The sequence below is a fragment of the Arachis stenosperma genome, chromosome 4 (assembly GCF_014773155.1).
Source record: "Arachis stenosperma cultivar V10309 chromosome 4, arast.V10309.gnm1.PFL2, whole genome shotgun sequence".
In the NCBI taxonomy this organism is placed as follows: domain Eukaryota; kingdom Viridiplantae; phylum Streptophyta; class Magnoliopsida; order Fabales; family Fabaceae; genus Arachis; species Arachis stenosperma.
The window spans coordinates 116,084,448-116,156,536 of NC_080380.1; the positions used below are offsets into that span (position 1 = coordinate 116,084,448).

The 72,089-nt window shown below is 38.3% G+C and overlaps 2 protein-coding genes and 1 non-coding gene across 3 annotated transcripts; 2 read left to right on the top strand and 1 right to left on the bottom strand.

Moving 5' to 3' along the window:
* Positions 1-5,178: 5,178 nt before the first annotated feature.
* LOC130975359 (uncharacterized) lies at positions 5,179-7,011 on the top strand. The gene has a single exon (XM_057900167.1). The coding sequence runs from the start codon at positions 5,179-5,181 to the stop codon at positions 7,009-7,011; it is 1,833 nt and encodes a 610-aa protein (XP_057756150.1).
* Positions 7,012-8,208: 1,197 nt separating this feature from the next.
* Positions 8,209-10,511, top strand: LOC130975360 (uncharacterized). Its single transcript, XM_057900168.1, has 2 exons — positions 8,209-9,653; positions 9,773-10,511. The coding sequence occupies exons 1-2, from the start codon at positions 8,209-8,211 to the stop codon at positions 10,509-10,511; spliced, it is 2,184 nt and encodes a 727-aa protein (XP_057756151.1).
* A 42,602-nt stretch (positions 10,512-53,113) lies between these two features.
* LOC130978778 (small nucleolar RNA R71) lies at positions 53,114-53,221 on the bottom strand. Its single transcript, XR_009086393.1, has one exon. It is a non-coding gene; the product is annotated as a small nucleolar RNA R71 (small nucleolar RNA).
* Positions 53,222-72,089: the final 18,868 nt, after the last annotated feature.

Consider the following 72,089-nt stretch of genomic DNA (forward strand, 5'->3'; position numbering starts at 1 on the left):
AGTTGATAAATGTTATATGAAAACTCAAAAATAATGAATGTTTTATTATCCAAAACTAAATCGTTTCTATGCTTACGTGACAGTAACGAAACATGCAAATAACAAAATACATGGATAATTTCATTTTATTTTGCACTATTCATTGAGGGAAGGATATAACGTTCATTGTTTACTGTCGTGGATGACCTAATTAATACTTTTTTTCTTCAAGAACAAATTAATTCTAAGTCAAAATCTTTAAAGACCTAATTGTCATCACTTTACTCTAAACAATTTAAAATAAATATCTTTACTAACATTTTAATATGTAAATGTAAATATTAAAAATATTTAATACTTATTTTAATAATTATACAAATCGTAAAGAATTATAAATAAAAAAAGTGATTATAAAACTAAAATTAAATTAAATAAAAATAAAATAATTCAATTATATATATATATATATAATAATTAGGACATATATTAGTAAAGAAAGCACCGTAACACTCGGTTCACGAATTTGTATCAAACTATCCGGTTTATGATGAATTGTCTGATTTTTAGTGGTTTAATTGCGTCTTCCATCCAAACTTTCAATCGAATTGGTTAAACCACCAATTCACCAATTTTTTTTTTTTTTTTATCGAACTGATCTAATTGCATGGAACGCAGGAAATACTGTAAGACTCGGTTGGTTCGCGAATTTGCATCGAATTGATCGATTTATGATGAATTATCTGATTTTTGACGGTTTAATTTTGCTTTCGGTTTTCAATTAAATTGGTCAGACTAACGTTTCATCGATTTTTCGATCGAATCGGCTAATCCGATCTAATTTTTATAACTATCAATTCAACTCAGTTTTTTAATGGCCAATAATGAATAGAAAGTGCATTAAAAACTATTATAAATCGCAGAATATAACTTTAAAAATATAATATATTTAAATAGTTATTAATTTTAGAGATTATTTTATGATTCGAGAATAACTTTGAATACCACGTCACTTGACTCATTATTTTCACACGCTACTAATTGTGACCAAAATGAAGCTTCAACATATTTCAATTTTATAGCTATATGCTTGTTTTGACTTTTATATCTTTTTGCTTTATATATTTATCGTGTTGTAGTATTGTTTGACTTTATATCATATTTTAGGTTAATAATTTGCTATAAATATATGAAAAATTATTAGGTACTTTAACTCTAAATTAACTCTTAATTACATTAATATATTAATTAAATAATAAATTATTAATAAATATTTATAATTAAATTATATATGTTATTAATAAATATTTATAATAAAATTATTTTTACTGTATGTGACATAAATTAATTAAAAAGAACAAATTCTTTTAATTTTCTCTCGAATCACCTAATAATATCTCATATATATATGGTCGCACTCCTCTAAAACAAACATATATATGCACCCATTTTTTTCGAAACAACACCCAAGCACCAAAACTCCCGAAAATCCTCAACTAACCAACAAGATTAAGACATTCCTTTCTCAAATCACAACCAAACTATAAAAGTCAACGAAAAAATTTACCCACATGCAAACTAAGTAATGCAAAACCATGGAATCTTAAGCAAAATAAATGTCCCAACCTACGAAATTGCATCCATTTACCTAGTGTGAACAGCTTTCAAGGCCTAATTGCAGCACAATGAGCAGTAAATCAACATATCCTAATGCTGATCAGAACCAGTTGGAGAGTGGTTGTTCAACAGAAGATCATAGTTTCGGAGACCACTTGAATCTGAATAGTGATGAGGAAGGTTACAAGTCACATATACAAACTATTCTAACTAGTATCGACGACCGATATGTTCAATCAGCTAGCATTGTCATAGTTCCACATGGGTTTCAAAAAGGGAATGAAGATGCTTACAAACCAAAGGTTGTGACCATCGGACCCCGATTTAGGGGATCCAGAAAAGAACTACTAAACATGGAAGAAACAAAGCTGCGCTGCATGTTGTCTCTCCTTCATCGAATCAAGGACGACAAGGACGACGACATCAACAAAAGGTTGGATGATTGCCTCAAGGCCGTTTTGGAGTTAGATAAGATAGTTCGAGCGAGCTACGTCGACTCATATCACATCAAACTCAACAAGTATGAATTGGCAACAGTTATGTTAGTGGACGGTTGTTTCCTTTTAGAGCTTCTTATTTGCGGATCCAAGAAACTTAGTAAAGACTACCCAAGCTGCTTGGAGCCTCGGGGTCCTGGACCTGAAGTGGTTAAAGAAGAAGTGGTCTTTTCTGATCTTACACTGTTGGAGAACCAGTTACCTGTTCTAGTCATCCATGCCTTGTCTCAAACATTATTTCCTGATTATTTTTCCAAAGATATTGATTTGGAAAACTTTCCCAAAGAACAAGTTGAAGAAGCTAAGAAGAAGAGAAAGGAAACAAAGAAGGAAAGGGCAAACAAAATAAACGATCTTGCGTTGTGTCTCCTTTCCTACTCTACTAAGGTTGAGAGACCATATTCCCCTCACTTTCTTGAACTTCTGCACTCTTCCATCCCTGGTGATGAGAGCGTGGGGAAGAAAAACATTAATGTTAGTGGCGGAAATAGTGATCATCAGCCGGACCACCAGTCGGCCATTGTTGTGAATGATGTTGAGCAAGAAACCAGTAAACGTGCTGAAAAATTGCTAGCAAAGACTCGTGTGGATCAAAGACTAAAGCGATGCGCTACAAGGCTTGAAGCATCTGGTATCAAAATTAGACCTTCTAAACACGGAGGTGAGGGGAAGAGTCGATTAGGTATGAGTTTTCTTGTCCACAAACTCTTCATATTTTTTGTCATGCTGGGGAATTGTTTGGGTACGGCGATAATAGGATTAAAGAACATGCTTCAGAAGCTGCTTGCTTATGCTTGGGGTACCCTCAAGTTTGTGCTTCTGGGAATTCGTGCCGATAGCAAAAACAGGGACACATGGCAAGAAGAGGAGGTGAGGGGCTTTGATTTTGGCATCAAATTCAGCAAAGAAAATGGGATACTAGAAATTCCGCAGCTGCACATCACAGAAACGACGAATGCAAAATGGTGCAATTTCATTGCTTGGGAACATCATAAAAACGATCCGATGCGTTCTTCCGTAGTCGGTGCGGCAAGTCTCAGCCTAAGCGCCAAATGCTCTTCTGCTGCGTTGATTTTCAATGGACTAGTTTGTTGTTCTTCGGATGTTAAGCTTCTTAAGAAGAAGGAAATTATTGTGGATCATATGAACATGAGTAATGATGAGCTGGTTGCGTTCTTTCGTCGGATCGCAAAAACGGTTGACCACGGTATACTTGATGACTATTCCGGTTATACTAAAATTTGTGATGATCTCAACGCTTACTCGGCAACAATTGGTATCAAACAATTGTTCTTAACAGGGTGGCATATTTTCGTCTGTAATGTCATGAGGTTTTACAAATTTTTGCGTCGCAAGTACAACTTTGCTGCTCTGTTCTTGATTCTTCTCACTGTTGGACAGCTTCTCTACGCAATGCTCGCCTATCGTCGACCGCCCAAATAATTTGTTTTGTTTGGAATTGAATGGGACGCGGAAAAACTGCGTGTTTATTAATTTCCATCTAAGCTGCTATGTTTTTAATTTTTTTTAATGAATTAAATGTTCTATTTTTAATTTTTTTAATGGATTTAAACGTTTTATTTTAGATAATTTAATATGTTTGATTAAATTATTTAATATAATATATATTAATATTTTAATTATATTTTTATGTAAAAATATATTTATTTGTAAGGGTGTTTATGGATTGGATTTTATCCGCATATTCTCGGTATTTATCCGAATTCGATCCGAAAATTGCGAATATGGATCCGATCCGCAAGACTATCGGATCAGATCCGTATACTAATCGGATCGGATTGCGGATTTTGTGTTAGTATCCGCATATCCAATCCGCATATTTGCGTATCCGCAAATAAATAAGTAAATATTCTTTTTATGTTTTATTTCATGTAATAATTATTATATATGTTGTATTATTTTAATTTATTATTTAAGAAAAATATGTTTAATATTATTTTAAGAGTAAACATATTTAAAAAATTGAAAAAATGAATTTTATTGATATTTTTTAATAAAAATAAGCTTTTAAAAATATTTTTGTATTTTGCGAATATATTCGATATCCGATCCGACTCGATCCGCAAATGTGCGGATCGGATCAGATCGGATCCAAACTTAAAAACTGTGGATATTAGATCCGATCCGATCCGATGATTTTAATGCGGATCAAATCAAAATTTTGGCCATATCCGATCCGATCTGCGTTCATTCGAGTAGTTATTTTTTAAATTAGTTTGTATGTTGTATATTTTGTGCTTTTAAAATTGTGTTAGTATCATATGAGATACTCTAATAAAAATAAAAAAAATTTGAATTTATTTATTACCATTGCTAATTAAAAAGAAAAATATTAAATTAAATTATTGCATGAATTGAATTATATAAAAGGAGAAGTATTAGATACAATAAAAAAATTTATATACCCCAAAAATACTCTTAATTTTTGTTAAGCTTTCACTTGTGCTCTCTTTTTCTTGATAACATTAAATCTTTTTAAATATCAACAAGAATTACTTGCAATATATTTTTTAATTAAAAAAAAACGAAGTTGTGCTGCTCTAAGCGTTTCAAGATTATTGTGCTACTCTAAGTGTTCCAAAATTATTGGTATAAATTGCATTTTTGATGATCCACATGTCTTGTTACGGCCTGGCCCAGGCCACTCGCGGGTCAACCCGACCCACTGATGACCCGACCCGAACGGTCGGGCACATACAACCCACTACGCGACCCGGACACGCGTCTCTGACAGCTCTCCACAGCAGCTGTGAGGAAGTTTCGAGGAAGGTGGGCATGTCCTTGCAGGGTCCACCTCTGACACGGTATAAATGGGGAAGGACCTGCCCTTCCCCCAAGGTACGTCACACTTTCCACCTAACATATCCTCCGCCTGCAAACTAGCTGACTAGATCGTCGGAGTGTCTTTGCAGGTGGCACCCCCCTTCCTTCCACAACGAGAGCTCGGCTACCCGGCAGATCCGAACCCAGCACGATCGCGATTGAAGCGTTCTCACCCCCTCAACAACCACCCGAATTGTCCGGTACCCGACAACCAAACATTGGCGCCGTCTGTGGGGACGCCTAAATGGACGTCGTGCCGGGGCACGGAGACCAAGACCGAGGAGCCGGAGTAGAGGGTGCAGCCTCCGTTGCTTCACTAAGAGGACGGCGAAGGTCCCCTCGACAACGCACTGAACCACACACGAGGGCACGACCCTTCGGGGGAACGGGCGGCGACAGCGCCATAATAATGCAGGAGCTGCGCCACAGGGTCCAGAACCTGGAACGGCAACTGGCCGACCAGGAGCACGACCGACGAACCACCGATCCCAGCTACTCCCCATCTCCTGAAAGCCAAGAGAGAGACTCCTACCGAAGTCGTCTACGGCGCGCCTCCGCATCCCGAACGGAAGCGGAGAGCACTCGTGAAGAGTCACCCATCCCGAGAAGACGAAATGACACAATCATCTACTCCCGAGGCAAGGAAACGCGCCACACGCGACGAGGTCGCGAAGATGAGGAAGGAAGGTCCGAGAGGACACGGCAACCCGTCATAATGGGTGCCACCCCGTTCCATCGATCCATCCTCGAAGTCCGGCTGCCGAAGCACTTCGACAAACCGACGGACATGAGGTACGATGGAACTCAAGACCCTCTGGAACACCTCACGGCCTTCGAAGCAAGGATGAATCTGGAGGGAGTAGGGGACGAGGTGAGGTGCCGAGCCTTCCCGGTGACCCTGGCAGGACCCGCGATCAGATGGTTTAACGGCCTCCCGCAAGGGTCCATCTATGGGTTTTCAGACATCAGCCGTGCCTTCCTGGCCCAGTTTACAACACGAATAGCAAAGGCAAAGCACCCGATCAACCTTCTGGGGATAACCCAGAGACAAAGAGAGCCGACCAGAAAATACCTGGATCGGTTCAACGACGAATGCTTGGAAATTGATGGCCTAACCGATTCGGTGGCCAGCCTTTGTCTGACGAACGGCCTCCTCAACGAGTACTTTCGAAAACATCTTACCACGAAACCAGTTTGGACGATGCACGAGATCCAAACGGTAGCTAAGGAGTATATAAACGACGAGGAAGTCAGCCAAGTTGTGGCTGCCAATAAACGGCAGCCCGGCTACAGCCAACCTAGGCAACAAGGTAACGGAGAAAGACTAAAAGAACAAGCCAGGGAAAGAGCGCCAAGCAAGGCACCCAGGCCATTCCCCCGGGTCGGGAAATTCACCAACTACACTCCGCTCACTCTTCCCATCATGGAAGTTTATCAGCAAATAGCCGAGAAAGGAATCCTGCCGAAGCCCCGACCACTCAAGGACCGTACGGGAGGAAACATGAACTTCTATTGTGACTATCACAAGGGCTATGGTCACCAAACACAAGACTGCTTTGACCTGAAGGATGCACTAGAACAAGCGATAAGGGAGGGTAAGCTAGCAGAATTCTCCCATCTTATCAGGGAGCCGAGGAGACGCCATCGCGACCAAGACGAAGAAGGCAAAACCCGTTCGGCAAAGCGGCGACAAGAGCCAGAAGACAGAGATCATGGCCTCACCGTGGTAAACGTGGTGACGGCCAAAAACACCGCGCCAAGGTCACGATCAGCGCACAAAAAAGATGCTAAGGTCTTGGCGGTCTCCTCCTCGTTGGTGCGAAACTCTAAGAAGCCCCCCTCCATTTCTTTCGGCCCGGAAGACCAATGGTTCGACGACGCCCCTGAAAACCCACCCATGGTCATCACGGCCAGAGTGGGAACCGGTCTCGTCAAACGAATCCTTGTCGACACGGGGGCAGACTCGAACATCATGTTCCGCAACGTATTTGACGCACTGGGACTAAGAGACGCCGACCTGGCGACTCACCAGCACGGGGTCATTGGATTGGGCGACCACTTCATCAAACCTGATTGAGTAATATCCCTGCCGGTCTCTGTGGGACAGACTCAAGGCCGAAGATTGGCGATGGCCGAGTTCGTAATCCTCCGAGATTCCACCGCCTACAATATCATCTTGGGAAGGAAGACGATTAACGATGTTGAAGCGATAATCAACACGAAGCTGCTAATCATGAAGTTCGTTACCGATGACGGATCTATAGGGTCCATAAGAGGAGACCTTGAGACGGCAGTCACTTGCGGCAATGCCAGCCTCTCCCTAAGGAAGAAATCCAAAGAGGCGTCCGGCGTGTTCCTAGCGGACCTGGACGCCAGAGTAGACGACAAACCCAAACCAGAACCAGAAGGGGACCTGGAAAAATTCATGATCGGTGACACGGAGGAAAAATTCACGTTCGTCAACAAGAATCTCCGGCATGAGCTGAAGGAGCCCTTGGTTGAAATGATCAGGGCCAATAGGGATTTGTTTGCCTGGACACCGGCCGACATGCCGGGCATAGACCCCAAAATTATGTCACACCACCTGGCCGTCAAGTCGGAAGCACGCCCGGTAGCCCAACGGAGGAGAAAGATATCGCGGGAGAGGGTAGAGAAGGTGGCCAGGCAGACGGCCAGCCTCCTAGAAGCAGGTTTCATACGAGAAGTAGACTACTCGACATGGCTCTCGAATGTAGTTCTAGTAAAAAAGCACAGCGGCAAATGGAGAATGTGCGTAGACTACTCTGACCTTAACAAGGCATGCCCTAAGGATTGTTTCCCCCTACCTAACATAGACGCGCTCGTCGATGCTGCGGCGGGCTACCGTTATCTGAGCTTCATGGACGCCTACTCTGGCTACAACCAGATACCGATGCACCGACCAGACGAAGACAAGACAGCGTTTATAACGCCGGGGGGAACCTTCTGTTATAAGGTGATGCCATTCGGCCTAAAAAACGTAGGGACAACATACCAAAGGCTGATGAACAAGATATTCCGCGACCTCATAGGCAAGACAGTGGAAGTCTATGTAGACGACATCCTCGCGAAAACAACGCGACCCGACGACCTCCTGAATGACCTGGCAAAAGTGTTCGCGTCTCTCCGACAACACGGCATGAGGCTCAATCCCCTCAAATGTGCCTTCGTCATGGAAGCTGGAAAGTTCCTAGGATTCATGATAACTCAGAGAGGGGTAGAAGCCAACCCGGAGAAATGCCAAGCGATACTCCAGATGAAGAGCCCAGGCTGTATCAAGGACGTCCAGAGGTTGGCAGGGCAGCTTACCTCGTTATCCCGATTTCTCGGAGCATCGGCAACAAAGGCCCTACCCTTCTTTAACCTCATGAAGAAAGGGATAGCGTTCGAATGGACGCCCGCATGCGAGGAAGCCTTTCGGCACTTCAAGGAAATCCTGGCGGCACCCCCTATGCTCGGGAAGCCAAAGGACGGGGAACCATTATATCTATACCTCGCTATAACAGGAGAAGCCCTGGCTGCAGTTCTAGTGCGAGAAGAAGGGAGGGCTCAACAACCAGTCTATTTCGTGAGCAGAGCCCTGCAAGGGGCAGAATTAAGGTACAGCAAACTGGAAAAGCTAGCTCTGGCACTCTTGACCTCCTCACGGAGGTTAAAGCAATACTTCCAAGGTCACCAGGTTGTCATAAGAACGGACCAGGGAATCCGACAAGTACTTCAGAAACCCGATTTGGCGGGAAGGATGATGACTTGGTCCATTGAACTTTCCCAATACGACATACGATACGAACCCCGACAAGCCATCAAGGCGCAGGCAATGGCAGATTTTCTAGTAGAAGTAACGGGAGACCCAACCGAAGAAACGAGCACACGGTGGAAGCTTCACGTGGACGGAGCCTCCAACCAGACGTCCGGGGGCGCCGGGATCATCCTGGAAAGCCCGGTTGGAGTCGTATACGAGCAGTCGATCAGGTTCAAATTCCCCGTTTCGAACAACCAGGCAGAATACGAAGCCCTCATAGGGGGCTTAACCCTAGCAGCGGAAGTCGGAGCAACAAGGCTGAAAATATGCAGCGATTCGCAGGTCGTCACCTCCCAGGTAAACGGGAGCTATCAAGCCAGAGACTCATTATTACAAAAGTACTTGGAAAAAGTCAAGGATTTAAGCCAAAAGTTTGAGGAGGTCACAGTCCACCATGTGCCCAGAGAAAGGAACACACGGGCAGATCTCCTATCAAAGTTGGCCAGCACTAAACCGGGAGAAGGCAACTGGTCTCTCATCCAAGGTATAACGAGGGAGCCGGCGGTCACCCTGCATCTATCAAGGCTGGGTTCTTCATGGCTAGACCCCATCACCAGCTTCTTAGAAAATGGCAAACTCCCCGACGACGAAAAGGGTGCCGCGAAACTGAGAAGGGAATCAGCCAAATACGCGGTCATTCAGGGACAGCTATTCAAGAAAGGGCTCAACCAGCCCCTACTGAAATGCTTACATCCCGACCAGACGGACTACGTCCTCAGGGAAGTCCATGAAGGCTGCTGCGGATACCACATAGGGGGCAAAGCCTTAGCAAGAAAGTTAATCCGAGCTGGATACTATTGGCCGTCGATGATGGCAGACTCTAAAGAATTCGTCAGAAAATGTGTCAAGTGTCAAGAGAACGCCAATTTCCACAAGGCACCGGCCTCCGAGTTAAGCCTGTTAACGTCCTCCCGACCATTCTCGCAATGGGGAGTCGATCTCTTGGAGCCCTTCCCAGTCGGTCCCGGGCAAGTCAAGTATCTCATAGTCTCCATTGACTACTACACCAAATGGATAGAGGCCGAGCCGCTGGCCAGCATATCCTCATCCAATTGCAGGAAATTCATGTGGAGGCAGGTGATAACGCGATTCGGGATTCCAGAAGACGTTATCTCGGACAATGGCACACTGTTTACCGACAAGAAGTTCACAGAATTCCTCACCGGCTTGGGTATAAGACAGAAGTTCTCCTCGGTAGAGCACCCCAAACAAACGGACAGGTGGAGTCCGCGAACAAGATTATCCTGTTAGGGCTCAAGAAGCGATTGGATAATAAAAAAGGTGCTTGGGCCGACGAGCTAGCCTCGGTCCTCTGGTCTTACCGAACAACTGAACAGTCCTCCACCAAGGAGACTCCTTTCCGACTGACATACGGGTTAGATGCGGTAATACCCGTGGAAATCGGGGAACCGAGCCCCCGGCTACTTTTGAAAGGAGTGGAGGAAGCCGTGGAGAAGGACCTAATAGATGAAGCTAGAGAAATGGCCCATTTGACGGAGACAGCGCTAAAACAAAGAATGGCCCTGCGCTACAACACCAAAGTGCTCAAAAGGGAGTTTGAACCGAACGATCTCGTCCTAAGGCGTAACGACATCGGCTCACCGACCCCTGGAGCAGGCAAGCTGGCGGCAAACTGGGAAGGCCCCTATAGAATCAAAAAAGTGATGGGTAAAGGCGCTTTCAAGTTAGAAAGGCTCGATGGCAAGGAAGTACCAAGAACATGGAACGCGAACAACTTGAGAAGATTCTACTCCTAGCGCATGAGGCGACATGCCGACCAATCGAGCTAAGTAGTTAATTCGTGGATTTGTACTTTTCGTTATGCCCTATGGGCCTTTTATGCAATTACCGAATAAGATATACTTGTGCAAATTCTCCCTCTTTTGTTTTGTTCACCTTTTCTAGACAACCCGCTCCACAAGCGAATTCATTACAACTCGACAACGATGCGCGGCCCCGGGACTGATCACCCCGGGAGCCCATCAACTGCCGCAATAGCAAATGGCTACACTAAAAAGCCACGACCCGTTAATATAAACGACAGCTATAAACCAATAACGGTTAATAGAAACGATAACACAACCAGGCGAGTAAGAAAGTATTAACTACGGTAAAGCGGGCAAACGACCAAAAAAGTCAATTGTTCACAAAAGCCAAAACGAAACGGCTAAACCAAAAAGTTTTACATAGGAAAAGAAGATTCATTTCTTAAGAACGTCAACAATTTTGCCGTCTTTGATCACCTTGAAGACGCCAATCGCCGACGTGTCGAAATCAGGAGCAACAATTTTGACCTGAGCTTTAAGGGCCTCCTCGGTCGCCAGGATCGCACCCTTCCCCTGCTTGACGACGTCTTTATACTTTGTTTTTAACGTTGCCAGTTCAGCCTCCACAGCTTGCTTCTCCTTCTCTATCTCGGCCACCTGTTTTTGTGCCGCGCCGACCTGACTCTCTAAAGCCGTTTCGCGCTCGACAAGACGTGAAACCGTGGCGTCCGACTCTTCCAACTTCTTCTCGGCGGTAGTGGCCTTCTTCTCGGCAACAGTAGCTTTCTTCTCGGCAGCGTCGAGCTTCTCATTTGATTGGGTCAGTTGCTCCCGGAGAGTCTCAACTTCACTTTTAAGCTCATTATTAGCCTTCCCAGCTGATTCCAACCTCCTGTGAAGAGATTCCATCCCGGACAGTTCGAACTCGGCTTTCTGAGCTATCACTGCGCCGCGCAAGAGAGTACGGTACATCCACCTCGCTTGCCCGGCAAGGAATGACTCATGAAAATGCTCTTCAGTACCGGGAATCAGCTGAGAATCAATAAAGTTTCCGGCGTCGAAATTCTTCTCCATTACAGTAAGAACCCCCTCAGGACTGCTGGACATCTTCCTCTTCCTTTTCAAGCTTGGAACCTCCTCCACCTCGTCATCGGCAGCAGGGTTGGACGTCGAACCCCCAGTGCCGACCACCTCGCGGAAGGGGGAAACATGAACCGCCTTATCACCCTCAATCGAGGCACCCTGAGCCGGGGTGCCGGTCTCTCCGACCACAGCCCTGTGCTCGGAAGCGGCCTTGTCCTCCGGGGGGGCAGCAGATTTCTCAGCAGCAGATTTCTCATTACCTCCCTCGTCGTCACTCGCACAAAGGAAGGTTTGGAACAAGTTAGGGAGACCCGTTATCTCGGCAGACATCCCCACTGTAAAAAGAAAAAGAAGTCGGTTAGTCACAATGAGTTATTAGGAAAAGCAAGAAGCTAAGAGACAAAACAAGCAAAGGCTTCTCACAAATATAGTTACGACCGGCCTCCCGATCACCCATGAGGAGGTGAGGATTCACGTGATTCCTCCCAAAGACTGCCATCAACACATCGGCAATCTTTCTATCCACCGCAGACATGCCCTTATAGGATACTTTAACAAAGGCATTGGACCCTGTCCCGAAGCTCTAATAGGTCGGGATAAGGCGTGCCCCCTCCAACGACAACCAAAAGGGATGACGACCTTTGACAAGGCGGACCTTGAAATATTTATCCTTAAATCCGTGATAGGAGTCCTCAAACAAACCAAAAATCCTCCGACCTTTGGCAGACTGGAAGGACATGAACCCCTTCTTATGTTTCCCCTCCTTCGAAGGATTTGTAAGATTGAAAAAGAAAAAAAAGACATCTACAGACACCGGCAGCTTGAGATATTCACAAACCATCTCAAAACAGCGGATTGAAGCCCAGCTGTTCAGATGCAACTGTGACGGCGCCACGGAAACCCGACTTAGAAGCGCCATTTGGAAGGCGGAAAACGGAATACGGACCCCAACTTGGGTAAACATAGATTTATAGAACCATATCCAATCGGCAACTCGGGGAGCATTGAAGTTGAGCTCGTACAAGCGCTCATGAGGAGCCAAGACGAAGACGTCATAATTGGCCTCCTCGTCGGTCCCTCCGCATAAGTACTCGGCTTGACGGAACTCTGTGAGCTCCTCCTCGCCCATTTGGTTGGGAGAGTCCTTTACATCGGAAACGACCCAGGCATAGGGGTCGTACGCCGCGGGAGAAGGGGAAGCCCGGGAGGTCGTACGAGCCATACCTACATGGGGGGACCATCCAGTCAGTCTAAGAGGTCGGGTGCTCGGGCTGAATACAGACGCTCTCCCCAACTAAGACTAAACACAATTAAAACGTAAAAGGTCCAAACAAAACCTACCCTGGAATGGTACCCCTCCCCTAACACATCTAACCAGCATCGAAAGGCCACATAACAACAAAAACCAAGCAAATACAAGCAACAAGCATGCAAGAACGAAGCAGAAAAGAGAAGGATTCAAGAACTACCTGAATTGCTTGTGAGAGTTAGGAAGGATGAAGGGAGGATGCACGAGGGCACTGCAAAAACGCTCTGAAACTTTGGGGAGAGGATAGCAGGAAGATAGAAGAAACAGGAGTATGCAGAAGTATAAAAGAGGAAGAAACGAAACTGACTGTTTAAAACTGCCTCCCAGGAAGCGCAAAAAACCTGGGGGCAAAATAGTCTTTGCGAACAGGGTATTTCACCCCATTATGAGCATTCAATGCTCGGCGCAAGGAACGAGGCGACGAAATGGTTGTTTGGGCAACCAAGAGACACGCGCATAGGGGGCATGTCCCTCCCACGGGCGGCCGACCTGACGAGGATGAACGAAACGCGAGATAACACGCCATTGATAGCTCCCACGACTACCACTGGTGCGTGGGGGCACTGTTACGGCCTGGCCCAGGCCACTCGCGGGTCAACCCGACCCACTGATGACCCGACCCGAATGGTCGGGCACATACAACCCACTACGCGACCCGGACATGCGTCCCTGACAGCTCTCCACAGCAGCTGTGAGGAAGCTTCGAGGAAGGTGGGCCTGTCCTTGCAGGGTCCACCTCTGACACGGTATAAATGGGGAAGGACCTACTCTTCCCCCAAGGTACGTCACACTTTCCACCTAACATATCCTCTGCCTGCACACTAGCTGACTAGAGCGTCGGAGTGTCTTTGCAGGTGGCACCCCCCTTCCTTTCACAACGAGAGCTCGGCTACCCGGCAGATCCAAACCCAGCACGATCGCGATTGAAGCGTTCTCACCCCCTCAACAACCACCCGAATTATCCGGTACCCGACAACCGAACATGTCTAATCCTAAAAAATTTTGCCCAAATCACTTTACCTACAGATAAAACGGTAATAAATCTTTAAGAACAGCGCATAGCACGATTTATGATAAATTTGTTCTAAAATAATTAAAATATTATTAAAAAATTTTAATTTCCAACAGTATAATGATTGGATAACTGAATTATTTACTTGGTCATAAAAAACTAAAAGTTACACTTTTGTATTAAAATTCCATATGACATCTTAATAATAATTCCGTAATTTAATAAATAATTAAATTATATGTTAAATTAAAGAATTATGTACAGAATAACAGAATAATTTCATGGGACATATTTTAGACCGTGCAAATCAAAATGATCAGTTTCCTTCTTTTAAAGTACATGTAGGGATATATTTTTCATCAATATATAAAAGATAAAACTTTCATTTAAAATTGTGATATTGTGAATTAGGTTAAAAAAAATGCAATATTTTTTAAAAAAATTGTAAACGAAGCTAGTCAGTTGTCAGGTGGAGGCCCCAAAATTATACTGACCACTACATGTATCTTGTCGTTTTCTATGTAAAAGTATCAATTCATTGTATTGAACACCACCAGGTAGCTTTTTTTTGTGTGGTAATTCTTAATGTGTTTTTTTAAAACTTATTATTATTATTATTACTACTACTACTTCTAAATGGCAAAACTAATTTCTTTTTGAATAATTAATTTTCTATGCAATAATACATTATTATAGTACATAAATCAAAATTAAAGTTAATACTATTCAAAGGTTGATTAATAAAAATGTAAATTGTTCAAAATAAATGTAAAGACAATACAAAATTATTATTGGTTATAACATTAGACAATACAATAAAAAATTTAAAAAAATAATTATAATTTAATTTTAATAGAGTATTTAACTAATATTTTTTTATAAATGGAACACTACACCTAGGGTGTTGCTTTCTTTGACTAAATTTTAAAAATTGAAAAGCTGCATGTCATGTATCGTATTCTTTGTATTTGACAATTACACCAATTTTAAAAATTACAGTTTTATAATACTTTTAAAATTCTTCTTTTTGTAATCAGAATTTGTTTTTCTACATATATGTGAATCAATTTATATTTTTCAAAAGCGTGTCCATTTTTATAACATTTAAATTTTTAAGATGAAAATATTTAAAATACCTTTAATATATCAGATAAATAATGGTGCCCAGGATTCTTAACAATGCATATTGCATTAGTATTATATTATAACAAAGAATAAGGCTTCGAGTACCTTAAGAGATAGTCTTTCAATAGATATCTGATCCAAAGAATTTGTTTGCAATAGACACAATGTTTTACTTGTTACTTCTCTATAAGTGATGAAACAATTTTCAAAGAAGTAATAACTTCTACTTATGCTCTTTCTATCAACTTTATCTCCAAGATAGTTGACATCATTGTACCGTAGTCAACTTATAGGTCAAGATTGCTAGTACCTTTTAAATATCTTAGAATCCTCTTCACAATTGTAATGTGATGTCTATTTAGAATTAGATTGAAATCTTGAATATATGTATATCAACACTATATCAGATCTATTGAATGGGTGTTTTTTTTGTTCTGAACTTTATTTGAAATTGAGTTATTTTTAGACCTAAATGTGAGGTTTAGACTCTTTTTGAAGCAACGTCTAACTTCTATTGGTGCCAAGACGCACCATTCGAGTTCCTCGTGAAGAGGTGGGGGTGAAGGGTGGTACCTACAAGAGACTCTGATGTTTAAATTAGCAAGGGCTTTAAATAGGTTTTTAGTAGATTGGGTTCTAAATATACCTAAGAGTATCAATGTATTTATAATAGAATAGATAATCACTTTTTAGAGTAGTTCTACCTTTGTTGGTAGAAAACTGTTCCCCCTTTTTTTAGGAAGGTTGTTGAGATCTCTCTTTTAAATAAGTGAGAGATATCTCATGAGGTAATTACTTATTCGGATAAGTGGGGATGGACTACCTTCCTTGTGCCCGACCTCTATGAGATTGGGTAGGAGTAGAAGAGGCCATCTTTATTGGGTGAGTTTTTATTCTTTTTAGGTCTGGCTTTATTTTGAACCAGGGTATGAATAATGCCCCTATTTAAACCCGAGCTTTTATGGGGTCGGACTCAAGCATTTGTAAATTCAATTTTCCACGTCAAGTATACTGCCTTAGAGAGGTCGGATACCCGACGTGTTTTCAAAAACTTTGGAATGTTGTGTCCCTTAATGGCATTGTGCAGGTTACGTTTGCGATTTCCTTGGGATCCGTGTATGTCATTAATAAGGGGTGTGGATTTACTGTTTTGCTCCTTTTGTCTTATAAATACTCATTTTTCTTCCTCTTTCTTCTTCTTTATTTATCTGAATTGCTTCGTTTTTCCTTCACCATTTCTTCGCAACCTTTGTTCTTCTTTCCAGATTTCTTTTCCTTAATTTTTGTTTGGGTGTCTTCGTTCCTACTTGGAGACTTTGGATCGTGCGTGCCTTTCTGCTTGTTGTGTATGAACCCTACTTCACGCTTCCTCAAGGTTAGTGTTTCTTATCATTTTGCGATTTTGTCTTTCTTGCATGCTGAATGGTGTTGTCATTTTGTTTTGGAGGGGTTCTAAACTGACAAACTTTGCTTCTTTTCTTTATTTGGATTTAGACTTTTGATCGTGAATCTTAATTATTACCATTAATCTTGTGTGTGGGGTTTTCATGCTTGTGATGCCCCTGGTGCACGGAATTGTGATCACATTTTTCACAACTCCAATACAACTAACCAGCAAGTGTACTGGGTCGTCCAAGTAATAAAACCTTACGTGAGTAAGGGGTCGATCCCACGGAGATTGTCGGCTTGAAGCAAGCTATGGTCATCCTGTAAACCTTAGTCAGGCGGATTCAAATGGTTATGAGTTTTGATAATTGAAAGAAAATAAAACTTAAATTAAAATAAAGATACTTATGTAATTCATTGGTGGGAATTTCAGATAAGCGTTTGGAGATGCTTTGTTGCTTCTGAACCTCTGCTTTTCTATTGTCTTCATCCAATCATGCGTGCTCCCTTCCATGGCAAGCTATAAGTTGGTGGATCACCGTTGTCAACGGCTACCATCCGTCCTCTCAGTGAAAATGGTCCAGGCACAGCTACCGCACGGCTAATCAACTGTCGAATTTCTCGTCTCAGATGAAAACACCAGGCACAGCTACCGCACGGCTAATCATCTGTCGGTTCTCACTTGTGTCAGAATAGGATCTCTCTATTCTTTTGCACACTGTCACTGCGCCCAACATTCATGAGTTTGAAGCTTGTCACAGTCATCCCATCCCAGATCCTACTCGGAATACCACAAACAAGGTTTAGACTTTTTAGATCCCAGGAATGCTGCCAATTGGTTCTAGCCTATACCACGAAGGTTCTAACCTCACGGACACGGTCCATGGATCAGAGACCTAAGAGACTATACTCCGGCTGTCGTCCAATGACTACGTTGAACATCATATAAACTGCTTGTGGTTGTCAGGCACGCGGATCTTGGCCAAGCGAGTAACGAAGATAGTGGGTGATTGTCATGGGTCACCCCTTCATTCTAACTTAACTGAATTAAGTACGAGAGTATATCTTGGAGAAAAAGTAAACGTGAATTGAAAGAGAAACAATAGTACTTGCATTAATTCATGAAGAACAGCAGAGCTCCACACCTTAATCTATGATGTGTAGAAACTCCACTGTTGAAAAATACATAAGAGAAAAAGGTCTAGGCATGGCCGAATGGCCAGCCTCTCCAAATATGAAAAGTCGCACAAAAGTGATCCCAAGATCAAAAGATTATGCAAAGATGAAATACAATAGTCAAAAGTGCTATTTATACTAAACTAGTTACTAAGGATTACAGAAAATAAGTAACTAAGTGCAAATAGTACAGAAATCCACTTCCAGGGCCCACTTGGTGTGTGCTTGGGCTGAGCGTTGAAGCTTTCACATGCATAGGCCATTCTTGGAGTTAAACGCCAGCTTGGGTGCTAGTTTGGGCGTTTAACTCCAGCTCTGGTGCCAGTTCCGGCGTTTTACGCCAGAAAAGGGTCTTTGGTGGGTGTTTGAACGTCAGTTTGGGCCATCAAATCTCGGGCAAAGTATGGACTATTATATATTTCGGGAAAGCCCAAGATGTATACTTTCCAACGTAATTGAGAGCGCGCCAATTGGGCTTATGTAGCTCCAGAAAATCCACTTCAAGTGTAGGAGGGTCAGAATCGAACAGCATCTGCAGTCCTTTCTCAGCCTCTGAATCAGACTTTTGCTCAGGTCCCTCAATTTCAGCCAGAAAATATCTAAAATTATAGGAAAGTACACAAACTCATAGTAAAGTCCAGAAATGTGATTTTTGCATAAAACTAATAAAAATATAATAAAAAGTAACTAAAACATACTAAAAACTATGTAAAAACAATGCCAAAAAGTGTATAAATTATCCGCTCATCACAACACCAAACTTAAATTGTTGCTTGTCCCTAAGCAACCAAAAACAAAATAGAATAAAAAGAAGAGAATATACAATAAATTTCAAAATATCAATGAAGCTTAGTTTTAATTAGATGAGCGGGACTAGTAGCTTTTTTGCTTCTGAACAGTTTTGGCATCTCACTTTATCCTTTGAAGTTCAGAATGATTGGCATCCATAGGAACTCATAATTTAGATAGTGTTATTGATTCTCCTAGTTTAGTATGTTGATTCTTGAACACAGCTACTTATGAGTCTTGGCCGTGACCCTAAGCATCTTGTTTCCCAGTATTACCACCAGATATATAAATGCCACGGACACATAACTAGGTGAACCTTTTCAGATTGTGACTCAGCTTTGCTAGAGTCCCCAACTAGAGGTGCCCAAAGTTCTTAAGCACACTTTTTTATTTTGGATCATGACTTTAACCACTCAGTCCCAAACTTTTCACTTGGACCTTCATGACACAAGCACATGGTTAGGGACAGCTTGATTTAGCCGTTTAGGCTAGGATTTTATTCCTTTGGGCCCTCCTATCCACTAATGCTCAAAGCCTTGGATCCTTTTTACCCTTGCCTTTTAGTTTAAAGGGTTATTGGCTTTTTCTGCTTGCTTTTTCTTTTTCTTTCTTTTTCGTCATTTTTTTCACAAGCTTTGTGTTTTTTCACTACTTTTTCTTGCTTCAAGAATCAATTTTATGATTTTTCAGATTATCAATAACATATATCTTTTTTCATTATTCTTTCAAGAGCCAACAATTTTAACATTCATAAACTTCACTATCAAAAATATGCACTATTCAAGCATTCATTCAGAAAACAAAAAGTATTGCCACCACATCAAAATAATTAAACTATTTTCAAGATAGAATTTGAAATCCATGTACTTCTTTTTCTTTTTCAGAAAACATTTTTCATTTAAGAAAGGTGAAAGATTCATGGAACATTCATAGCTTTGAGACATAGACACTAAACACTAATGATCATGTAATAAAAACACAAACATAGTCAAACATAAAGCATAAAAACCAAAAAATAGAAAAACAAATAACAAGGAAATTAAAGAACGGGTCCACCTTAGTGACGGTGGCTAGTTCTTCCTCTTGAAGATCCTATGGAGTGCTTGAGCTCCTCTATGTCTCTTTCTTGTCTTTTTTGCTCCTTCCTCATGGCTCTTTGGTCCTCTCTGATTTCATGGAGGATAATGGAGTGCTCTTGGTGCTCCAGTCTCAGTTGCTCCATGTTGGAACTCAATTCTCCTAAAGAGGTGTTGAGTTGCTCCCAATAGTTGTGTGGAGGAAAATGCATCCCTTGAGGCATCTCAGGAATTTCTTGATGAGGGATTTCCGCATACTCTTGTTGAGGTCTATGAGTGTGCTCTCTTATTTGATCTATCCTCTTTTTAGTTATGGGCTTATCTGCTTCAATGAGGATGTCTTCCTTTATGACAATTCCGGCTGAATTGCATAGGTGATAGATGAGATGAAGGAAGGCTAACCTTGCCAAAGTGGAGGGCTTGTCAGCCACCTTGTATAGTTCTAGAGGTATAATCTCATGAACTTCTACTTCCCCTCCAATCATGATACTATGGATCATGATAGCCCGATCTACAGTTACTTCGGACCGGTTGCTAGTATGAATGATAGAGCGTTGGATGAACTCCAACCATCCTCTAGCCACGGGTTTAAGATCAGGCATTCTCAGTTGAACCGGCTTGCCTTTGGAGTCTCTCTTCCATTGGGCTCCTTCCACATAGATATCCATGAGGACTTGGTCTAACCTTTGATCAAAGTTGACGCTTCTAGTGAAAGGATGAGGATCTCTTTGCATCATTGGCAAGTTGAATGCCAACCTCACGGTTTTCGAACTGAAATCCAAGTATTTTCCCCGAACCATTGTGAGCCAATTCTTTGGGTTTGGGTTCACACTTTGATCATGGTTCTTAGTGATCCATGCATTAGCATATAACTCTTGAACCTTTAAGATTCTGACTTGTTAGATGGGGTTGGTGAGAACTTCCCAACCTCTTCTTCGAACCTCACGTCAGATCTTCGGATATTCACTCTTTTTGAGCATGAAGGGGACCTCGGGGATCACATTTTTCTTGGCCATAACTTCATAGAAGTGGTCTTGATGGACCCTTGAGATGAATCTCTCCATCTCCCATGACTCGGATATGGAAGCAACTGCCTTCCATTTCCTCTTTATAGAGGTTTCTCCGGCCTTAGGTGCCATTAATGGTTATGGAAAAATAAAAAGCAGAGCTTTTTTCCACACCAAACTTAAAAGATTTGCTCTTCCTTGAGCAAAAGAAGAAATAAGGGAGGAGAAGAAGAAGAAATGGAGGAGATGGAGGTATGTGAAAGGTTCTGCCAAGGAGGTTAGGAAGTGTTTGTGATGTGGGAAATTGAAGGTAGTAAGGAAGGGTATTTATAGGGTAAGAGAGAGAGGGGGTCCGTGTGAGAATGGGTGGGTTTGGGAGGGAAGTGTTTTGGGAAATAGTAGATGGATGTGAGTGATGGAGAGATTATGAGGGAGAGGGTAGAATTTGATAGGTAAATGATGTTTGGGGAAGAGTGTTATGAAAAAGTGTGAAGAGGAGAGAGAGTGAGTTGGGGTAGGTGGAGATCCTATGGGGTCCACAGATCCTGAGGTGTCAAGGAGTTCTCATCCCTGCACTTTTCTGGCGTTTAAACGCCCTTTGTGTGCTATTTCTGGCGTTTAAACACCAGTCTGCTACCTTTCCTGGCGTTAAACGCCAGTCTGGCTGCCAATTCTGACGTTTAACGCCCAGATGCTGCCAGACTGGGTGTTAAACACCCATTCTGCTATCCTTACTGGCGTTTAACGCCAGCCAGACACCAGACATCCTTTTCTGGCGTAAAACGCCAGTCTGGCTGCCAATTCTGACGTTTAACGCCTAGAATGTTGCCAGACTGGGCGTTAAACGCCCATTTTGCTATCTTTACTAGCGTTTAAATGCTAGTAAGCTCGTCCTCAAGGGTGTGCTATTTTTGATGCTGTTTTTTATTCCTGCTTTAATTCTGCAGCTGTTTTTGTGACTTCCACATGATCATCAAGCTAAAAAAAACATAAACTAAGAACGGAAAATAAAATGAAAAGGTAATTAACATAGATAAATAAAATTGGGTTGCCTCCTAATAAGCGCTTCTTTAATGTCAATAGCTTGAGAGGAAGCTCTTACAGAGCTTCACAATTTCTCAGAGCATGATTGTGGCCTCCCAACACCAAACTTAGAGTTTGAGTGTGGGGGCTCTGCTTGACTCTGTATGGAGAGAATTGGATGAAGCTTTTCCTGCCTTTTTTCCATGTTTACAGAAGAAGATCCTTGAGCCTTAAACACAAGGTAGTCCTCATTCAATTGAAGGACTAACTCTCTTCTGTCCACATCAATCACAGCACTTGCTGTGGCTAGGAAGGGTCTTCCAAGGATGATGGATTCATCCTCATCCTTCCCAGTGTCTAGGATTATGAAGTCAGCAGGGATGTAAAGGCCTTCAACTTTCACTAAGACATCTTCTACAAATCCATAAGCCTGTTTTATTGATTTGTCTGCCATCTCTAGTGATATTCTTGCAGCTTGTACCTCAAAGATCTCTAGTTTCTCCATTACAGAGAGTGGAATAAGATTTATACCTGACCCTAGGTCACACAGAACCTTCTCAAAGGTCATGGTGCCTATGGTACAAGGTGTTAAGAACCTTCCGGGATCCGCTTTCTTCTGAGGTAATGTCTGCTGAACCCAGGCATTCAGTTCACTAATGAGCAATGGAGATTCATCCTCCCAAGTCTCATCACCAAATAACTTGGCATTCAGCTTCATGATTGCTCCTGGATACCGAGCAACTTGCTCTTCAACAATATCTTCATCCTCTTCAGAGGAAGAATACTCATCAGAGCTCATAAATGGCAACAGCAAGTTCAGTGAAATCTCTATGGTCTCTGTATGAGTCTCAGATTCCTTTGGTTTCTCATTAGGGAACCCCTTAGTGGTTAGTGGACGTCCATCAATGTCTTCCTCACTGGAAATCACTGTCTCTTCCTCCTCTATAGGTTCGGCCATTTTGGTTATATTGATGGCCTTGCACTCTCTATTTGGATTCTCTTCTGTATTGCTTGGGAGAGGACTAGGAGGAGTTTCAGTAACTCTTTTACTCAGCTGACCCACTTGTGCCTCCAAATTTCTGATGGAAGACCTTGTTTCAGTCATAAAACTGAGAGTGGCCTTAGATAGATCAGAGACTATGTTTGCTAAGCCAGAGGGGCTCTGCTCAGAATTCTCTATCTGTTGCTGAGAAGATGATGGAAAAGGCTTGCTATTGCAAAACCTATTTCTACCACCATTATTATTATTGAAGCCTTGTTGAGGCTTCTGTTGATCCTTCCATGAGAAATTTGGATGATTTTCCCATGAAGGATTATAGATGTTACCATAGTATTCTCCCATATAATTCACCTCTTCCATTGCAGGATTCTCAGGGTCATAAGCTTCTTTAGTACTGCCGAATGCAGCTTGCAATCCAGACAGATTCTGAGAAATCATATTGACTTGCTGAGTCAATATTTTGTTCTGTGCCAATATGGCATTCAGAGTATCAATCTCAAGAACTCCTTTCTTCTGAGTCATCCCATTACTCACAGGATTTCTTTCAGAAGTTTACATGAACTGGTTATTTGCAACCACTTCAATAAGTTTTTGAGCTTCAGCAGGGGTTCTCTTCAAATGAAGAGATCCACCAAAAGAGTAGTCTAATGACATCATGGACAATTCAGACAGACCATCATAGAATATATCTAAGATGCTCCATTCTGAAAGCATGTCAGAAGGACACCTTCTGATTAATTGCTTGTATCTTTCCCAAGCTTCATAGAGGGATTCACCTTCTTTCTGTCTGAAGGATTGGACGTCCACTCTAAGCTTGCTCAATTTTTGAGGTGGAAATAACTTGGCCAAGAAAGCAGTGACCAACTTGTCCCAAGAGTTCATGCTTTCTCTATGTTGTGAGTCCAACCATATCCTGGCTCTGTCTCTTATAGCAAAGGGGAAAAGCGTAAGTCTGTAAACCTCGGGATCAACTCCATTGGTCTTAACAGTATAACAGATTTGAAAAAATTCAGCTAAAAACTGATGAGGATCTTCCGATGGAAGTCCATGAAACTTGCAATTCTGCTGCATTAGAGAAACTAATTAAGGCTTAAGCTCAAAGTTGTTTTCTTCAATGGCAGAAATTGAGATGCTTCTTCCATAGAAGTTGGAAGTTGGTGCAGTATAGTCACCAAGCATCTTCCTTGCATCTTTAGCATTGTTGTTGGGTTCGGCTGCCATGTCTGCTTCTTTTTCGAGATTTTCTGTAAGGTACTCTCCGGAGTGTTGTGTTTTAGCTTCTCTTAGCTTCCTCTTCAGAGTCCTTTCAGGTTTAGGATCAGCTTCAACAAGAATGTCCTTATCATTGTTCCTGCTCATATGAAAAGGAAGAGAACAAAGAGGGTAGGGTCTGGAATCCTCTATGTCACAGTATAGAGATTCCTTTATGTGAGTATAAGAATAGAAGAAGAGAAGAATGAGAGGAGAGAGGAGATTAGTAATTTCGAACAGAGAGAAGAGAGAGGGGGGTTTGAATTATGAGTAGAAGAGAAGTGTTAGCAAATAAATAGAAAGAGAAGAGAGAGAGAGTATTCGAATTTTAAAAGAGGGAAAAGGAAAATATTTTTATTTTTATTTAATTAATTTAGTTTCGAAAATTTGAAAAAGAAATACAATAAAATTCAAAACTAAAACAATTAGTTAATTAAAAATATTTTTGAAAAAGTGGTTAGTGATTTTCGAAAATTGGAAGTGGAAAAGTGATTAGGTGGTTTTGAAAAAGATAAGAAATAGTAATTAGTTGAAAAAGATTTGAAAATAATTTTGTAAAGATAAGAAGTTAGAAAAAGATTTTGAAATTACAATTTTAAAAAGACATGATTGAAATTTATTTTGAAAAGGAATTGAAAAAGAAATTAAAAAGATTTGATTTTTAAAGTTAAAGTTGATGACTTGACTAACAAGAAACTAAAAGATATTATTCTAGAATTTAAAGATTGAACCTTTCTTAACAAGAAAGTAACAAACTTGAAATTTTTGAAACAAAACATTAATTGTTAGCAAGGATTTTCGAAAATATGAAATAAAATTAAGAAAAAGATTTTTGAAAAATGAGTTTTAAATTTTCGAAAACATTAAAAAATTGAAAGATGAACGTTTAAAATATGTTTGATGCAAAAAGTTATGAATTAAAACATGAAAAATAAAAAAAAATCGAATTGGAACCAAAAATTACCTCCCTTGTGTCATCCTGGCGTTAAACGCCCAGAATGCTATCCATTCTGGCGTTCAACGCCCACTTGACTGCCTCTTTGGGCGTTTAATGCCCAGCCAGATACCTTGGCTGGCATTAAACTCCAGGAATCCTTCTTTACTGGGCATTTTTCTAAAAGCCCAGAATCCTGCCATTTCTGGCGTTAAACGCCTAAAATGCTGCCATTCTGGCGTTTAACGCCAAACGCCAGTGAGCTCTTTTTCTCTGTGATTCCTCTGCTTTATGTTTTGATCCTTCATTTCTCTATATTATTTACTGAGAAGATATATATATATATATATATATATATATATATATATATATATATATATATAAGAAACAACTAAATTTTAAAATTTTTTTGACCAAGTCAACTCAAAATTTCGAAAATCATGAGAAGAAAAAGGAAAATATATTTTTTTGACTTTTGAATTTTTAATGAGCAGAGAGAAAAACAAAAAAATGAAACAAAACATAAAATTTTAAGATCAAAACAATAATGCATGCAAGAACACTTTGAATGTCAAGATGAACACCAAGAACACTTTGAAGATCATGATGAACATCAAGAACATATTTTTGAAAATTTTTAAGAAAAAAAAGACATGTAAGACACCAAACTTAAGAACTTTTGTACTAGAGACACTAACAATTCGAAAATGCACAAGAAAAACAAAAAAATTTAAAGATCAAACAAGAAAAATCATCGAGAACAACTTGAAGATCAAGAAGAACACAATGCATATATTTTTGAAAATTAAGAAAAATTAAAACATGTAATTGACACCAAACTTAAAATTTGACACAATACTCAAACAAGAAACACAAACTTTCTTTTTTGGTTTTATGATTTTATTAAATTTTTTTTTGTTTTTCAAAAACTTTTTTTTTTAAAAGAAAATAAAGGTTGAAACAAGAAAGAAAGTTACCTAATCTAAGCAACAAGATGAACCGTCAGTTGTCCAAACTCAAACAATCCCCGGCAACGATGCCAAAAAATCGGTGCACGGAATTGTGATCACACTTTTCACAACTCTGGTACAACTAACCAGCAAGTGCACTGGGTCGTCCAAGTAATAAAACCTTACGTGAGTAAGGGTCGATCCCACGGAGATTGTCGGCTTGAAGTAAGCTATGGTCATCCTGTAAACTTTAGTCAGACAAATTCAAATGGTTATGAGTTTTGATAATTGAAAGATAAGTAAAACTTAAATTAAAATAAAGATACTTATGTAATTCATTGGTGGAAATTTCAGATAAGCGTTTGGAGATGCTTTGTTGCTTCTGAACCTCTGCTTTCCTATTGTCTTCATCCAATCATGCGTGCTCCCTTCCATGGCAAGCTGTAAGTTGGTGGATCAGCATTGTCAATGGCTACCATCCGTCCTCTCAGTGAAAATGGTCCAGCTATGGTTTCTGTACGGCTAATCAACTGTCAGATTTCTCGTCTCGGATGAAAAATACCATGCACAGCTACCGCACGGCTAATCATCTGTCGGTTCTCACTTGTGTCGGAATAGGATCTCTCTATCCTTTTGCACACTGTCAGTGCGCTCAACATTCGTGAGTTTGAAACTTGTCACAGTCATCCCATCTCAGATCCTACTCCGAATACCACAGACAAGGTTTAGACTTTCCGGATCTCAGGAATGCTGCGAATTGCTTCTAGCCTATACCACGAAGGTTCTAACCTAACAGACTCGGTCCGTGGATCAGAGACCCAAGAGACTATACTCCAGCTGTCGTCCAATGACTACATTGAACATCATGTAGACCGCTTGTGGTTGTCAGGCACGCGGATCTTGGCCAAGCGAGTAACGAAGATAGTGGGTGATTGTCAGGGGTCACCCCTTCATTTTGAGTTAACTGAATTAAGTAGGAGAGTATATCTTGGAGAAGAAGTAAGCATGAATTGAAAGAGAAACAATAGCACTTGCATTAATTCATGAAGTATAGCAGAGCTCCATACCTTAATCTATGATATGTAGAAACTTCACCGTTGGAAAATACATAAGAGAAAAAGGTCTAGGCATGGCCGAATGGCTAGCCTCCCCAAATATGAAAAGTCACACAAAAGTGATCCCAAGATCAAAAGATGATCCAAAGATGAAATACAATAGTCAAAAGTGTTATTTATACTAAACTAGTTACTAAGGATTACAGAAAATAAGTAACTAAGTGCAGATAGTGCAGAAATCCACTTCCGAGGCCCACATGGTGTGTGCTTCGGCTGAGCTTTGAAGCTTTCACGTGCATAGGTCATTCTTAGAGTTAAACGCTAGCTTGGGTGCTAGTTTGGGCGTTTAACTCCAGCTCTAGTGCCAGTTCCAGTGTTTTATGCCAGAAAAGGGTCCCTGGTGAGCGTTTGAACGTCAGTTTGGGCCATCAACTCCCAAGCAAAGTATGAACTATTATATATTCCTGGAAAACCCAAGATGTCTACTTTCCAACGCAATTGAGAGTGCACCAATTGGGCTTCTGTATATCCGAAAAATCCACTTCGAGTGCAGGAGGGTCAGAATTCAATGGCATTTGCAGTCCTTTCTCAACCTCTGAATTAGACTTTTGCTCAGGTCCCTCAATTTCAGCCAGAAAATACCTGAAATTACAGAAAATCACACAAACTCATAGTAAAGTCCAGAAAGGTGATTTTTGCATAAAAACTAATAAAAATATAATAAAAAGTAACTAAAACATACTAAAAACTATGTAAAAACAATGCCAAAAAGCATATAAATTATCTGCTCATCAGCCCCCAAATGGTGTTATCTTAGCTTTTGAAGATGATGCCATTTCTGTTGTTGGTAATAGGGATGTAGTTGTTGAGTGTGTGACATTCTGTAAGTGTTGGTTGGTGTTGTTGATGACGACCTGACTTGTTGTGACGATTTGCCTTTGCTTGTTGTATTGTAGGTATACATTTTGATGCCTTGTTAGTAATTCACAATATGTCTTCTAAAGTACTTCCTGATTTGACTTGGGTAGATATATTTGTGCTTACCCCTATCCCTGTTATTGATAAAGAGTATGTCAAAACATTTCGTAAACATCATAGGCTTTGTTTAGGTTGGGAGGATGAGAGAAACTATGAGATTGTAGTGGCTGACCTCGAGAAGAGATATTGTTTTTCCTGTTTGGATAGGTCAGAGGATCAGTTTATCTACGTATATGATTTCTTTTTTACGAAGCTAGATGTTAATCTTCCTTTTTCCGACTTTGAAGTCGAGAACCTTAGGGTCTGTAACGTCGTCCCGTCCCAACTTCACCCTAACTCTTAAGGTTTCTTAAAAAAATTTCAGCTTCTTTGTCAGGATCTAGACGTCCCCCCTTCCCTAAAGCTAAGGTATTTGATAAACCACTATTTTATGATTTATCTCGTGCTAAATTGAGTAGTTTTTATCATCTTTTCACCCACTTATTCATATGAATTGCATGATATTATAATTCCTTCCCAAATTTATTCTATGATTGAAAACTTGCTTCCTAAAGATCTTTTAATTATATATTTTTATTATCATTTATACCATTCGATACCGTAATCCGTGTGTTAAGTGTTTCAGGCTTCATAGGGCAGAAATGACTTAGAGAATGGAGAGGAAGCTTGCAAAAATGGAAAGAACACAAGAAATTAAGGAGATGACCAGCGAGAAGCGACGCGGACGCATGGCTCACGTGACCGCGCGCAATAGAGGAAATCGCAGTGACGCGCTCGTGTGCCTGACGCAAACGCGTGGATTGGAAGCTGCACGAATGATGCGAACGCGTGGACGACGCGTACGCGTGGCAAGAAAAATGCTGAATGACGCGCACGTGTGGACGACGCGTGCGCGTGACATGCGCGATCTGCAGAATTAACAGAACACGCTGGGAGCGATTTCGGGTCGCGTTTTGGCCCAGTTTTTGGTCCAGAAACACAGAATAAAGCTAGAAAACATGCAAAGACTCAATTCATACTTAGCATAAGCTGATAATTCACTTTTCATAATTTAGATGTAGTTTTTAGAGAAAGAGGTTCTCTCCTCTCTCTTAGGATTTAGGATTAGGATTCCTCTTAGGGGGTGTGTGGTTGGAGGGAATACAAATATATTCTCAGGAATGTTGAGATGGGAATATCTTATTCCCATGTTTGGTTCAAGATTTAAAAAATTATTTCTGGGTATGTTTTATTCTAAGAAATTGAATTATCACCAATTTAATTTCCATCTCTCCCCTGGTTATCTTTAATTCCAGTGGGAATGGAATGTAAATAATGAAACAAAAAATCTAAATTACCCCTATTATTTAATATTAGTTTTCACCTTCTTCTTCATTTTTTTCTGAAGAACAAAACCCTAGCAGAGCATTTTTCCCTCCCAAATCAGTGAGCTTCACCAACGTCACCGCTACCGGAGCCGGCACCGGCGCCGCCGTTACTCTAAACAGAAGATTTGTCACCTTCTCTTCTCCGATTCATGTTCGCACTGCTTCTCCGTGTGAATTTTCTTCCAATCTCATGTTAAGATTTGAGTTTTTCCCCAAATCAGTGGAGGCTTCACCAACACCACCGCCATTAGAGCTGCGCCGGTGCCAACATTACCTTAAACAGAAGACTGGTCTCCTTCTCTTCTTCGAGTTCATATTTGCATTACTTCTCTCTGCAAATTCTTTTCGAATCTCTCGTTAAGGTTTGAGTTTTTTTGTGCTTTCTACATCACATTACATTAATTTTCTACAATAGACTGCTAATTTGATTAGTTAATTTTTATTTTGCTTGATTTCTTATATGCTTTGTGATTATGTTGCATGCAAACAACGTGTTTGATGATTTGCCTCAATAAAGCATTTAAGCTTGTGACATATTTTTACATGCTTAATTTGGCTTGAATCTGACAAAAACATATTCTTACATGCTTAATTTGCCTCAATAAAGAGTTTAAGCTTATAGTTTCTTTTTTGAATCTGACAAAAATATATTTTATATGCTTAATTTGGCTTGAATGACTGCTCAATCTTCCTCATCTTCCCTTTGTTTGCTACTCTGCTGCCTCCTCTGTTTAAGGCTTCACTTCTTTTCTCATTTAGAATCTTCTTATATAACTTGCAAAGCATTTAATTTCATTTCTTATCTTGTTGCATATTAAGGATCTTGTTCGATTTTATGTTGGTTGAAATAAAGTAGTTGTAGTTTAGGAACTTTTGATATTAGCATAATAATAGTAGTAGTAAAGTTCCTAATTGCTACTTCATTTTCATTTATGCCTGAAATCAATCTCTTTAAAAATATGCTAATTTTTGTTCCGTTTTCTGCCTTCTTTTATTATTATCTTTAATTCTCTGCCAATCTGTTGTTGAAATGCAATACAACAACAAATTTAGATTTCAAGAACATTGAAGGAGTTTTTTTATGGGTTCTCAATTTTTCATTCCAAGTCTGAATTTAAACCTGGCATATTAGAGTACAATTATTATTTAAAGAGTAGAAATTATTCTTATTTATAATTTGATTGTTGAAAAACTAAAACAATTCCTACATTGCATACTCCTTTGGCTTGATTTTGTTCATATTAAGATGTTTAATCTTGCATTTTTTTTGTTCGGATTATTCCTTTTCAAATTGATATATGGATTACGGTTCAATTAGATTATGGAATTATTATTGATTCATGCTTTCTTAATTATGACAAGTTCCAACTAGTTTTTCTGACATACATTGGTTTGGCCCTATTTTTATACTTGTTATAAGAACAAAAAGTATTAAAAGTATATAATGTACCTATTAGAATTCTCTAAGCTGTTCTCCAAAATTGAAGGGGGAGCCATTGTTGTTGTTAGTTTTAATATAACATGTCACTGATCTATCACTTGCATGCGTTTGACTCTATCAATTGTATATAACCTATGTATGGCTCAATATGAAGCCAAAATTATCCTCCAAGACATTGGTCCCTTTCAGTCTTATCATCTATGACTTGCTCCATTTCCTCCATCAGGTGATGGAGTTTCATTATCCTTCTTTTCTTCTCTAAGTAATTTTCAAAGCACTTCTTTATATGGTATCTACTCTGCCTCAATGCATCCAGCATGTTCTCTGTTATGGAATTCGTGCGCTTCAACTTCGGTGCTGAAGAAGAAGCAACAACCATTTTGAGAAAGTTCCTGTCACAAAATAATAGCTCGTCTTCAGGTTCGTGTCAGCTCTTTGTTATTTACTTTTCATTTACCACTAAAACTCTGCTTGTTGACTATTTGGTATTTATGTTAAACAAAGTAGAGGGTAGATTTAAGATTCGCATGTATATAACTGATAAGAAGAAAAAGAAAATGAGGGCAGGAAAGGAAAATTACATGTGACAAAAAGAGAGGGACTTAAGAAATAATTAAATCATTGAGAAGAGAGTTGAAGGAGAAGGGTGTGTGAATTGAAAATAAATTTTATGACTACGATTTAATTTATTTTTATGTTATTAATATGGTTAATTGTTTAAATTTATTCAGGCTGCATGTTTCTTCAACACACGTTATCTGACAAATTGATTTCACATCTTTGAAACCAAATTCAGTTGGCAGATGCAAAAGATGTATTGGAAGGCATTCAAGATGTGAAAGGTGTTAGTTTTCCTATATTAACTCCAAACCTCAAAGTAAGATATATATGCTTTAAAAATTATTATTTTCATCATAGTAAATTGTATAATCAGCCATTTGACTGGTTTGAACTCTGTGGTTTGAATTCTATTTTTTTTTTTTTGCTGAACTTTGTGATATAAATTCTGTTTATTTTATTTCTCAAATAAATTGTTGCTTCAACTTGGTGGGTGCTTTTCTCCATATATATGCATGCTCGATTGATTATTTTTTAGCATACCATTCATGATGGAGGAGATGTTCCGGTCTATGAGTGACATCAGACTATCAGATATAGAAGTGGATCCACCACCAATCTTCAATCAAAGGTCTGATTTCCAATTCTTGCTGCAACACATTGAAAGCAATTCTCAGTAACCTAGCAAAACTTTAGTGTTCATACACAGTTATATTTCCTTATTTCTATTGATTTGATTTGAGTTTGGTGTGAGGAGTGTAAATTGAGTGAAGAGATAAGGGATTGTAATTATTTTTTTTGTATCTATTTCTTTTCATTTGTTTTCTGGAAGTTCCCTATTTTTTATTCTTCTAGGGCTTCTTTTCAAGAAGAAGGAATACCACAGTAAAATTTGATATTGTTGTACAGTATAAATTTTAAAAGGAGTGAAATGAAGGAAAGCTTAATTTGATATTTGATTTGATATTGTTTTTAATACATGTGTTTAGAAAGGTAGAGATTGTTTTGTATAAGTTCAATTATGAGTTATGAGACAAATTACGGATTACGTAATTTTTTTAAATTTAGATAAGTATTTGTGCTAATTTTAGTTGTAAAATTTGTTATTAGGGATATTTTAGTAAATTTAATTGTGATAATGTTAATTTTAATTAAAGATATTTGTTATTAGGGGTATTTTAGTAAATAAAAAATTAGAATTGATAATAATTTAATTAAACATATTTGTTATTAAGGGTATTTTAGTAAATTTAATTCTGATCATGTTAATTTTAATTAAAGATATTTGTTATTAGGGAGGTTTTAATTGTGATAATATTTTAGTAAATTTATTATTAGAGGTATATTTTGTAAATTTAAAAGAAAAATAATAATATTCTATTAGTTTTATATTTAATTTTTTAAAAAAATTAAAAAAATTTAATATTAGGGGTATTTTTGAAAATAAAAATAAATATTTTTATCTAAAAATGATTATATTGAATTTATCTTGAAATATATTTATATGTAAATTTTTTTATGTATTTATTAAGTTTAGTCATGAACATTTTAATTTGAATAAGGGTAATTTTGATATTAGGGATATTTTAGTAAATTTAAAAAAATTAGAATCAATAATAATTTTAACTAAATATTTATTATTAGGAATATTTTAATAAATTTATTATAAAAAATATTTTGTAAATTCAAAAAAAATTTAGAATCAATAATAATTTAAGTAAAGATATTTGATATTAGGAGTATTTTAGTAAATTGAAAAAAAACTTGAATCAATAATAATTTAACTAAAGATATTTGTTATTAGGGGTATTTTAATATATTCAAAAAAATTTAGAATCAATAATAATTTTAACTAAAGATATTTGTTATTAGGGATATTTTAGTAAATTTAAAAAAATTTAGAGTCAATAATAATTTAACTAAAGATATTTGATATTAGGGGTATTTTAATAAATTTAAAAAAATTTAGAGTCAATAATAATTTTAACTAAATATTTATTATTAGGGGTATTTTAGTAAATTTATTATTAGAAATATTTTGTAAATTAAAAAAATTCAATGTAAAAATATAATATTTAATTAGGTTTATATTTAATTTTTAGCCATTAATATTTTAATTTAAATGATTAAGGGTAATTTTGACATATTACATAATATGACCAAGATATTTAAACTCAACCAAATAAAAATTTAGTCATTCCTTGGATTATTACATAATATTCCAATGCATCAAATTTTATAAACAAACATGGGAATCTTATATTCCAAGTAATTTCATTCCTAAGCATTATATTCCTAGGAATGATATTCTTGGGAATAAAATTTAATTTTTGAACCACACACACCCTTAAAGGAATTAGAATTTCATCTTCCTCAATTTTCAGGTTCAATGTTCTTTTTATTTGTTTTCTCTTATATTTGTTACTCTTCATGTTTGGATTTATTTTCTTTTATTAATGGAATTTGAGGTATTTCATATCTATGATTTTATTTAGCTTTCTACATTCCTGGCTTTGGTTGATTAATTGGTAACTCTTGAGTTGTCAAACTCATTGTGATTGATAATTGATATCTTTGCTAATTGATTTAGATTCCTATAACTCTAGTCTTTTCTTAGAAGTTGACTAGGATTTTAGGTGTTAATTTAATTTAACCACTTAACTTAGTGGGAGCAAAAATATAATTCTCATCACCATTGATGAGGATAACTAGGATAGGAATTCTAGTTCTCATACCTTGCCAAGAGTTTTATTAATTATTAATTTATTTTTCTTGTCAATTAAATTACTTGTTCAACCCTTTTGAAAACACCAAAATATACCTTTGCATAACCAATAATAAGAACACCTCCCTGCAATTTCTTGAGAAGATGACCCGAGGTTTAAATACTTCGGTTATCAATTTTATCAGGGATTTGTTACTTGTGACAACTAAAACTTTTGTACGAAAGGATTCTCTATTGGTTTAGAAACTATACTTACAACGCGATTATAATTGTGAATTTCTTTACCGATAGAAAATCTGATCGTCAGTATTCTTTTATCTCTTCTTTCTCACAAAATCTTTTAGTTCCAAAAAACAAGGCTGGATTCCCTTACGAGCAGTTCAGGGGAGAAATGTCTTTGCCATTTTTGACGAATCATTTCATGATTTTAAAAATTACTTTTTCAAAATTAGAGTTTTGGAAGGTGCATAACCTTTCTTTCTAAATGAGAGAGATGGACCCCCTTTTTTGTATTGGAAGGAGAGCCCCGTGGTATTGAGATATAACTTGGATGACTTAGATGTGGTCAAAGAGAGTGTAGTCGGCCTATTCCAGGAATGTTGGGACCGAGCTCTTTATCCGGACACTAATAACTTTTTAGGAAACCCGAGCCAATTTCGGTACGAGCTAGCTAGCCATTATTTCTTTTGTAGATACCTGTTTGTTGATTTGTGGATGGATAATATAACTCAACTTTGACGTCGTGCAGATAAGATGGCTCCTAAGGCGGCTATGAAAATTCTTCAGACTGCCAGAAAAAATGTTGTCGCCCGTAACATACAACTAAAAAAAGCCAGTGAAACTGCCGACCTCTCCTCGCCCTCTAAGTCAGACTCAGGCGTTTCAGCCTCTTTAAAGATTACTTCTGACCCGACTTCCCAGCTAACCCCTCTTCCTTCTAGCTCGGTCAAACAAACAGCTTGTCCTCTACCTTCCAATCATGAGCCAAACCCTAAAAAATGTAAGACATCGAACTTAGGGGTATATATGAGTAGGGTTTTGATGCCATTGCTTGGAGTAAGAAACACATCCTTTCCCACATCTTTATTAGTGTGGACGACGTTGCCATAAAGTCCCATCTCCAGCTTATGTCCCGAGGTGGAGTTTGGACAGCCGGAGTTCGCACAGTTTTATTAAGGGAGCTGGAAAAGTCTACCATTGGTGCTACTCAGTGTTCTTTAACTGATTTACAGGCTGAAGTGGCATCCTTGAGGGAGTCAAGGAAGGAGTCAAAATGAGAGAAAGAGGCTTTGATTTCTGACCTTGGCAAAGCTCGGGCTAGAGCAAAGCAAGCGGAGGTCGCTTTAGCTATGATAGAGAAGGTTAAAGAAGAAGGCCGATGAGAGTTATACCAGGGTCTTCGGAAAAAAATCTTGACTTAGTAGATGAGGTTACCAAAGCTAGAGATAAGTACACGAAGCTTAAGGAAACCGTAGCCGAAGGTATCGACAAGCTGGTGGCAAACCTAAAGGCTCCTGGGTTATTGCTCCCGAGGTGGACCTCTCTCTCATCGGTCGTGGCAATATCGTGGTTGACGAAAAGATTATTCCTACCCTTGATAATGAGGAGGACACTCATATGCCTAATCCAAAGACCTTGAGGGTGCAAGTCAAGCAGGCTTCTCAAGTTCCCGCTCCTCGATTGCATAGTGAACTCCTTCTTTCTGCAACTCTCCCAGCTTCTGCTCCTTCCTTCTTTTATAATTAATTACTTTTAATGGCTCGGCTATGGGTCTTAATAAATATTTTAATTTTTTGTAATAGTTGTGGTTTGAACAACTTTAATTTTGCTATTTCAAAAACTTTTTCCACTACTCGGGCAGTGGTTTGTTGCATGAATGGTTGTATGGCTTTGAACATTTTAGTTGGTATAGCTATTAGTTGAATACGAATTTTTATTCTTTTGACAACTTTCAATGCTAATTTTTGCTAAGTTGAGAAAGACGTCGACGAAATAGATTGGTCATTTTTGGACATTTCATATATAAGTATTATTTTCCCTTTGAGTTCTGACTTCAAGTAATCGAACATTATCAAGTTACTATTACCTTTCATTTTAGGTCCGACTCATTTGAGGTCGAACCACGAATTGTTTATATAACGTCTTATACTAATTTGTACCTCGTCACTTCATCTTGCTGACCACTCAGGTCAAGTAATGATTTTCGTAGTTTTTTGAGCTTAAATTAATGCCTTTGAATGGGAAAGTTAATAAAAAATGAATTAATATTAATAAAGAAAAAAGATTGACATAAGTCAGCTTGTTACTAAGGATTTTCTTTCTACCCTTAGCCCTTGCTATGGTGCCTCTTTACAACCCCCTTCAGAAAAAATCCTTTTTGGGAAAAAGCCATGAAGTCGAAAAAAAAAAGAGTTCACCAGGGAGCAAAGTGCACTTTTCTATCTGTAGTACCTTTTTAAGTTACATGCATCCCATGACCTTGGGAGCTCGCTCCCTTTTGAGTTGAACACTTTATAGTAACCTTTTCCTCAGACTTCGACAACTTTATAAGGCCCCTTCCAGTTTGCAGTCAATTTTTCTTCTCCCGACTTCTGAATTCCAATGTCATTTCGGATCAGTATGAGGTCATTTGTCGTGAAGCTTCTCCTGATGACTTTCTAGTTGTATCTTATGGCCATGTTTTATTTCAATGCTTCCGCTTTTATCTGAGCTTCTTCTTAGACTTTTGGGAGGAGGTCGAGTTCTTTCTTTCGTGCTTGGACATTGATCACTTCGTCATAGAATCTAACTCTTGGAGATTCTTCAATGATCTCTACAAGAAGCATGGCCTTTATGTCATAAGCAAGTCAGAAAGGTGATTCTCCAGTTGTTGAATGGGGAGTTGTCTGATACGCACACAAGACATGAGGAAGCTCATCTACCCATGCTCCTTTTGCATCTTGTAGTCAGAGTTTTAACCCGACAATACTATTTTGTTTGTGGCTTCAACTTGTCCATTGGCTTGAGGGTATTTTACCAATGTGAATTGGTGCTTAATCTTAAAGCTAGTCACCAGGCTTCTGAAGGTTGAGTCGGTGAACTGAGTTCCATTGTCCATGATGATTGAGTAAGAAACTCAAAATCAGGTGACAATGTTCTTGTAAAGGAACTTCTGACTTTTTTTTTCTATGATGGTTGCCAAAGGTTCTGCCTCGATCCATTTAGTAAAATATTCAATACCCACTATAAGGTACTTTACTTGTCTAGGGGCTTCTGGAAATGGACCGAGGAGATCTGGCCTTATTTTGCAAATGGCCAAGATGAGGTAATACTAATGAGTTCTTCTGGAGGTGTTACATGAAAGTTAGCATGTTTTTGACAAAGTGGACACTTTTTAATAAAGTCGGCTGCCTCCTTTGCAAGGTCGGCCAAAAAAAGCCGGCTCGGATTACTTTTTGACTAGTGATCGTGCTCCTAGGTGATTTTTACATATGCCATTATGAACTTCTTCTAACACCACCTTAGTCTTGGCGGTTGGGACACAGTTCATTAAGGGTGTGGATACCACTCTTTTGTAGAAAATATTGTGGACCAGAGTATAGTTTTAGGCTTATTTTGTGAGCCTCATTGCTTCCCTTTCATCTCTGGGAATGATATCGAATTTAAGATATTCGACTATAGGAGTCATCCATCCTAGGCTTTGGTTGGATATGGCCATTGTGTCTGATTTGTTGTCTTTCTTTAGCACTAATGGTGCGCAGAGAGTTTCTTGTATCATGATTCTATTGTTGCCCTCTGGCTTGGTGCCGGCTAATTTAGAGAGGGCATCAGCTCAAACATTGAATTCTCGAGCTACATGTCAGACCTCTCTTTCCGAGAAGTGGGTTAATTGTTATCGTTCTTCATCCAGATACTTCTTTATGTTGGTATCTTTAGCTTGATAAGTCCCATTGACTTGGGAGGTTATCACTTGAGAGTCACTAAATACGATTAACCTTTATGCCCTGACTTCTTTAGCCAGCTTCAAGCCAGCGAGTATGGCTTCATATTCTACTTGATTGTTAGAAATAGGGAACTCGAACTTTAATGATAGTTCAATTCGAGTTCCTTGTCCATTTTTCAGAATAACCCCTGCTCCACTTCTAGCTTTATTGGATGAGCCACATCTACACACAAATTCTAAGTTGATGGATCTCCCTAGGCTTCAGTGTATTCTGCTACAAAGTCGGCCAAATACTGAGATTTGATTGCTGTCTGAGTTTCATACATTAAGTCAAATTCGGATAGCTCCACAGCCCATTGTAGTATCCTTCTCGCAATGTCCATCTTTTGTAGAATATGCTTCATGATTTGATTAGTTTGGCTTTTATAGTGTGAGATTGAAAATAAGGTCGGAGTCTTCTTGAAGTAATGATAATGGCATATGTGAACTTCTCTATTTTTTATAGTTCAGTTCTACCCCTTATAGGACTTTGCTCACAAAGTAGATTGGTTGTTGTTCATGTTCATCTTCTCGGACCAGGGTTGAGGCTATAGCCCGACTTGCAACTTCTAGGTAGAGAATGAGCTCCTCCACTAGGAAAGGTCGGGTAAGGATTAGAGGTTGGCTTAGGAATGTTTTAAAGTTTTGGATGGCTTGTTCACATTCCTGAATCTACTCAAATTGGTTCCCTTTTTAGTATTGAGAACAATAAGGATAAAGATTTCAGGGCTGATCTTACTAGAAACCTGAATAAAGCTGCCAATCTTCCATTTAGTTGTTGGACTTTCTTAAGACAAGTCAAGCTTTTCATCTCTAATATTGCTGTATATTTGTACGCCTCAATACTATTTTGAGTAAGCATAAAGCCTAAGAACTTCCCAACCTCTATAGCAATGGTGTACTTTGAAGGATTAAGTCTCATCCCATGCTTCCTTATTGTGGTAAATACCTCGGCTAGGTCGAACAAAAGATTGAGATTGTCTCTAGTTTTGACAAGCATGTCATCCACATACACTTCCATCAATTTCTCAAGGTGAGATGAAAACACTTTGTACATCAATAGTTGATATGTAGTCCCAGCATTTTTCAATTTAAAAGGCATTACTACATAACAATAGTTAGCCTTTGGAGTGATAAAAGAGATGTTTTTCTAGTCCACCTTGTACATCAGGATCCGGTTGTATCCTGAGTATGCGTCCATAAAGGACAAATATCTATACCCTGAAGCTAAATCAACTAAAGCATCAATGCTTGGGAGAGGATATGGGTCCTTGGGACAAGCTTTGTTGAGGTCGGTATAATCAACACACATCTTCTATTTCTCATTTTGCTTTTTCACAAGGACCACATTAGCCAGCCACAAAGAGTATTTTACCTCCCTTATAAACCCGGCTTCTTGTAAAGCTTGCACTTGTTCTTTTACAACTTGCGTTATTTCAGGACCGAGTTTCTGCCACTTTACAGGTTGGGAGCTTGGATAAATGGAAAGTTTGTGACTCATGAGGTCGGGGTCAATGCCATACATATCAGAGGCTTTCCAGGCAAAGAGGTCGAACTTTCTTTACAAGAGCTGAATGAGATTTGCCTTTAAATTCTCATCTAGGTTGGCCCCTATACATATTGCCATTTTAGCCTGATCTTCGATTTGAACCTTTTTGACCTTTTCTTCAGGTTGTAGACATAGCTCTTCTCGTACTCGAATACCACCGAGTCCAATAGTGTTGACTTTCTTACGTTTTGCACTACCCCTTAAGTTGAGGCTTTATTATAACACTTTCTCACTAGCTTCTGATCTCCTTTTATAGTAACAATTCCCTTTGTAATTAGGAATTTCATCCATAGGTGAGGTGCAGAAATGACAGCAGCTAGTTGATTTAAGGTTGTCCAACCTATCAAAGCATTGCAAAATGATGCTACATCGACTACAATGTAGTCAATGCTTAAGGTCCTTGATTTCATGCTTTTACCAAAAGTGGTATATAGTGAGATGAAACCAAGAGGTCAGATTGGCATATCTTCTAACCCAAAAAGATTATATGGATAAGCCTTTAATGATCTACCAAGGTTTGATGGAGATTTACATTAACAAGAATCATTATAATTACCACGGGATCGTCGTGACCAGGTGTCACCCCTTGTGCATCATCTTTGGTGAAGGAGATTGTAGGTAAGTCAGAAACTTTGTCGTCTTTTTCGACTTGATATACCTCCTTAAGATGCCTTTTGCATTAGGATTTAGTAACTCTTTCTCCTGCAAATTCTCCTTTTATCATGTGTATGTGCCTATCAGAGGTTTGTGGTGGCCGATCTCGCCGACTCCCATCTTCATCTCCTCTTTTCCTTTTTCCCGAGTCGTCCAACCTTTCAGTAAGGTATCTTTCTAATCGACCTTTCCTGACCAACTTTTCTATAAAATTTTTTAGATCATAACAGTCATTGGTAGAATGCCCATATAGTTTGTGATACTCGCAATATTCTGTCTGACTTCTGGTCTTTTTGTGTTTAATGGAACGAAAAGGTAAAAGTTTTTTGGTGTTACTGATCTTCCTGCAAATATCAACAAGAAAAACTCAGAGTGGAGTGTGGTTGTGGAATCTTCGAGGCTTTTCCGAGCTTTACTCCTCTTTTTTCTTTGTCTCATTCTCCTTATCCCAAGCTTGGTAGGGAAGGTTCGGCTTTAGGACGAGATCTCTAAGTCAGGAGTTCTTTTTCATGTTGATATACTTCTTCGCCCACTCTTGTGCTTCATACAAGAAATTTGGGTGTCGCTTGGATATAGATTGGAAAAATGGCCCTTCTCTAAGGTCATTAACCAACCCCATTATCATTGCTTCAGGAGGTAAGTTTTGTATTTCTAAGCATGTTTTGTTGAATATTTTCATATAATCTCGGAGTATTTCACCAACTTCTTGTTTTACCCCTAAGAGACTTGGAGCATGTTTGAATTTATGCTTCTGAATTGAAAGTCGGGTGAGAAACTTTCTTGCTAGGTCATCAAAGCAAGTCACCGACTTGGGTGGTAAGTTATTAAACCACTTTATCGCTGTTTTGGTCAGCGTTGCTAGGAAGGTCTTGTAGCGAGTTGCATCGGAGCATCGGACGCAACAACGAGGTACATCCGACTTTTGAAATTGCTAAGTTAATGTCTTGGGTAGGTCGTACTGTCATAGAGATCCATGTCGGGACTTTTAAAGTTCCAGGAAATCCTAGCTCGCATGATTTCTTCAATGAATGGGTCCTCCCCTCCAAGAGGACTTTCCTCCTGATCGGCCCAATTTCTCCGACTTCGAAGGTCGGCCTCTAATTTTGAGAGCTTTTTCTCCAGTTCTCTTGGTCATCGTACTTCTTTTTGCAAATCTTTTTCCGCTTCCTACTGTCGTTAATCTCCTATTCGATTTGTTCTAATCGACCGTGGTGTCCATGTACAAGCCCTAGAATCTCTATAGCATGGAAGGGCTCCTCATTCTCGGGGGGGGGGGTGGATTTCTAAATGGATCTGCTGTGGTGGCGGGTTTTCCAATGTACCTTCTCCATGGGGGGTACTAATTCTTTCCTGTGGTCGAGGTAATATGAGTGCTCGGTCGTCGTGATTATGTCTGGCTCGGAGTCAGATGCAGTACGTCCATCTTCAAATTGTTCATCCGCCACGGTGGCGTATAGACTTGCAGGTCCCCGGCAATGGCGCTAATGTTCCAAGAATTACCTGAAATTGGGTTGCTTTTGGGCTTAGACGTGAGATCCAGACTCTTTTTGAGGTAGCGTCTGACTTGTATTGGTGCTAAAGTGCCATCGTCCGAGTTCCTCGTGAGGAGGTGGGGATGGTATCTGCACTTCGATGCTTAAGTTAGCAAGGGCTTTAAGTAGGTTTTTAGTAAATTAGGTTCAAAATATACCTGAGGGTGTCAGTTCATTTATAGTAGAATATATAACCATTTTTAGAGTACTTTCACCTTTATTGGTGAAAAACTGATCCCCTTTTATTAGGAAAATTGTTGAGATCTCCCTTTTAGATAAGTGAAAAATATTTCAGCAGGTAGTTACTTATTTGGATAAGTGGGGATGGACTACCTTTGGGTAGGAGTAGGGGAGACCACCTTTATTGGGTGAACTTTTATTCTTTTTGGGTTTGGCTTTATTTTGGGCCCGGGTATGAACAGTTATAATTCTAATACTCACTTTTAAATAAGATCTTTTTTTAGGTTTGATTAATTTTTACATGGGCTTTCTTTAATTTGCTTTATGCTTTTTTATTTTTTATTTTTTGAGGTTCACCAATGATCAAACTCTAGACCTTTTAGACATAAAGTTTTGATACCATGTTATGAAACTATTTCTTCCAAAAACTTAACCTGATAAAAGGAGACAACATGAATAGTTATATCTCTAACCATATATTGAAAGAATTTACATAGTACACATGAGTTTTGTGATGAGGTATCCATTTGAGGTTTTTTTGAACATTTTAGAAATAGTATTTTTGTATATGCTTTGACTATGAGAGCTTGATTGAGCTTCTAAAAAGTTGGTAATAATGGTAAAGATCAAGAATGTGTGTCTCTTAAATCAAGATTAACTCTCTCACAAATTATGTGTATCAAGCTCACTTTCTGTTTTATCAACTGCGATAAATATATAACGGATCTTTTCATGTAACTTTAGCTAATATAGATTAATAAGATACTTCATACTCTTAATTACAATTTCTTACTTTAATCTTCAATTGAAGATCAACTCCTTCCTCTGCCTCTAGATCATTTCATGGTATCAAGAGCATTGGTTCAAATTCAATGGGGTCCATTGTTCCAATCAACACTACAACATCTTCTTCCTCTAATCCTACCATGCCAATTCTTGATAAGTTGGATGAAAAATCATTCAAAACATGGCAGCATCTAACTTTGCATATCATCAATCGTAACGAACTCAGTGATCATTTCTTGAAAGAGAAAATTCTACAGTAATTCAAATCTGATGCTGCAAAGGCTGTTGGAACAAAATCAACAACTTACAAATCATGGAAATTAAAAGATCATTTTCTTTCATCATGGCTTCTCTCGTCCATGGACCTTTCTTTTCGAAACAGAATACTGGACTGCCATTTTGCATATGAAGAAGTATGGGAGTGTCTTCATGATCATTTCTCAAAAACTGCCAAGATCAAAATTAAACAACTCAAGTCAGAACTCAAGAACATCAAGAAACAAGGTATGACAATTACTGAATACCTTAAATGCATTAGAACAATTGTTGATATTGATAGCCCTTGGTCATCGTATCTCTCTGGAAGATCATGTTGAAGCAATTATTGAAGGCCTCAATGAAGATTATGCTATGTAGTACATCTCTTTCATTGCTTCAACACTTGAATCTTTATCTCTTATTGAAGTTGAATCTTTACTTGGACATTTCCACAAGACACGACTCACTTTACCTCAAGCTAATCTTGCACAAACTACCTTTAAATACTCAAGAGGAGCTGCTCGTGGATTCAATCGTGGCAGAGGAAGAGGATTTAATGGTAGAGATTTTAATAGAGGAGGCAAAGGCTTTATGCAATCATCACGTCCTCAATGTCAAGTATGTGACAAATATGGTCACATAGTAATCTCTTGTTTTCATCGATATGACCCGAATTTTCAAAATTCTCATGTAAATTCAGATGCTTCTTCTTCAATTTTATCAAATCTGCCAAATCCTCCACCTCCTTCCTATTGCAATCCACGTGCCTATATTGTTACACCTTCAACACTATCTGAATCTTCCTAGTTCCCTGACACGGGTGCATTATCCCACCATATTACTCATGACCAAAATAATTTTCTTGAGGCTGAACCTTACACTGGTCAAGAACAAATAATGTTAGGTAATGGCTTAGGTACACATATTAATCATTTTGGAAATGTAGCAATTTATTCTCTTGATAATCATAAGTACTTTGCTCTTAATAAATTAATTTTAGCACCTGATATAGCTCATAACCTTGTTAGTGTTCAAAAACTCGCTGCGTGCTGACAATTCTTGTTTCTTTGAGTTTCATGCTAATTACTGATGTGTGAAATCACAGGCAACCAAACAAGTTCTACTTCAAGGGGATCCTAAAGCTAGAATTTATGAATTTGAAAATGTAACTACTATCCAAATTGATTCCTCTATTGTTCCTAAAGTTTTTTTTTTTTTTGCAAAAGTTGATAGTTACTCCCTAAGGTATTATAGATTAGGCCATGCAACACCTAAAATTATTGCTGCTATTTTACGATCTTGCAATATTTCTTTTAATCATTCTCAATCTAATTATTTGTGTAAAAATTGTTGTTTATCTAAGATGCACAATTCACCTATTAGTTTTGACAAATATCAGTTTAGTGCACTTTTGGATATGATCTATAGTGATGTTTGGGGTCCAGCCACAATTCTTTTTTTCCATAGATTTAGCCACTATGTTTCATTTATTGATTCTTATACTAGATATACTTGTATAGAAGGGAATGTCTCCTTAACTTTTACTACTTTTCTCACTAACCATGGCATTTCTTATAGATATTCTTACCCCTATACACCCCAACAAAATAGAAGGGTTGAACGCAAACATTGCCACATCATAGAAACTGTTTTGGCAATGCTTGCTTCAACCTCCTTACCATTAAAGCATTAGGATGATGCTTTCTTGTCAGTTGTTTATATCATTAATAGACTTTCCTTTCATGATACCTCTAACAAATCTCCATTTGAATTGCTACATAATCGTGTACCTGACTATCATTTCCTTAAAGTATTTAGATGTTCATGTTTTCCCTCTTTGAGACCTTACGCTAATCATAAGTTGAAATATAAATCACTAGAATGTGTGTTTTTAGACTATGCTCAAAACCATAAAAGATATAAATGTATGGATGTTACTAGTAAGATTTTCGTAAGCAGGCATGTTCTTTTTGATAAATTTTCTTTTCCATACTCTAGTATGTTTGGTGATGCCACTGTGACTCCTTCTAATACTCAATTCCCTCATACTATATTACCTATACCATTTTCTAAATTCTAATACTACTTTTTCATCCACTCATCAGGATAGTCTAACATCTTCTTTATCTTCTCTTTATAATAGTTCTTCTGCACTATCTCATAACACTGTTTTAGATCAGCCTACCTCATCAAATTCTTATCAACCCTCACATTTCTCTCCCAATCCAATTCTCATTAGATCCTCTAAATTTTGATGCACAAACTCAATCACATCCTCCAACCTTTATACTAATTTTGGGCTTGGAGGCTCATCACCTACCCTTTTTTTTCCAGTCACAACAAACATCCTAAGCAAACTCGATCTAAAAGTCGTATTTCTAAGCCTAAACTCAATTCCACCATTGTTACTACATCTAATTTTATTGATTATTTTGAAAAATTTCCAAAATCATTAGCTACTACTCTAAAATATGATCATTGGACAAATGCTATGAAAGAAGAATTACATGCTGTTTTTAAAAATTAGAATTGGACATTAGTTGTTCTACCTCCTAACAGTAATCGGATATTGTACGGTATATGCTATCAAATGACATCTAGATGGTAGAATTCTAAAATATAAGACAAGACTTATTGCCATAGGCAACCATCAAATGGAAGGAGTCGATTTTGATCAAGTCTTTGCACCCGTTATAAAGCCTGCCACTATTTGAGTTATTTTGACATTAGCCTTAACTTATAAATGATTTATTCGACAATTTAATTTTAATAATGGCTTTCTAAATAGCGATTTATCTGAATTAGTCTATATGCATGATGAGCGGATATTTTATACGCTTTTTGGGGTTAATTTCATGTAGATTTTAGTATGTTTTAATTAGTTTTTAGTAGAATATTATTAGTTTTTAGGCAAAAAATCATATTTCTGGACTTTACTATGAGTTTGTGTGTTTTTCTATGATTTTAGGAATTTTCTGGCTGAAATTGAGGGAGCTGAGCAAAAATCTGAGTTAGGCTGAAAAAGGACTGCTGATGTTGTTGGATCCTGACCTCCCTGCACTCGAAATAGATTTTCTGGAGCTACAGGAGTCCAATTGGCGCGCTCTCAATGGCTTTGGAAAGTAGACATCCAGGGATTTCCAGCAATATATAATAGTCCATACTTTGCGCGAAGATAGACGACGTAAACTGGCGTTCAACGTCAGTATCATGCTGCTGTCTGGCGTCCAGCGCCAAAAACAGGCTACAAGCTGGAGTTCAACGCCAGAAACAGGTTACAACCTGGCGTTGAACGCCCAAAACAGCCCCAGGCACGTGAGAAGCTTAAGTCTCAGCCCCAGCACACACCAAGTGGGCCCCAGAAGTGGATTTCTGCATCATCTATCATAGTTTACTCATTTTCTGTAAACCTAGGTTACTAGTTTACTATTTAAACAACTTTTAGAGATTAACTTTGTATCTCATGACATTTTCAGATCTGAATTTTATATACTTTGATGGCATGAGTCTCTAAACTCCATTGTTGGGGGTGAGGAGCTCTGCAGCGTCTCAATGAATTAATGCAATTGTTTCTATTTCATTCAAACGTGTGTGTGTTCCTATCTAAGATGTTCATTCGCGCTTAATTGTGAAAGAGGTGATGATCCGTGACACTCATCACCTCCCTCAATCCATGAACGTGTACCTGAAAAATACTTCCGTTCTACATCAGATTGAATGAGCGTCTCTTAGCTTCCTTAATCAGAATCTTCGTGGTATAAGCTAGAACTGATGGCGGCCACTCTTGAGGATCCGGAAAGTCTAAACCTTGTCTGTGGTATTCCGAGTAGGATTCAAGGATTGGATGGCTGTGACGAGCTTCAAACTCGCGATTGCTGGGCGTGATGACAAACGCAAAAGGATCAATGGATCCTATTCCAACATGATCGAGAACCAACAGCTGATTAGCCGTGCTGTGACAGAGCATCTGGACCGTTTTCACTGAGAGGATGGGAAGTAGCCACTGACAATGGTGACACCCTACATACAGCTTGCTATGGATGGAACTTTACAAACAATTGAGTTGAATATTACATTGCAGGAATTCAGAGGACAAAGCATCTCCAAAACTCCAGCATATTCTCCATCAATAAAGTAACAATTACTTATTCCAAACACTTTTACTTCTTACAATTAAATCCAAATAACCTTACTGGCATCCTGACTAAGATTAATAAAATAAACATAGCTTGCTTCAAACCAATAATCTCCGTGGGATCGACCCTTACTCACGTAAGGTATTACTTGGACGACCCAGTGCACTTGCTGGTTAGTTGTGCGGAATTATCAAGAATTGTGATTTTCAATTTCGTGCACCAAGTTTTTGGCGCCGTTGCCGGGGATTATTCGAGTTTGAACAATTAAAGGTTTATTTTGTTGCTTAGATTAGGAAGAATTTATCCTTTTTTTTTTCACTAGAATGCATCTTTTATTATCCCTTTTTAAAAATTTTTTTTTCAAAAATATTATTTTTCTTTATCAATTTTTAATTTTTAATTTCTTTTTGTGAGTTTAGTGTCTTGTTCAAAGTTTGGTGTTAATTGCATATTTTATATTTTTCTTTAAATTTTCGAACTTGTGTTCTTTGTTCTTCATTGATCTTCAAGTTGTTCTTGTTTATTTTTCTTGTTTGATCTTGAGTTTTTCTTGTTTTGTGTCTTTTCTTGTTTTTCTTGTGCTTTTTCTAAACATTAACTTTCAAAAATTATACTTTTATCCATAAAAATAATACATCTTTAAAATACGTTACATTTTTAGCTCAGTTGGTTATAGCGTTGGCTTATGTTCTTGGCAATTGGGCATCTTCTTTTTAAAATCTTTTTTTTTTAAATAATTTTTCTTAATTTAATCTTGTGCCAAACTTTAAGTTTGGTGTTTTCTTGTTGATCTTTCTTTAATTTTCGAAAATTTATCTTGGTTTTCTAAAAATTTTAAGTTTGGTGTTCTTTCTTTTGTTCTTGGTGTTCTTGTGAATCTTCAAGGTGTTCTTGAGTCTTTCTTGTGTTTTGATCTTAAAATTTTTAAGTTTGGTGTTCCTTGGTGTTTTCCCTCCAAAATTTTTAAGTTTGGTGTTCCTTGGTGTTCCTTGTGTCTTTTGTGTGTTTTTTCTCTTTCATCATAAAATTCAAAATTCAAAATATATATATATATATATATATATATATCTTTTCTAACTAATTTTAAACTATATTTTTGAAATTTTTATATAAAAATTCAGATTTCAATTTCAAAAGTTTTCAATTCTTAATTTTTTTAATATATATTTTATTACCTTTTTCAAAAATTTTATCCTAACCACTTTCTCCTTTTCCTCAAATTTTTCGAAAATCTTCAAAAAAATATTTTCATTTTTTATTTTATTTCATTTTTATTTGTTTTATTTTTACTTTATTTTATAAAATAAATTTTTATAAAATAAATAATATCAACATCCATACCATCTCCTTTATTCTATCATGGAACTAACTGGAAATGAACAGTCCAGGAGGACTCTGGGGTCATATGCTAACCCCACTACTGCTTCATATGGGAGTAGTATCTGTATACCCTCCATTGGAGTTAATAGCTTTGAGTTGAATTCTCAGCTCATTATCATGGTGCAGCAAAACTGCCAATATTCCGGTCTTCCACACGAAGAACCTACAGAGTTTCTGGCATAATTTTTGCAAATTGCTGACACAGTACATGATAAGGAAGTAGATCAAGATGTCTACAGATTATTACTGTTTCCATTTGCTGTAAAAGATCAAGCTAAGAGGTGGTTAAATAACCAACCTAAAAACAGCATAAAGACATGGAAACAGCTGTCAGAAAAATTCCTGAATCACTACTTTCCTCCAAAACGGATGACACAGCTAAGGCTAAGCATCCAAGGCTTCAAACAAGGAGATAATGAATCCCTTTATGATGCCTGGGAGAGATACAGAGAGATGCTAAGAAAATGCCCCTCTGAGATGTTTTCAGAGTGGGTGCAATTAGACATCTTCTACTATGGGCTTACAGAAAAAGCTCAGATTTCTCTAGATCACTCAGCTGGTGGATCTATACATATGAGAAAAACAATTGAAGAAGCCCAAGAACTCATTGATACAGTTGCCAGAAATCAGCATCTGTACCTAAGCAGTGAATCTTCCATGAAAGAAGAAGCTAAAACAGTAACTGCTGAACTCAGTCCTGTAGATCAGGCTAATAAATTCAATCAGCAGTTGGATTTTCTAACTCAGCAGCTAGCCGAATTCAAGGAAATACTACAGGAAACAAGAATGGTTAACAGGAATATGGAAGTACAGTTAAAGCAAATAGAAAAGCAACTGTCAAAACAAATAGCAGAAGAATGCCAAGCAGTTCAATTAAGAAGTGGGAAAATATTAAATACCTCACTTCAAAGCAGCAGGAAGCCAAGAAATGAACAAATGGCTACTCAAAATCCCTCTGAGGATAATCAGAGCCCAGAGAGGAATAATGCTGGCGCTGAATGCCCAGCCCATGCTCATTCCTGGCGTTCAACGCCAGAAACAAGCATGAATCCGGCGTTGAACGCCCAAAGGGAGCATAGTTCTGGCGTTCAGACGCCAGTAACAAATAAGGAGGTGGCGTCTAACGCCATTCCAGCTTCCACCCCTGGCATTCAAATGCCAGTGGGGGATCAGTCACATACAAGTGCTGATAACAACCCTTCTAAAAAGGCTTCCCAACCCACTTCTGTAAGTAATAAACCTGCAGCAACTAAGGTTGAGGAATATAAAGCCAAAATGCCTTATCCTCAAAAACTCCGCCAAGCGGAATAGGATAAGCAATTTGCCCGCTTTGCAGACTATCTCAGGACTCTTGAAATAAAGATTCCATTTGCAGAAGCACTGGAGCAAATACCCTCTTATGCTAAGTGATGAGCGGATAATTTGTACGCTTTTTGGCATTGTTTTTAGTATGTTTTTAGTATATTTGGTTTAGTTTTTAGTATATTTTTATTAGTTTTGAGTTAAAATTTACTTTTCTGGAATTTACTATGAGTTTGTGTGTTTTTCTGTGATTTCAGGTATTTTCTGGCTGAAATTGAGGGACCTGAGCAAAAATCTGATTCAGAGACTGAAAAGGACTGCAGATGCGGTTGGATTCTGACCTCCCTGCACTCGAAGTGAATTTTCTGGAGCTACAGAAGCCCAATTGGCGCGCTCTCAACGGCGTTGGAAAGTAGACATCCTGGGCTTTCCAGCAATATATAATAGTCCATACTTTGCCCAAGATTTGATGGCCCAAACCGGCGTTCAAAGTCACCTCCAGATTTCCCAGCGTTAAACGCCGGAACTGGCACCAAAGTGGGAGTTAAACGCCCAAACTGGCACAAAAGCTGGCGTTTAACTCCAAGAAGAGTCTCTACACGAAAATGCTTCATTGCTCAGCCCAAGCACACACCAAGTGGGCCCGGAAGTAGATTTTTATGTCATTTACTCATCTTTGTAAACCTTAAGCTACTAGTTTCCTATAAATAGGACCTTTTACTATTGAATCTTTAAAAAAAATCTTTTGATCATGTTTTTATGATTGAACCCTCTTTGGGAGGCTGGCCATTCGGCCATGCCTAGACCTTGTTCTTATGTATTTTCAACGGTGGAGTTTCTACACACCATAGATTAAGGTGTGGAGCTCTGCTGTACCTCGAGTATTAATGCAATTACTATTGTTCTTCTATTCAATTCCGCTTGTTCTTTGTCCAAGATATCACTTGTTCTTCAACTTGATGAATGTGATGATCCGTGACACTCATCATCATTCTCACCTATGAACGTGTGACTGACAACCACCTCCGTTCTACCTTAGATTGGGTGAATATCTCTTGGATTCCTGATACACGATGCATGGTTGATCGCCTGACAACCGAGTGCTCGTCTGACAAACGAGCCAGCCATTCCGTGAGATCAGAGTCTTCGTGGTATAGGCAAGAACTGATGGCGGCATTCAAGAGAATCCGGAAGGTCTAACCTTGTCTGTGGTATTCTGAGTAGGATTCAATGATTGAATGACTGTGATGTGCTTCAAACTCCTGAAGGCGGGGCATTAGTGACAGACGCAAAAGAATCACTGGATTCTATTCCGGCCTGATTGAGAACCGACAGATGGATAGTCGTGCCGTGACAGGGTGCGTTGAACATTTCCACTGAGAGGATGGGAGGTAGCCACTGACAACGGTGAAACCCTTGCATAAGCTTGCCATGGAAAGGAGTGAGAAGGATTGGAAGAAGACAGTAGGAAAGCAGAGAGACGGAAGGGAAGGCATCTTCATACGCTTATCTGAAGTTCCTACCAATGAATTACATAAGTATCTCTATCTTTATCTTTATGTTTTATTCGTTCATCACCATACCCATTTGAGTTTGCCTGACTAAGATTTACAAGGTGACCATAGCTTGCTTCATACCAACAATCTCTGTGGGATCGACCCTTACTCGCGTAAGGTTTATTACTTGGACGACCCAGTACACTTGCTGGTTAGTTGTGCGAAGTTGTATTGATCACAATTTCGTGCACCAAGTTTTTGGCGCCGTTGCCGGGGATTGTTCGAGTATGGACAACTGACGGTTCATCTTGTTGCTTAGATTAGGTATTTTTCAGAATTCTTAAGAGTGAATTCTAGTGTTTCAAGGTGATGTTCTTACCATCACCAAAGCTGATTGATTCTCATCAATTTAGCTCTTGAATGCAATGTCCTGCTGAAGCTTGGCTAACCATGTCTAATTCCTTTAGACTAAAGCTTTAGACTAACATTGCATGATTCCTGGAATTCTCATTAAGAATTTTGAAACCTTTATTTTCTATTTCCATATAATTTTCGAAAAATCCAAAAAAAACTTTCAAAATCATAAAAAAACCAAAAATATTTTATGTTTCTTGTTTGAGTCTAGTGTCTAATTTTAAGTTTGGTGTCTTGCATGCATTGTTTATTTGATCTTGGTTCTATTTTCAAGTCAATAGTACAGGGAACTGAAGATTCAGAACATGCAGCAGAGGAATTACACAGAAAAAGCTGGGCGTTCAAAACGCCCAGTGAAGAAGGACAGACTGGCGTTTAAACGCCAGCCAGGGTGCCTGGTTGGGCGTTTAACGCCCAAAAAGGTAGTGCATTGGGCGTTAAACGCCAGAATGTGCACCATTCTGGGCGTTTAACGCCAGGATGGCACAAGGGGAAGGATTTTGTTTTCAAATCAATTTTTTTCAAGTTTTCAAAGTTTTTCAAAATCAAATCTTTTTCAAATCATATCTTTTCAATCAAATGTTTTCAAAATCAATTTCTTTCCTTTTTCAAAGATACTTGCTAACAATTAATGATTTGATTGAACATTTCAAGTATGTTGCCTTTTCTGTTGAGAAAGGTTTAATGTTTGAATCATATCTTTTCTTGTTAGGCAAGTCATTAATTTTTTTTATCAAATCTTTTTAAAATTGTTTTCAAATCATATCTTCTCAATCACATATTTTTAAAATCAATCATATCTTCTTAACCTCATCTGTTTCAAAATAATTTTCAATCAAATCTTTTTGACTTCTAATTTCAAAATCTTTTTCAAAAATCACTTGATTTCTTTCCCACTCTTATTTTCGAAAATTAATTAGTGTTTTTCAAAATGTTTTCAAATTCTTCAACTTAATTTTCGAAAAAGCTCTTCCTCCCTTCTCACATCCTTCTATTTATGGAGTACTACTCCTCCTCAATGCACAATTCGAACTCTATCCCACTAAGTTCGAATTCTTCTACCTCTTCCTTCTGATTTTCTGTTCCTCTGACACCTCAAGGAATCTCTATACTGTGACATAGAGGATTCCACATTTTCTTGTCCCCTTCTCTTTCATATGAGCAGGAACAAAGACAAAGGCATTCTTGTTGAAGCTGACCCTGAACCTGAAAGGACCTTGAAGCGAAAGCTAAGAGAAGCTAAGGCACAACTCTCTGTAGAGGACCTAACAGAAATCTTCAAAGGAGAAGCACACATGGCAGCCAAAAACAACAACAATGCAAACAATGCAAGGAAGGTGCTGGGTGACTTTACTGCACCTACTCCCGACTTCTATGGGAGAAGCATCTCTATCCCTGCCATTGGAGCAAACAACTTTGAGCTTAAGCCTCAATTAGTTTCTCTAATGCAACAGAATTGCAAGTTCCATGGACTTCCATTGAAAGATCCTCATCAGTTCTTAGCTGAATTCTTGCAAATCTGTGACACTGTCAAGACTAATGGGGTTGACCCTGAAGTCTACAGACTTATGCTATTCCCTTTTTCTGTAAGAGACAGAGCTAGGACATGGTTGGACTCACAACCTAAAGAAAGCCTGGACTCATGGGAAAAGCTAGTCAATGCCTTCTTGGCAAAGTTCTTTCCACCTCAAAAATTGAGTAAGCTTAGAGTGGAAGTCCAAACCTTCAGACAGAAGGATGGAGAATCCCTCTATGAAGCTTGGGAAAGATACAAACAATTGATCAGAAAATGTCCTTCTGACATGCTTTCTGAATGGAGCATCATAGGTATTTTCTATGATGGTCTCTCTGAACTGTCCAAGATGTCTTTGGATAGCTCTGCTGGAGGATCTCTTCATCTGAAGAAGATGCCTACAGAAGCTCAAGAGCTGATTGAAATGGTTGCAAATAACCAATTCATGTACACTTCTGAAAGGAATCCTGTGAACAATGGGATTAATCAGAAGAAAGGAGTTCTTGAGATTGATACTCTGAATGCCATTCTGGCTCAGAACAAGATATTGACTCAACAAGTCAATTTGATTTCTCAAAGTCTGTCTGGAATGCAAAATGCACCAAGCAGTACTAAGGATGCTTCATCTGAAGAAGAAGCCTATGATCCTGAGAACCCCTCAATGGAAGAGGTGAATTACCTAGGAGAACCCTATAGAAACACCTATAATTCTTCATGGAGAAATCATCCAAATTTCTCATGGAAGGATCAACAGAGACCTCAACAAGGTTTCAACAACAATAATGGTGGAAGAAACAGGTTTAGCAATGGCAAGCCTTTTCCATCATCTTCTCAGCAACAAACAGAGAATTCTAAGCAGAACCACTCTGACTTAGCAACCATGGTCTCTGATCTAATCAAAACCACTCAAAGTTTCATGACTGAAACAAGGTCCTCCATTAGGAATTTGGAGGCACAAGTGGGACAGCTGAGCAAGAAAGTTACTGAACTCCCTCCTAGTACTCTTCCAAGCAATACAGAAAAAAATCCAAAAGGAGAGTGCAAGGCCATCAATATGGCCGAATTTGGAGAGGAAGGAGAGGAAGTGAACGCCACTGAGGAAGACCTCAATGGGCGTGCACTAGCCTCCAATGAGTTCCCTAATGAGGAACCATGGGAATCTGAGGGTCAAAATGAGATCATAGAGATTCCATTGGACTTACTTCTGCCTTTCATGAGCTCTGATGAGTATTCTTCCTCTGAAGAGGATGAGTATGTCACTGAAGAGCAAGTTGCTAAATACCTTGGAGCAATCATGAAGCTAAATGACAAGTTATTTGGAAATGAGACTTGGGAGGATGAACCCCCTTTGCTCACCAAAGAACTGGATGACTTGTCTAGGCAGAAACTGCCTCAAAAGAGACAGGATCCTGGGAAGTTTTCAATACCTTGTACCATAGGCACCATGACCTTCAACAAGGCTCTGTGTGACTTAGGGTCAAGTGTAAACCTCATGCCTCTCTCTGTAATGGAGAAAATAGGGATCCTTGAGGTGCAAGCTGCAAGAATCTCATTAAAGATGGCAGACAACTCAAGAAAACAAGCTCATGGACTTGTAGAGGATGTTTTGGTGAAGATTGAAGACCACTACATCCCTGCTGATTTCATAGTCCTATAGACTGGGAAGTGCATGGATGAATCCATCATCCTTGGCAGACCCTTCCTAGCCACAGCAAAGGCTGTGATTGATGTTGATAGAGGAGAGTTGATCATTCAAGTGAATGAAGAATCCTTGGTATTTAAAGCTCAAGGATATCCCTCTGTCATCATGGAGAGGAAGCATGAAGAGCTTCTCTCAAAACAAAGCCAAACAGAGCCCCCACAGTCAAACTCTAAGTTTGGTGTTGGGAGGCCACAACCAAACTCTAAGTTTGGTGTTGAACCCCCACATTCAAACTCTAAGTTTGGTGATGGGAGGTTCCAACATAGCTCTGAGCATTTCTGAGGCTCCATGAGAGTCCTCTGTCAAGCTAATGACACTAAAGAAGCGCTTGTTGGGAGGCAACCCAATATTATATTTTGACTATTTTCTTTTGTTATTTTATGTTTTTTGTAGGTTGATGATCATAAGAAGTCACAAAATCAATGAAAAAAGCAAAAACAGAATGAAAAACAGGAAGAAAAACAGCACACCCTGGAGGAAGAACCTACTGGCGTTTAAACGCCAGTAAAGTTAGCAGATGGGCGTTTAACGCCCAGTCTGGCACCATTCTGGGCGTTTAACGCCAGAAAGGGGCACCAGACTGGCGTTAAACACCAGAAAAGGGCAAGAACCTGGCGTTAAACGCCAGAAATGGGCACCAGCCCGGCGTTTAACGCCAGAATTGGCTCAAAACGTGATTTTTCATGCCATTTGGTGCAGGGATGACTTTTCCTTGGCACCTCAGGATCTGTGGACCCCACAGGATCCCCACCAACCCCACCACTCTCTCTCTTCTTCCCCATTCACCAATCACCTCAATACCTCTTCCCCAAAAACCCTTCACCTATCAAATCCCATCCTCTCTTCACCACTCACATCCATCCTTCATAAAACCCCACCTACCTCACCATTCAAATTCAAACCACTTTCCCTCCCAAACCCACCCATAATGGCCGAACCCTACCCCTCCCCTCACCCCTATAAAAACCCTTCTTCACTTCTTCATTTTCACACACCCTAAACACTACTTCTTCCCCTTTTGGCCGAACCACAAAGCCATCTCCCTCTCCTCCATTTCTTCTTCTTCTACTCTCTTCTTTCTTCTTTTGCTCGAGGACGAGCAAACCTTTTAAGTTTGGTGTGGTAAAAGCGTTGCTTTTTCGTTTTTCCATAACCATTTATGGCATCCAAGGCCGGAGAAACCTCTAGAAAGAGGAAAGGGAAGGCAAAAACTTCCACATCTGAGTCATGGGAGATGGAGAGATTCATCTCAAAGGTGCATCAAGACCACTTCTATGAAGTTGTGGCCTTGAAGAAGGTGATCCCCGAGGTCCCTTTTTCACTCAAAAAGGGTGAATATCCAGAGATCCGACATGAGATCCGAAGAAGAGGTTGGGAAGTTCTTACCAACCCCATTCAACAAGTCAGAATCTTGATGGTTCAAGAGTTCTATGCCAATGCATGGATCACCAAGAACCATGATCAAAGTGTGAACCCGGATCCAAAGAATTATCTTACTATGGTTCGGGGGAAATACTTAGATTTTAGTCCGGAAAGTGTAAGGTTGGCATTCAATTTGCCCATGATGCAAGGAGATGAACATCCTTACACTAGAAGGGTCAACTTTGATCAAAGATTGGACCAAGTCCTCACAGTTATATGTGAAGAGGGCGCCCAATGGAAGAGAGATTCAAGAGGAAAGCCGGTTCAATTGAGAAGGCATGACCTCAAACCCGTGGCTAGAGGATGGTTGGAGTTTATCCAACGCTCAATCATTCCCACTAGCAACCGGTCCGAAGTTACCATAGACCGGGCTATCATGATTATTAGCATCATGATTGGAGAAGGAATAGAAGTTCATGAGGTTATAGCTCAAGAGCTTTATAAGGTGGCGGACAAGTCCTCTACCTTGGCAAGGTTAGCCTTCCCTCATCTCATTTGTCACCTCTGTTATTCAGTTGGAGTTGACATAGAGGGAGACACCCCTATTGATGAGGACAAGCCCATCACTAAGAAGAGGATGGAGCACACAAGAGACCCCACTCATCATGAGATCCCTGAGATACCTCAAGGGATGCACTTTCCTCCACAAAACTATTGGGAGCAACTAAACACCTCCCTAGGAGAATTGAGTTCCAACATGGGACAACTAAGGGTGGAGCACCAAGAACACTCCATTCTCCTCCATGAAATTAGAGAAGATCAAAGAATCATGAGAGAGGAGCAACAAAGACAAGGAAGAGACATTGAGGAGCTCAAGCACTCCATAAGACCTTCAAGAGGAAGAACAAGCCGCCATCATTAAGGTGGACCCGTTCTTTAATTTCCTTGTTCTTCATTTCTCTGTTTTTCGAATTTTAGTGCTTATGTTTATCCATGTTTGTGTCTTGTGATCATTAGTGTCTTAGTGTCTATGCCTTAAAGTTATGAATGTCCTATGAATCCATCACCTCTCTTAAATGAAAAAATGTTCTTAATTGAAAAAGAAAAAGAATTGCATGAATTTTGAATTTTATAACAGTTTAATTATTTTGATGTGGTGGCAACACTTTTGTTTTCTGAATGCATGCTTGAACAGTGCATATGTCTTTTGAATTTGTGATTCATGAATGTTGGCTCTTGAAAGAATGATGAAAAAACAGACATGTTACTGAGGATCTGAAAAATCATCAAAATGATTCTTGAAGCAAGAAAAAGCAGTGAATACAAAAAAAAAGGGAGAGAAAAGAGACGAAAAAACGAAAAAAAAAAGAGAAAGAAAAAAGAAAGAAATAAAGTTGTGATCCAAGGCAAAAAGAGTGTGCTTAAGAACCCTGGACACCTCTAATTGGGGACTCTAGCAAAGCTGAGTCACAATCTGAAAAGGTTCACCCAATTATGTGTCTGTGGCATGTATGTATCCGGTGGTAATACTGGAAGACAGAGTGCTTTGGGCCACGGCCAAGACTCATAAAGTAGCTGTGTTCAAGAATCATCATACTTAACTAAGAGAATCAATAACACTATCTGGATTCTGAGTTCCTAAGGAAGCCAATCATTCTGAGTTTCAAAGGATAAAGTGAGATGCCAAAACTGTTCAGAGGCAAAAAGCTAAAAGCCCCGCTCATCTAATTAATACTGATCTTCATAGATGTTTTTGAAATTCATTGCATATTCTCTTCTTTTTATCTTATTTGACTTTCAGTTGCTTGAGGACAAGCAACAATTTAAGTTTGGTGTTGTGATGAGCGGATAATTTGTACGCTTTTTGGCATTGTTTTTAGTATGTTTTTAGTATATTTGGTTTAGTTTTTAGAATATTTTTATTAGTTTTGAGTTAAAATTTACTTTTCTGGACTTTACTATGAGTTTGTGTGTTTTTCTGTGATTTCAGGTATTTTCAGGCTGAAATTGAGGGACCTGAGCAAAAATCTGATTCAGAGACTGAAAAGGACTGCAGATGCTGTTGGATTCTGACCTCCCTGCACTCGAAGTGGATTTTCTGGAGCTACAGAAGCCTAATTGGCGCGCTCTCAACGGCGTTGGAAAGTAGACATCCTGGGCTTTCCAGCAATATATGATAGTTCATACTTTGCCCAAGATTTGATGGCCCAAACCGGCGTTCAAAATCACCACCAGATTTCCCAGCGTTAAACGCCGGAACTGGCACCAAAGTGGGAGTTAAACGCCCAAACTGGCACAAAAGCTGGCGTTTAACTCCAAGAAGAGTCTCTACACGAAAATGCTTCATTGCTCAGCCCAAGCACACACCAAGTGGGCCCAGAAGTGGATTTTTATGTCATTTACTCATCTTTGTAAACCTTAAGCTACTAGTTTCCTATAAATAGGACCTTTTACTATTGAATCTTTAAAAAAAATCTTTTGATCATGTTTTTATGATTGAACCCTCTTTGGGAGGCTGGCCATTCGGCCATGCCTTGACCTTGTTCTTATGTATTTTCAACGGTGGAGTTTCTACACACCATAGATTAAGGTGTGGAGCTCTGCTGTACCTCGAGTATTAATGCAATTACTATTATTCTTCTATTCAATTCCGCTTGTTCTTTGTCCAAGATATCACTTGTTCTTCAACTTGATGAATGTGATGATCCGTGACACTCATCATCATTCTCACCTATGAACGTGTGACTGACAACCACCTCCGTTCTACCTTAGATTGGGTGAATATCTCTTGGATTCCTGATACACGATGCATGGTTGATCGCCTGACAACCGAGTGCTCGTCTGACAAACGAGCCAGCCATTCCGTGAGATCAGAGTCTTCGTGGTATAGGCAAGAACTGATGGCGGCATTCAAGAAAATCCGGAAGGTCTAACCTTGTCTGTGGTATTCTGAGTAGGATTCAATGATTGAATGACTGTGACGTGCTTCAAACTCCTGAAGGCGGGGCGTTAGTGACAGACGCAAAAGAATCACTGGATTCTATTCCGGCCTGATTGAGAACCGACAGATGGATAGCCGTGCCGTGACAGGGTGCGTTGAACATTTCCACTGAGAGGATGGGAGGTAGCCACTGACAACGGTGAAACCCTTGCATAAGCTTGCCATGGAAAGGAGTGAGAAGGATTGGAAGAAGACAGTAGGAAAGCAGAGAGACGGAAGGGAAGGCATCTTCATACGCTTATCTGAAGTTCCTACCAATGAATTACATAAGTATCTCTATCTTTATCTTTATGTTTTATTCGTTCATCACCATACCCATTTGAGTTTGCCTGACTAAGATTTACAAGGTGACCATAGCTTGCTTCATACCAACAATCTCTGTGGGATCGACCCTTACTCGCGTAAGGTTTATTACTTGGACGACCCAGTACACTTGCTGGTTAGTTGTGCGAAGTTGTATTGATCACAATTTCGTGCACCACTAAGTTCATGAAAGAGATCTTAAGTCATAAGAAGGATTGGAGAGAAACTGAAAAAGTTTACCTCACTGAAGAATGCAGTGCAGTCATTCTGAAAAGCCTACCTGAGAAGCTTAAAGATCCCGGGAGCTTTATGATACCATGCACATTAGAGGGTAATTGTACCAAGCAAGCTCTATGTGATCTTGGGGCAAGTATCAACCTAATACCTGCATCTATTATCACAAAGCTTGGTTTGACTGAAGAAGTCAAACCAACCCGGATATGTCTTCAACTTGCTGATGGCTCTATTAAATACCCATCAGGCGTGATTGAAGACATGATTGTCAAGGTTGGGCCATTTGCCTTTCCTACTGACTTTGTGGTGCTGGAAATGGAGGAGCACAAGAGTGCAACTCTCATTCTAGGAAGACCTTTCCTAGCAACTGGCCGAACCCTCATTGACGTCCAAAAAGGGGAAGTAACCCTGAGAGTCAATGAGGAGGAGTTCAAGTTGAATGTTGTCAAAGCTATGCAACATCCAGACACCCCAAATGACTGCATGAGTGTTGATATCATTGACTCTCTGGTAAGAGAGGTCAATATGGCTGAGAGTCTCAAATCAGAGCTAGAGGACATCTTTAAAGATGTTCAGCCTGATCTGGAGGAATTAGAGAGAATAATAGAACCTCTGAAAATTCCTCAGGAAGAGGAGAAACCTCCTAAACCCGAGCTCAAACCATTACCACCATCCCTGAAATATGCATTTCTGGGAGAAGGTGATACCTTTCCTGTAATCATAAGCTCTACCTTAGAGCCACAGGAAGAGGAAGCACTAATTCAAGTGCTAAGGACACACAAGACAGCTCTTGGGTGGTCCATCAGTGATCTCAAGGGCATTAGCCCAGCCAGATGCATGCACAAGATCTTACTGGAAGGGGACGCCAAGCCAGTGGTTCAACCACAAAGGCGGCTGAATCTAGCCATGAAGGAAGTGGTGTAGAAGGAGGTCACTAAACTACTAGAGGCTGGGATTATTTATCCTATTTCTGATAGCCTCTGGGTAAGCCCTGTCTAAGTCGTCCCTAAGAAAGGTGGCATGACAGTGGTTCATAATGAAAAAAATGAACTGGTTCCTACAAGAACAGTTACTGGGTGGCATATGTGTATTGATTATAGAAGGCTCAATACAGCTACCAGAAAGGATCATTTTCCTTTACCATTCATAGACCAGATGCTAGAAAGACTGGCAGGTCATGAATACTACTGCTTCCTGGATGGATATTCAGGTTATAATCAAATTGCAGTAGATCCAAAAGATCAAGAGAAAACAGCATTCACATGTCCATCTGGAGTATTTGCATACAGAAGGATGCCATTTGGCCTGTGCAATGCACCTGCAACCTTTCAGAGGTGCATGCTCTCAATTTTCTCTGATATGGTGGGAAAATTCTTGGAAGTCTTCATGGATGACTTTTCAGTATTTGGAGACTCATTCAGCTCCTGTCTTGACCATCTAGCACTTGTTCTAAAGAGATGCCAAGAGACTAACTTGGTTTTAAACTGGAAAAAATGTCACTTTATGGTGACTGAAGGAATTGTCCTTGGGCACAAAATCTCGAACAAGGGAATAGAGGTGGATCAAGCTAAGGTAGAGGTAATTGAAAAATTACCACCACCTGCCAATATTAAGGCAATCAAAAGCTTTCTGGGGCATAGGATTTTATAGGAGGTTTATAAAGGATTTTTTAAAAATCGCCAAACTTCTGAGCAACCTGCTAGCTGCTGACATGCCATTTGTCTTTGATAAGGAGTGTCTGCAAGCATTTGAGACTCTGAAAGCTAAATTGGTCACAGCACCAATCATCTCTGCACCAAACTGGACACTGCCATTTGAACTAATGTGTGATGCCAGTGACCATGCCATTGGCGCAGTGTTGGGACAAAGGCATAACAAGCTTTTGCACGTCATTTACTATGCCAGCCGTATTCTAAATGACGCACAGAAGAATTACACAACCACAGAAAAAGAGCTACTTGCAGTGGTTTACGCCATTGACAAATTCAGATCCTATTTAGTAGGATCAAAAGTGATTGTGTACACTGATCATGCTGCTCTTAAATATCTACTCACAAAGCAGGATTCAAAACCCAGACTTATAAGATGGGTGTTGCTTCTGCAAGAGTTTGATATAGAAATAAGAGACAGAAAAGGGACAGAGAATCAGGTAGCAGATCACCTGTCCCGAATAGAACCAGTAGAAGGGGCGTCCATCCCTCTTACTGAGATCTCTGAAACCTTTCCGGATGAGCAACTCTTTGCCATCCAGGAAGTGCCATGGTTTGCAGACATTGCAAACTACAAGGCAGTGAGATTCATACCCAAAGAATACAGTAGGTAGTAATCAAAGAAGCTGATCACGGATGCAAAGTATTATCTCTGGGATGAGCCATATCTCTTTAAGAGATGTGCAGACGGAGTAATCCGTAGATGTGTGCCTAAAGAAGAAGTGCAGAAAATCCTATGGCACTGCCATGGATCACAGTATGGAGGACATTTTGGAAGTGAGCAAACAGCCACAAGAGTCCTCCAATGTGGCTTCTACTGGCCTACTCTCTATAAAGATTCCCGAGTGTTTGTACTTAATTGTGACAGTTGCCAAAGATCTGGCAATCTGCCTCACAGTTATGCCATGCCTCAACAAGAGATCTTGGAGATTGAGTTGATTGATGTATGGGGTATTGACTTCATGGGACCTTTTCCACCATCATACTCAAACACTTATATTCTGGTGGCAGTGGATTATGTATCCAAATGGGTGGAGGCTATTGCAACACCCACTAATGACACTAAAACAGTGTTAAAATTCCTCCAGAAACACATCTTCAGTAGATTTGGTACCCCTAGAGTATTAATCAGTGATGGGGGCACTCATTTCTGCAATAAACAGCTTTACTCTGCTTTGGTTCGTTATGGAATTAGCCACAGGGTAGCTACTCCATATCACCCACAGACTAATGGGCAAGCTGAAGTCTCAAATAGAGAACTCAAAAGAATCCTGGAACGGACTGTAATTAACCGTAGAAGGGATTGGGCAAGAAGCTTGGATGATGCTCTGTGGGCATACAGAACAGCATTCAAGACCCCTATAGGGACCTCTCCATACCAGCTTGTGTATGGAAAGGCATGTCACTTGCCAGTGGAACTGGAACACAAGGTCTACTGGGCAACCAGATTCCTAAACCTTGATGCCAAGTTAGCTGGAGAAAAACGATTGCTCCAGTTAAATAAGCTAGAGGAATTTAGACTCAATGCTTTCGAGAATGCAAAAATTTACAAAGAGAAAGCGAAAAGATGGCATGATAAGAAATTGTCATCCCGAGTCTTTGAGCCGGGGCAGAAAGTTCTGCTATTTAATTCTAGGCTCAAATTATTCCCCGGGAAATTAAAATCCCGGTGGAGAGGTCCATATGTGATTACAAGTGTATCACCATATGGATACGTAGAGCTTCAGGATAATGAATCTAACAAAAAGTTCATTGTTAATGGACAGAGAGTTAAACATTATCTTGAAAGCAATTTTGAGCAAGAATGCTCAAAACTGAGACTTGATTAAAAGCTCAGTAATAGTCCTGCTAACGACATTAAAGAAGCGCTTGCTGGGAGGCAACCCAGCCACTCACAAAATTTAATTTTATTTGTTTCTGCTAATTAATTGATTTTTACAGATATATGTCAGAGTATCTTCAAAAGGTAAAATAGCAATTGAATGAATTCACAGAGTTACAGGAAAATTTGGAAGCTCACTGGCATGAAAAAGCCAGTAAGAAACATTTTGGGCGTTGAACGCCCAAAAGAAGCACCCACTGGGCGTTCAACGCCAGTAAGGGTAGCCATCTGGGCGTTCAACGCCAGAAAGAAGCAACAGCTGGGCGTTGAATGCCTAGGAGAAGCAACAATTGGGCGTTAAACGCCCAAAACATGCAGCAGTTGGGCGTTTAATGCTAGGATGGTGGGGAGGAGGTAAAATTCGTTTTTCTTCAAAAATTTTCTAATTTTTATGTTTCAATTCATGATTTCTTGCATAAACATGTTTCCAAATATTATCCTTCAATTCCAAAAATTTTAATCCTAATTTCTAAAATCCCTAATTTCTGAAATCCCTTTTTCAAAGATTTTACATGCATCTTCATCCATAAAAACAGATGATTTCCAATCCAATCCAACTCTTTTTCTTTAAGTTTTTCAAAATTTAATTATCTTTTAAAATCTTTTTCAAATTAAAAATTCAGATTTATTTCAGATCTTTTTAAATTATATCCTTTTCTTATCATATTTATCTTTTATAAATCATATCTCTTATCTTATATCTTTTTCTTATTTTTGAATACCCACCCCCTCCCTTTATATTCACTTTCGGCGCCCCTCTCATCATCCACCATTCAACACTTGCTCTCCTCCTATCTCTCTTTTCTCTCTTCTTTTGCTTGAGGACAAGCAAACCTCTAAGTTTGGTGTGCTTATCCATGATCACAAAAACATACTCACTTTGATCATGGCCCCTAAAGGAAAACAACCCAACCCAAGAGGCAAGAAAGAGAATATTCCAAAGCCACTTTGGAATCAAGGGAAGTTCTTAACTAAAGAACATTCAGACCATTACTACAAAATAATGAGTCTAAGATCAGTGATCCCGGAAGTCAAGTTCGATCTGAAAGAAGATGAATATCCGGAGATCCAAGAACAAATTCGAAACAGGAACTGGGAAATCCTAGCTAATCCTGAAACGAAAGTGGGAAGGAACATGGTTCAGGAGTTCTATGCTAATCTATGGCAGACAGACAGGCAAAGAATAATTGGAGCTGCCCTCTATGACCATCAGACCTTAGTCAGAGGAAAGATTGTTCATACCCATCCTGACAAAATCAGGGAGATCTTTAAGCTTCCTCAACTGAAAGATGACCCAGACTCCTTTAATAGGAGAATGATAAGGGTAAATAAAGGCTTGGACAATATTCTAGAGGATATATGCATCCCTGAAGCCAGGTGGACCACCAGCACGACTAGCATCCCAAATCAACTCAAAAGAGAAGATCTCAAACCCGTAGCCAGAGGCTGTCTGGATTTCATTGGGCTTTCTATATTGCCCACCAGCAATCGTTCTGAAGTTACTATTAAAAGAGCAGTGATGATTCACTGCATCATGTTGGGAAAAGAAGTAGAAGTTCATCAACTGATCTCGTGTGAACTATACAAAATAGCAAACAGGAATTCCAAAGATGCCAGATTGGCCTATCCAAGCTTAATTTCTATGCTCTGCAGAGATGCCGGAGTGAAGATGGGAATAACAGAGTATATCTCAGTTGAGAGGCCAATCACTAGAATATCAATGGACAGACAACAGCTGCAGGATGATCCAATCAAGAGGAGAGCACAGGAAGTCCTCCCAAAACTTCCTCAATTCGAATATTGGGAACATCTTGAGGCATCTATTTCCAAATTGCAAGAAGCTATGAACCAAATAAAGGAAGAACAGAACAATCAAAGTAGCATGCTTTGCAAACTGCTTAAGGAACAAGAAGAGCAAGGGCGTGATTTAAGGGAGCTGAAGTGCCAGAAATTAATCCTTGAAGGACCAAGCACCCCACAGATCAGAGGAACATCTACTTCTCAGAACACAGGTTGTTGAGTTCTACATTTAGCTTTAACTCTGTGATAGTGTTATTATAGAAATTTACCTTAGGAGATATATATAGTAGTAGTAGTAGTAATTAGTATATCTATTCTGGTTTTATTCCCAACTAAGTTATAATTTATTTTTCTCATCATCATCAGACATCAATAAAATAGTAGATAATTAGAATAAAGAAGTAATTTATTTTTTCGAGTTCCTAATAATAAAAATTATAATTAATTATATGTGGTGGCAATACTTTTTGTTCTCTGAATGAATGCTTGAATAGTGCATATTTTATCCTGAATTTTACGAATATTGGCTCCTGAAAGAATGAGGAACACGAAAAATATTATTGATGATCTAAAAAATCATGAATTTGATTCTTGAAGCAAGAAAAAGCAGTGAAAAAAAAAACAACAAAAAAAAATTACAAGGAATCATTGGATTAAGAAAAGGATCCAAGGCTTTGAGCATCAGTGGATAGGAGGGGCCAAGGAAATAGTTCCAGGCCTAAGCGGCTAAACCAAGCTGTCCCTAACCATGTGCTTGTGGCATGCAGGTCCAAGTGAAAAACTTGAGACTGAGTGGTTAAAGTCATGATCCAAAGCAAAAAGAGTGTGCTTAAGAGCTCTGGACACCTCTAACTGGGGACTCTAGCAAAGCTGAGTCACAATCTGAAAAGGTTCACCCAGTCATGTGTCTGTGGCATTTGTGTATCCGGTGGTAATACTGGAAAACAAAGTGCTTAGGGCCACGGCCAAGACTCATAAAAGTAGCTGTGTTCAAGAATCAACATACTTAACTAGGAAAATCAATAATACTATCTGAATTCTGAGTTTCTATGGATGCCAATCATTCTGAATTTCAAAGGATAAAGTGAGATGCCAAAACTGTTTGGAAGCAAAAAGCTACTAGCCCCGCTCATCTAATTAGAATATGAGTTTCACTTAAAACTCTGAGATATTATTGCTTCTTGATTTCTTTTTATCCTCTTCTATTCATCTAGTTGCTTGAGGACAAGCAACAGTTTAAGTTTGGTGTTGTGATGAGCAGATATTTTATACGCTTTTTGGGGGTAATTTCATGTAGATTTTAGTATGTTTTAATTAGTTTTTAGTAGAATATTATTAGTTTTTAGGCAAAAAATCATATTTCTGGACTTTACTATGAGTTTGTGTATTTTTCTGTGATTTTAGGAATTTTCTGGCTGAAATTGAGGAAGCTGAGCAAAAATCTGAGTTAGGCTGAAAAAGGACTGCTGATGCTGTTGGATCCTGACCTCCCTGCACTCGAAATGGATTTTCTGGAGCTACAGGAGTCCAATTGGCGCGCTCTCAATGGCGTTGGAAAGTAGACATCCAGGGCTTTCCCGCAATATATAATAGTCCATACTTTGCGCGAAGATAGATGACGTAAACTGGCGTTCAACGCTAGTATCATGCTACTGTCTGGCGTCCAGCGCCAGAAACAGGCTACAAGCTGGAGTTCAACGCCAGAAACAGGTTACAACCTGGCGTTGAACGCCCAAAACAGCCCCAGGCACGTGAGAAGCTTAAGTCTCAGCCCCAGTACACACCAAGTGGGCCCCAAAAGTGGATTTCTGCATCATCTATCATAGTTTACTCATTTTCTGTAAACCTAGGTTACTAGTTTACTATTTAAACAACTTTTAGAGATTAACTTTGTATCTCATGACATTTTCAGATCTGAATTTTATACACTTTGACGGCATGAGTCTCTAAACTCCATTGTTGGGGGTGAGGAGCTCTGCAGCGTCTCAATGAATTAATGCAATTGTTTCTATTTCATTCAAACGTGTGTGTGTTCCTATCTAAGATGTTCATTCGCGCTTAATTGTGAAAGAGGTGATGATCCGTGACACTCATCACCTCCCTCAATCCATGAACGTGTACCTGACAAATACTTCTGTTCTACATCAGATTGAATGAGCGTCTCTTAGCTTCCTTAATCAGAATCTTCGTGGTATAAGCTAGAACTGATGGCGGCCACTCTTGAGGATCCGGAAAATCTAAACCTTGTCTGTGGTATTCCGAGTAGGATTCAAAGATTGGATGGCTGTGACGAGCTTCAAACTCGCGATTGCTGGGCGTGATAACAAACGCAAAAGGATCAATGGATCCTATTCCATCATGATCGAGAACCAACAGCTGATTAGCCATGCTGTGACAGAGCATCTGGACCGTTTTCACTGAGAGGATGGGAAGTAGCCACTGACAATGGTGACACCCTACATACAGCTTGCCATGGATGGAACTTTACAAACAATTGAGTTGAATATTACATTGCAGGAATTCAGAGGACAAAGCATCTCCAAAACTCCAGCATATTCTCCATCAATAAAGTAACAATTACTTATTCCAAACACTTTTACTTCTTACAATTAAATCCAAATAACCTTACTGGCATCCTGACTAAGATTAATAAAATAAACATAGCTTGCTTCAAACCAATAATCTCCGTGGGATCGACCCTTACTCACGTAAGGTATTACTTGGACGACCCAGTGCATTTGCTGGTTAGTTGTGCGGAATTGTCAAGAATTGTGATTTTCAATTTCGTGCACCAATGCAACAACTTCTGGGATTTAGTTCTTCAGATTCTACTCAGGTTTGTAAGTTAAATAGAACTTTGTATGGCTTGAGACAAGCATCCAAGGCATAGTTTCTCAAGCTAGCAGCCATCCTCTCTAATTTTGGATTCTCAAATATAAGGTTTGACCTTTCTTTTTTCATTAAGCAATCTGGTAAGCTCATTATTTAACTTACAAATCCTAAACCCTAAACTTTAAATCCCAAATACTTCGAGTTGAATCTTCATTGAATCTTCATTTTGTAAGAAATAGAGTCAACAGCAATCAACTACACATAATTCACATCTCAGCATTAGATCAAATTGCATATTTGTTTACAAAATCTTTATCCTTTACTGGCTTTGAACGTTTTAGGCACAAACTCAAGATTATTCCAAGACTGATCATGACTTTGAAGGGAGTAATAAGAATAAAAATCAAGAATGTGTGTCATTTTCTTGAATCAAGATTAATTTTTTCACAAATTATGTGCATGTTTGGGTGCCATTATTTTGTTAAAAAAAGATTTTTTTCAATGAAAAAAGATCTTTTTTATTTTTTAACGTGTTTGGCAAATTTCTAGTAATAAAAGTAAAAGCACTAGTAAAATAAAAAAAATCTTTTTTGAGAAGCTGTAATTTACATCTTTTTTTAAAAGATCTTTTTTCTTTAAAAAAAAAAGATGTTTTTCATGTAATAAATAAACAAAAAAATACTTTTATATTGTTATACACAAACATAATTGATAAATAAAAAGACATTTTTACATGAGATATCCAAATATAAAATTACTTTTACTTCTCTATGAGATCTTTTAAAAAAAGATAACTCGAAAAAAGATCTTTCCTTAAAAACTCACCCAAACAAGCCCTATCACTACCACAAAAACGGTGTTTAGCCACCAAATTTTAACTACGAACACTAAATCGTGATAAAAATAAATGAGCGTGTCTTCTATTTATTACGAAATATGACGACAGTGGCTAAAATTTAATCTTTTGCTACGAACAATATTTTTCGTAGCTGTATTTCTTACTTACATTAACGTACCATGGCTATTATGTCTTGAATAAATTAATTTTTTAAATAAATTTATTAATGTATAGTATTATTTTTTTAATATTCTAACATTAACACATATTTATGAAATTAAATCTAAAAATATAAAAAAATAAATTTAGATAAAATAAAAATTATAAAAATAAAGATAATATTCTAATATTTGAGTTAATTATAAAGATAAAATTTATTTAACTAAAATAATATAATTTGAATAGATAATAAAGAGTTCAATAATTTGTAAGTATAAAATATTTTTTAGTTTTTATTAAAAATAAATTATTTATCATTTTTTGAATTTAAAAAAATGAGAATAAATTTAAAAAAATTAGTCTTTATGTATATGGTTTAGTACATATTATATATTTTTGTGAATACTGTACTCTTATTATATGTATAATTATCTTTTTAAAAATTATTTTGTGAAATTATGAATTAAATTTTTTATTTTTACTATTATTTAATTGGTATATTCCATTAATTAATTATTTTACAATTATTTTCAATTATAAAAAAATTAATACTAATTACTTTATGAGTCACTTGTATAAAAGTTTGAAATTTTATTAAGTAATTAAGAAATTAATTTATAAAATTTCTTATAACAATTTTATCTGATAATTAATTTGTCTAATGTAATAAAATTTTAGTAACTAATTTAGTAATTAAAATTTATTATACATTAAAATTTTCAGGTAAAAATATTTACAAAATTGACTTAATGTATAACTCTTGTTATATTGTTTCATGTATAATAGGTAAATAATTAAATAATAGTATATTGTTTAAATCATCAACTATCAACTGCATGAAATGAGAGATTGTGATGGTCATATATTTATTAAAGTAGTTTTTTGGTTATTTATTGTTATTGTAATAAAAATTAAAGATAAAAATATTACAAAATCAAAATTTAAATTTAAATTTTTTATTATATTTGATCATTAAAAAATAAATAAATAACTATTGTATTAAAAATAAAATAATTTAAGGTATATTTAGTAGATAATAAACAGTAGGATGAAAGAAATATTCTTAAGATTAAAGAAAGTTAAAAGACAATTTAAACAACATTGGTCAAGTTGAATTTTTAAAATTTAAAATTTTAATATGCGCTTAACTTCTGAAGTAGTTTTTGGCGAAAAGTTAAAATAATCACAGACAAATTTTAATATAACTTCCCATCATTCACGTTGTCTTTTAACTCCTACTTTTCTGCAACACCTTAAAAGCACTCTCTTTAACCATACTATATGAACCCTATCATATGACAGGGTATCCTCCAAACTCAAAATACCAATTTTTTCTTTGTTATTTGTTAATTTTTTTAGTAGATTTTTCGTGAAGCAAAAACATAATAATTCAGAAGAGACCCTTTTAGCAGAACTACGAAGAATTTGCAGAAGGTTTGAGTGAAATAAGTCTCAACCAACTGTACCTATCAGAAAAGATTATAATGACCCTTTAGTTGTGAATGTCAAAAGGTATATGAAATTTCAATTTTTTTACGTGATTTTTTGAATTCTAATATTTAGTTTATTTTTTTATTCAATTTTATATTCATTGCAGACACTTCTATGGGAGAAATTACAACTGGCAAAAGGACGACAATTCAAGTTTGGCATTTGAAAATGGATGAAAAAGACATTATGGAACTTGATGGACATGGACAAAATCGAGATAATGACGTAAATTTATTGATACGATTTCTGGGTGTAATGGCTCGTAGAGCAACACTGTAAATTGGAAAGGTCTTTGGTGTTGAAAATGTATGATGTGTGATAAATTTAGAAAAACTAGATGAAACTTTAGAGAAAAAGCTATGGATATGACAGCTCTGTACAAATTTTTGTTATCAAAATACAGTGATAAAGTGCCTAGTTTATCCAGTGATATGTTAGATATTTAATTGATATATTTAATAAGTAATAGTTGAAATTTTAAATATATTTAATCTAGAAGGGATTAGAATTTATTTATTTATGTTAAATTTTTTTTATTTCTTATTATATATAAGTTTAGACTATTATTATTATTATTATTATTATTATTATTATTATTATTATGGAAAAATGTTAGATATTATATATTTAAAAAGTTTGATTTTTGTTATTAATGTAATATATATAAATATAATTTTAATTTAATAAAATTATTCAATTAGAGCAAATTAGCACAAATTAGTCCTGAATTATATGTGAAAAATATAGTGAGTTAGCCACAAAAATAGTGTAATTAAATAATCCAACATTAGCCACAAAAAAAATGTGGCTGAAAAATCCGGCCTGCACAAATTAACTACGGATGAAGTGTAGTAGAATTATACTTTTTTATTTAATTATTCTTATTTAGCCACGGCATTATGCGTGGACAATGATATACAAATCGTGGCTCTTTGAAGGTCTCCGCGATGTTTAAAATTGTGGCTAATAACGCTAAAATCGTGGCAAATTAAAAATGCAACCCCCCGATTAGCCACAAATATTCTTTCGTGGCCAATGTATAATTACTACGGTTATCTTAGAGTTTAGCCACAATTTTTTTCGTGGCTAAACCCCTTATTTCTTGTAGTGTATATGTACCCGGCTCTCTTTCTGTTTTATCAGCTACTGTAAATATATAACAGATTCTTTCATGTAACTTTAGCTAATATAGATAACTTCATACTCTCAATTACAATATCTTACTTCAATCCTCAATTGAAGATCAACTTCTTTCTCTGCCTCTATCTCATTTCAGTTGGTAAAGGGGTCGAATGGTGACTTCGCTGTGCATAGCCATTAAAGGTTGGTAGGTAGAGGGTTAGAATGGTGAGTCTGCTGTATAAATTTTTCATATAATTGAGGCCTTAATTTTCTTGAAGTTGTGGGACCGTATTAATCTTCACCCTAACTGTAACAAAAACGGACAAATATCCGGGCACGAAACCAAATGAAATGCTAACCCACAGCTTCAAGCTAATTATGGAGATGTTGTTTCTAGGAATTACGTTAATTACCTCGGATTGACAAGTACTGATGAACCCACCAGTCCACCACTCCAATTATCACCTTCATGTTTAACTAAACTTCCCCACATAAATAATATATAATATAACCTCCACGGACTCAACCCCTTTAAAGTCGTCTATAATATGAATTCAGCAACAACCAAGCACTTTCAAACTTTTAACTTTGGATGATTTTAAATAAGGGTTTAATTAACAAGTAATTAAAAACTAGTTTGTTAAAAATTTAAATACATAATAAATGTATTAAAAATTTAGATTTTTTATCAAAAGTTTTTTAATTAATAGTCTTAATCTTAGGATATT

Excerpts from the sequence above, each read along its gene's own strand:
- LOC130975359 (XM_057900167.1), top strand. The coding sequence starts at position 5,179 with ATGGACGTCGTGCCGGGGCACGGAGACCAAGACCGAGGAGCCGGAGTA.
- LOC130975360 (XM_057900168.1), top strand. The coding sequence starts at position 8,209 with ATGAAGAGCCCAGGCTGTATCAAGGACGTCCAGAGGTTGGCAGGGCAG. Across the intron at positions 9,654-9,772 it reads CCGGCCTCCGAGTTAAGCCT|AGGCCGAGCCGCTGGCCAGC; the intron begins GTTAACGTCCTC and ends CCAAATGGATAG.